This window comes from Mytilus edulis, chromosome 7, assembly GCF_963676685.1.
Source record: "Mytilus edulis chromosome 7, xbMytEdul2.2, whole genome shotgun sequence".
NCBI lineage: Eukaryota > Metazoa > Mollusca > Bivalvia > Mytilida > Mytilidae > Mytilus > Mytilus edulis.
In genome coordinates, this window is record NC_092350.1 from 68,562,127 (window position 1) to 68,634,215 (window position 72,089).

General features: G+C 31.6%; 2 protein-coding genes across 3 annotated transcripts; one reads left to right on the top strand and one right to left on the bottom strand.

The window, feature by feature from the left end:
• Positions 1 to 20,972: 20,972 nt before the first annotated feature.
• On the bottom strand, positions 20,973 to 23,886 carry LOC139483604 (nuclear factor 7, brain-like). 2 transcript variants are annotated; one of them, XM_071267599.1, is made up of 3 exons: positions 23,835 to 23,886; positions 21,674 to 23,176; positions 20,973 to 21,228 (listed from the first exon to the last, which is right to left on the bottom strand). In XM_071267599.1, the coding sequence occupies exons 2-3, from the start codon at positions 23,157 to 23,159 to the stop codon at positions 21,224 to 21,226; spliced, it is 1,491 nt and encodes a 496-aa protein (XP_071123700.1). In that variant the 5' UTR covers positions 23,160 to 23,176; positions 23,835 to 23,886; the 3' UTR covers positions 20,973 to 21,223. The 2 variants fall into 2 exon arrangements, with proteins under 2 accessions (XP_071123700.1, XP_071123698.1); XM_071267597.1 differs by lacking the exon at positions 20,973 to 21,228 and having other exon boundaries at positions 21,468 to 23,176.
• Positions 23,887 to 28,283: 4,397 nt separating this feature from the next.
• Positions 28,284 to 33,018, top strand: LOC139482517 (uncharacterized). The gene is made up of 2 exons (XM_071266429.1): positions 28,284 to 28,472; positions 31,286 to 33,018. Exon 2 carries the CDS (start codon positions 31,585 to 31,587, stop codon positions 33,016 to 33,018), a length of 1,434 nt encoding a protein of 477 aa, XP_071122530.1. The 5' UTR covers positions 28,284 to 28,472; positions 31,286 to 31,584.
• The last annotated feature ends 39,071 nt before the right edge of the window (positions 33,019 to 72,089 follow it).

Sequence of the window (72,089 nt, forward strand, 5' to 3'; positions counted from 1 at the left end):
ATGTTTGGTTTCCTTGTAAATGTTTTACACGATGTATCTTCTGGAAAATACACCGTGCTTCAAAGACCGTGCAATGTCTTGAGAGAAAGCGAAAATCAGAGAGAGAAGGACATTAATTTATCGTCACATATAATAAGATCTCAAAGGGAGTTGCAGAATAACGGATACTGGCGAATGTAAAAATTGAACAAAAAAGTTTGCAAAATTACAAAGAATAACAACAGAAAAGAAAATAATAATTTAATACAACAGTGAAGACACAGACAAGAACCCTGTACAGAATTAAGAAATCATTTAATGATAGAAGAATTTTACAAAATTTTATTGAGGATTTTACAGAATAAGCGTTATATTTAAAGATAAAGAACATTTAGGTCCACACTTCATATGAACCCTTAAAAACTCGTTGGATTACTCGTTGTGGCTGGTCAGTAATAAATAAAAAAAGTCACTGGTCAATTCAAAGGTTGTCGTAAGTGATGCAATATATTCTTATTTTCCTGTTCCCCTTGTGTAACTTCCAGTTTTATTGAAGTTTACATCGATCAAAGCCTTAGTTTAATTTAGTTTCCTGTTATTAACGGAGAAAAAATGCAAACAGATGATCTACACGATAGTCTAAGAGATTTACGAATTAGTTACCCAAAAAAGTGACAAAATTCAGACAATCTCCCATTAGAGCAAATATTAATAAAGATCACAACCCTGACCACATGCACACCTTCAATATATGTACAAACAGATCGATAGACAACAAAGTGAAAACGTTCTAGGATTTAAACTGTAGATGTTATGCGGATTAACTATAATAGGGGAAGGACGGTGGACAGAGGGACAGGGGTAACACACCTCCCCCAACTTTCAGTTGCGGGGGCATAACAAATTATAGTTTCAATTACATCTTTTATTGCGTCAACTTGTAGATTGTAGACAGTAAACCTGATGATTTCTATTTTTATATTTTTTCTATTTTTGCGTTCATGTACTTACAATGTATTTTTGTTTGAATTAGTAATTGTTTAGACATGTGTATTGATAATGTACATACATGTATCATATTTTTTATAACGTATAATTTCTTTTTAAAATGTTCCATAAAAGAGGGTCTGATTGAGGTTAACGGAATACAGAATAATGGGCAAAAATTGTAGGATAAAAGGCAAAAAAAAAAAAAGAAAAAAGAAAAAGAGCATAATGGGGTGCCTAAATATAAAGAATAAAGAATATCAGAAATACAAAATAAAAATTAATGATAATTATCAAGATAAAAAGAATATATCAATACGAAACAAATATTAATCGTGCATAACCAACACGAAGAACGTTGGAAATAATTAGCATGATAACTTGACGTTATATAATAAAAATAACGACGTCACGAATTTTGATGTTTTTTTTGCCAAAATGTTGAGTTTGCGTCGCTTCTACAGGGAAAACGAAGTCGGTGACCATATTTTTTTTAACATCATCTAATTTGTAAGACAAAGAGGAAGAAAATGTTACTTTAAAAAAAAATTCTATGGAGCGGTTTACGTGATTTATACCGGAAACCGAAAATTGTAGAAGAAAAATACAGATTCCCCCTATATATTCAATGTAATTTAGTACCCTCTCGGACCATTTTAAAAATGAGAAAAGAAAGGGGGTGGTTTTTTTTATTTGTTTGACAATGTTTTTAAAAGATGTCTGATTGACACATTATCATTCTTCTTGTGATAATGATTTTTTTAAACCAGAAACAAAAGTTCTTAAATGATAACAGTTAAAAGTGTAATAGTAATTCCTTTGTTTAGCAGTAAATAAAGCTGGTATTGACTAAAAAACTTTAATATGTTGACAAAATATGTACTTATATGCATTGCATATACTTAAACATGTTAAATGAATAAAGCTTTGCTTGTATTGTTCTATTATCTGCACAATCAAAAATCAAAAAGCTTCACGTCCGAACAAGAGTTTAAAAAACATAGGACGATACGTGTCAACAATATTGATTTTAGTCTACAATTACAATGTATGCCTTTTCGTTAAAATTAATAACTATAGTCGCCTGTATTTTCATAGTTTGTCACTTCCCACTAGCTCTAAATTCAGTAATCCAGAAAAAAATAGTATCTGTTTTTACGATTTAGGATTGGTCATAACATCATCTACTGATCAGTCAAAACTAAATAGGTATTCTACACTAGATATAAAGATAGCAGTTATTTTAACTCTAATAGGTATAGGAAGATGTGGTATGAGTGCCAATGAGTCAACTCTCCATCCATATAACAATTTACAAAAGTAAACAATTATAGGTCAAGGTACGGCCTTCATCACGGAGCCTTGGCTTACACCGAACAACAAGCTATAAAGGGCTCCAAAATTACGAGTGTAAAACTATTAAAACGGGAAAACCAACGGTCTAATCTATATATAATTTTTTTTTGTTTGAAATGGGTTTTACATCCCTAATTGATTTACGTGTGCTTCCATGTTATCAAGCTCAATTAAACAGCTTTGAAACAAACACATCAATACAAAGAGGATCAATCGTTCTACAGGATAAGTGACAAAGTTTACATTTTGGCAAAGTTGATGATATAAGAATAGGTTGCTGAGTGCTTGTTATTCCATATATTTAACTGTTTGAATCTAATGTGAAGGATCATAAGTATTAACTTATTTTTTCAAACTTCAAAATGATATATTTAACGTCATTGTCAGACCGTATATCGGCTATTTCAGATTTTATCAGCTAGACACAACAGTTAATGTGTATGTACCGTTATAAAATATTACCCAACATGTATTCAGATTCTCAAACGGCGAATTTTATTTACATTCAAATACCATATTTTTTCATATTATTTGTGTATTATCGACGACAGCCAGTATATATACCAAATATAAAAAATTGTATATTTGTAGTATTGTTTCATAAATATTATCCTAACTGGCATATCTTTAAACAGCTTATTACTCATGGAATCTGATACGTAACCAAGATTTTTAAGTTATAACTGCTGAAATACCTCAAATTTTAAAGTAATTCATATATTAGAAAAGATGACTTGGGAAAATGTGAGAACGCGTCCGTAGGAGAAAATTAGCCAATACATAGTAGCATTTGAAAGTTATGCTTAGCTTAAATTAAGTTGCTGTCTTATTTGCTATAATTATCTTCAATGGAATTGTTTTCTAATTTACAATATCTGTCTTCTATGAAGCAATTTTCTGAATTTTCAAGGGGAATGTTGAAAGTATAACAATTGTATAGTACTACACATTTTAAAGACTTGTATCTTTCTGCATCACATACTTCTATATATAGATATACCGCCTTATTATTTATGATATCCAAAAAGGCTATATCATAACTATATAAATTTCGATTTTAAGTACAAAACATAATATAAAATACTCATAAAGAGATATTTATATAATCCTATTTAGAGAAATTTTGAACTTTAAATTATTGTTAATTGATCGCTTACTGGAATTATTGCATTTAAAATATTGTTTTTATCATTTAAAAATATTAAAAATATTTGTTTTTATATATATGATTATAGATAGAGAAAAACTATAGAGACACTAACAAAAAATATCAACTCCCTTATTTTCATTTTTGCCATTGAATTGTTTCCATTAGTGCAGTGTTTGCACACACTATGATTTAACACAATGAGGAACAGTAAAACAGAATTACTGATCAGTACAATACGAAATAATCCTTGTAGAAGTTATTTCCCCCAAAGATATGGCTTTATATAGATATAGGAAGATGTGAAATAATTTCCAACGAGACAACTCTCCATCATAGTCACAATTTATAAAAGTAAACCATTATAGGTCAGGGGACGGTCTTCAACATGGAGCCTAGGCTCTCATCGAACAGCAAGCTTTAAAGGGCCCCAAACATTACTAGTGTTAAACCATTCAAACGGGAAAACCAACGGTCTAATTTATATACAAAACGAAACAGAGAAATACTCCTAGTGGGTACAATGTCATCTTGTGGAAACCAGACCAATACCCACTTGACTTCAATTCAAAGTATAATTACACATATGTTAGGTCAACAGACAATCTATAATAACAATCGTACAATTGTGAAACAGATCACTATATTAACAATTGGAAATAAAAAAAGGTCTGGCTGGGGTGACAGATCAGAGAATAATACGACACGGTATTAGAAAATTTATTCGGAAAATTAACTGATTAAGAAAAGAGAGAAATTATCCGACAGAAGTAAAAATTTGAGAATAATGGATATGAAATAAAGAAACATGGCCTTAAACTTAAAAACGAGAATAGGAATAAGACCCCTAAACTACATGTATATTTATTGAATTTGTTTTGTCTTATTTGATTTGATCGAAAAGTAGGGGACTTGAACTTTTACAATATTCACACAAATAATTCAAAGAGCTCAAACAATGATTACATGTAGTCGTTTTATTGAACATGTTTGGGTCAAACTGGTTTGAACAAATGTCGGCATAGATTGTATAATTGTTTATTAAAATGTTTAGTAATGTATATTTAAATTCATTTTAACCCATTACATTTTGTAATCATGCGGCTCGCGATATCCGATAATGATTGCAATACTGCATGAAACACTAATATGCTGTGGAATTCTATTTTATCCCATTTATCTAGTACATTAGCGTCATAACTGTTGAATATACAACCGTAACGGTAAACGTGTTTATGCATCTGATTGAAATCGTATTTTTTTGTCCTTTGTTTGATTGATTAAAAATAATGACATATTAAGTCTCTCAACGAAAAGTAGGTTACTTGTTTTTTTATGCCCCACCTACAATAGTAGAGGGGCATTATGTTTTCTGGTCTGTGCGTCCTTCCGTCTGTTCATCCGTCCGTCTGTTCGTCTGTTCGCCCGTTCGTCCCTCTTCAGGTTAAAGGTTTTTGCCAAGGTAGTTTTTGATAAAGCTGAAGTCCAATCAACTTGAAACTTAGTACACATGTTCTTTATGATATGATCTTTCTTATTTTAAAACAAAATTAGACTTTTGACACCATTTTCATGGTCCACTGAACATAGAAATTAAAAGTGTGAGTTTCAGGTTAAAGTTTTTGGTCAAGGTAGTTTTTGATGAAGATGAAGTCCAATCAACTTGAAACTTAGTACACATGTTCCTTATTAGTTGATCTTTTTACTTTTAAGGTCAAATTAGATTTTTTACCCAATTTCACGGTCCATTGAACATGGAAAATAATAATACGAGTGGGGCATCCGTGTACTTTGGAGACATTCTTGTTTTAAATAATTTCGACACAAAGCGTTTGCAAAAATACCGAATAGGTTTTAGAATAGATCTTATATATTCACTATGTCGAACACTTAAGGGTCATTTTTGTTTGAACATTTGACGGTTTCGCTAATGAAAACTTTTAATAATTTACATTAAAACTATTTAGCACGTTTGAATTAAGCATTATTCCTTTAAAGGATAAACAAAAATATAGAGTACAACGAAATGCGGATTATACGTCAATGCGCGCCACGACACGAAAATAATCCATGGGACATATAGAGAGTCAAGACACTTCCTATATATATATACTCGAAAAAAAAAACTTAAACTATTTTGTTATTGACAAGACCACGCCATTGATAAATTTAAAAAGCAAAAAGATTACTACAAAAATTAAATTAGAAAACTAATAGCTAATAAAATGTAATTACCGAAAATTATAGCAGATTCTAGATTTTTTTCTTAATATTTGAGACCCAAATAATGCCAATGCTAAATATTACGTAAAAAGTCCGATTCAACCTTTCCCCACCATACCAAAATATATGTCAAAGATATTATTCATAGTTCAATAACCTATAAATATTTTAAGCGTATTTTTTTCTGATCTAATGCTGCTTCGATTTATAGTATCAATTCTAAATTCCTGATTTTCTAAATTTCAACTGACTACATCTTACTAAAAAGGCTGATGTTTATTTCAGGTTAATTGAGCTAATACTGAATGCTTAACTTTTCACAGTTAATAACACATATAACTGAGCTCTTGTGAAATTGTAACTTTAGGAGGAATTTAAGTCGTGCAATATCTAATAAAAATTAAAAGTAATTGTAAGCTTGTTTGGAAATTTTTTATTATAACCATACATTTAAACTATGTTTCAAGTACCATAAATTAACTGTATTTAAAAATTATATGAATTTAACATGAAAATTGATATGGTTATGAGCAATTCCAATGGAAAGGACATGATCCTGCAAAGTTTCGATTCACGGAATGAGGCAAAGCTGAGATCCACACAACAAAAAAAAATTCATACAATTGTAAAACAATAACAGTCAACTAGACAAAATGTTCTTTTGGCCTGGCCTAATATTACAAGTTGATGATTTAAGTCAGAAACCGTTTTCAACTGATTTAATTTGTGCTTGTGTTGTACATTTTCGCCACAATTCCCAGCTATTTGTATATCATTGATTGTTTTGTACACAAGGCTAGTTATTTCATTGAAATTGTTTTAAATTCAATTCCGTGTCCTTTTAAAGCCGACTTTGCGGTTTCGGTTTTGCTCATTGTTGAACAACAGACGATTACCTATATTTGTTAACGTACATGTCTGTTGGCATCTCATGGAGAGTTGTCTCATTGGCATTCATACTAAATCTTCTTATTGTTAAAAACACTCCAGCATTTCAATATTAAATAAGTGCAAAGTTTAACTCACACAAATAGTTATCAATGGTACTAGGCTTATAATTGTATACGTCGGACGTGCGTGTCGTCTACATGAGACACATTAGTGACGGTCAGATCAAAATAGTTAGAAAGCCAAACCAGGTGCTCTGCAGGGCGCAGCTTTATACGACCGCAGAGGTCGAACCCTGAACAGTTGGGGCAAGTATGGACAAAACATTCATGCGTGATACAGCTCTGAATTTGGATTGTGATCCAATTTTTGACATTACATGTTTTTTTTTTACACAAAACAAATGTCAAGATTTTACAAATCAATTAAAGATTTCTTCTTCAAACTTTTTAAATCTAAAATTAAATAGTTGACACAGCATAGGTTTCTGACACAGAATAAATGTGGTCTAATGAACTTAAAAGTTTATTTTTGCCTTTGAGCAATTCACTATGCTGTTGAATATTAATCCTCTCAAAAAAATGTTTGAAGAAATTTTCTTTTTATTTATGAAATCTGAAATGAGAAAAATTTAAACCCCCCCCTTTTTTTTCACATCCCCGTTTCCCTTTTTCCAAAACTGATATCAATTCAAATTTCTAATGGAGTTTGCAACAATAACTACTCATTTAAATACATCATAAAATATTAAAATGTAAAATAAAGTGCTTGTTTTCACTGAATGGTAAAGATTGGTTGGTAGTAAAAGTGAATATACATTGTTTATTGTATAAAACAATAAAAACAACTTCATCAGCAACATTTTATATTGGCAAATTTCCAATGAAGTTATTTACATAAAGTTATTGGCAAATAAAAATAGAAAATGACATCATAGTCATGTCTGGCAAATGTCCAACATACATTATCTAAAAACATTTTAGATAAGATAAGGAAAAAAAGCTTCATCAGCAACATTTTATATTGGCAAATTTCCAACGAAGTTATTTACATAAAGTTATTGGCAAATAAAAATAGAAAATGACATCATAGTCATGTCTGGCAAATTTCCAACATATATTATCAACTACTATTCTATACAAAGAAAGATAACTCCAATTGAAAATTAATTGCTATTTCACAATATTGTGCAATTAGATATTTCTTGCTATTGTGCAATACTGTGCAATTGAAAATTTCTTGCTATTGCACAATACTTGATATGGAATCCTGATTTGGACCAACTTGAAAACTGGACCAATAATCAAAAATCAAAGTACATATTTAGATAAAGCATATCAAATAAGCCCAAGAATTTAATTTTTGTTAAAATCAAACTTAGTTTAATTTTGGACCCCATTTGGACCAACCTGGAAACTAGGCCAATAATTAAAAATCTAAGTACATTTTTAAATTCAGCATATCAAAGAACCCCAAGGATTCAATTTTTGTTAAAATCAAACTAAGTTTAATTTTGGACCCTTTGGACCTTAATGTAGACCAATTTGAAAACGGGACCATACATTAAGAATCTACATACATAGTTAGATTCGGAATATCAAAGAACCCCAATTATTCAATTTTTGATGAAATCACACAAAGTTCAATTTTGGTCCCTTTGGGCCCCTTATTCCTAAACTGTTAGGACCAAAACTCCCAAAATCAAACCCAACCTTTCTTTTATGGTCATAAACCTTTTGTTTAAATTTCATAGATTTCTATTTACTTATACTAAAGTTATGGTGCAAAAACCAAAAAAAAAATGCTTATTTGGGCCCTTTTTTGGCCCTTAATTCCTAAACTGTTGGAACCAAAACTCCCAAAATCAATTCCAACCTTCCTTTTGTGGTCAAAAACCTTGTGTCAAAATTTCATAGATTTCTATTCACTTAAACTTAAGTTATAGTGCGAAAACCAAGAAAATGCTTATTTGGGCCCTTTTTGGCCCCTAATTCCTAAAATGTTGGGACTAAAACTCCCAAAATCAGTCCCAACCTTCCTTTTGTGGTCATAAACCTTGTGTTGAAATTTCATTGATTTCTATTCTCATTTACTAAAGTTAGAGTGCGAAAACTAAAAGTATTCGGACGACGACGACGACGACGACGCCAACGTGATAGCAATATACGACCAAAAAATTTAAATTTTTGCGGTCGTATAAAAATTACAAACGTTCAAATTAACTACCGTGTTCATACATGTTAGATAACGAAATCAAATTAATACCAAATTGTTATACATGCAGCCGCCACTATTTGTAACAGTTAATTTCCTTGAAACTTAAAAAAGAGAAGACAAAACAAATATATGCGTTTAGAATACAGAAAAAAACCTGATGTGTCTTCAGCACAGCGAGAAAGTCCAGTACACAGAAGCTACCTGTCAAGTGTAAGTAATCGCACTGAAAACTGTAGGAGCAGTTGATTAAACAAAATTCATGTAGACATTAACGTATGTTATATATTTTTCTTAGTCTTGAAAACCAAAATTAAACAATATCATGAGAGCAGTTGGACATCTTCAAAATGTGTGTAATTGATCAACAAAATCTGTAATAAAATTAACGGTATCAATTTTTTTGCACCATATGCGCATTTCGACAGTACATGTCTCTTCAGTGATGCTCGTGGCCAAAATATTTGAAATCCAAAGCTTATATAAAAGATAGGTAAGGTTCTTGATTGTAAACTTTACAAGGGGTTTCCTTCCTGTCAAATACCCTCCAGCTGTATCCCCAAACATCAAAATTTTACAGATCGATGTTGACCTTCGTGCAAATCGGCTCATTAAGTTACGATATAAACCAACAATAAATATACAACAAAATTCAAGAGCAGAATCTATCTTTATATTTCGAAATTTAATCTTTGTTATTGGGACAGATTGAAGCAAGACAATATAAAAAAGCAAATTCTAAAAGTTCAAAGATAATACATATATAATGTAGATGCTCCCAACAACTCTTTTTTACCTGCTTAAAAAAATGTACATGACTGTATATGATTTGCATTTATAGACAATGTCATATACCTTTTAAATAATTCTTTTATCTAATCGGTTATTTTATTTTCGATCTATTTTGTATAAAAATGCTTTCTCTTTCCTGTCTGCAACTAACAAAATATCTCTTGTTTTGTCATAATGCAACGCTTGTGCGTCACAAAGTTCGTCACTAGAAGATACGAGTGTCCTATGGTGCTTACCACAAGGCGAAATAAGTATAACTGAATTACTAGATAAAACAAACGAAAAGTCATCGTCATCTATACAGATTCTAAGTGGATATTTCAAAATATTCTCATTTTTAAAAGTCCATTTAAGGGCACCCTCAAAGTCACGGCATGTTACAGAATGGTCAAAATATGAAGTATAATAAATGTTCTTTACATTTGTGTCAACATACGACAATGATGATACGCCTTTAATCTTAAAGGTGTTCACAGTTTTAGTTTGAAGGTTTAACATCTTCATTTCATAGTCTGAACAATATATCACGTCTCCGTTATGTTCTGCTAAACAATAACACGCGGAATCGACCGGGATGTACTTCCTTATCTTCCTGTCCTGAATGTCGACGATGCTGATACCACCCCTGACAAGACTTGACGATACAATAACCGTATTATATGTTGATCCATTTACAACATCGTATGCACCTGGTATTGCTATCTCAAAAGCTTTGGAACCATCGGCCTTTTTCAAAATTAACCTATTCCTCTCACTGCAGGTAAACGCCATTCTACCATCCGGAAGAATACAGCAACCTCTTAAGTGCGTAGATGTCGTCTTTATCGTCTGCTGCAACAGAGCTGTAACATTTCCAAAGGTTTTTGTTGGTATTTTAGGAATAATTATTTGAGCTTGGTTTTTTTTTGTATTTCGTAATGCAGCTTTGGTTGGCTTTAATACTACAACTATTTCCCCAAATGTTTGGATTTGTTTTATGATGGTTTTAGCAGTTTCGTCGATATTTGAAGTGATGACTCTTTTATTCACTTTGTCTCCGTCCAGGCATGATTGAATGAACTCTTCCCCGTTAGCTAAATCCTGCTCTATTTGTTTTATTGACATACATGTCTGGAAGTCGGATGCATGATATTTGATATTTGCAATTGAATTCTTGTACTTTGTTAAACTATTCTCCTTTTCTTCTAAAGTTTTAACCAACTCAAAAATTGTTTCTCTTTCGGTTTTCTCTACTACTTGTAGTTCATCTACCAACTTCTTCTGTATTTGATTGAGATAGGTATCGATCTTAAAACGAATTTCCTGAATCTGCTTTTCAATCTGTTTTCTGTTTTCCGAAAGTGAAATGATATTTCCCCTGTACAATTTTTGTATTTCTTTAATGTTATCAACAACTTCAGCAAGTTTTTCCTGTATATATTGAGGAGAGGTAGAGGTTTTTGCATTCTTGATAATGTCGTCGAGATTGACAACTTCATTGCATCCTTTATGAACTTCATTGGCACACTTACCACAACATGGATTTTCATGATCTTTGCAGTAATAAAGAAACGATTCATCATGTTTGGTACATGATTGAGGGATCATTAAAACATCTTCGTATAGTTTATGATATTCAGCTATTGGTATCGTCGTGTGATGTCTGGTTGCCTTTGCCAAGCTGTGGTGTTCTACACAACCAGAACAAAATCCCTCATCACACTCTTGACACCAGGCAATGGAAGGCTTGGTTAAAAGACGAAGATCACATATACCACAGACATTTGTTGCAATAGCCATTATTTCACTGGATTGAACTGTAAATAATAAAAACAGAATATTGGATATGGATATTTAAAAAAAATGTCAAGACAAAAAAGACCAAATGCCCTTCTTTTATTTAAAACTAAAAGAGTCCTAAGATGCAATTCAACCTAAATCAAGGATTAACATGTGTACTATTGTATAGTTAATTGTTCTTTTAGGTTACGGATTGACTAAAAGTATCACAATACTTTAAAATTTATTTGGTTGATGAAAATGAGTTCATGAACAGATGGTTAAATAGACATATTGATATTACATTGATTATGTACTAAAATTTAAATGAGTATTTGACCGATAGCTAATAGTATTGAAATTCTATATAAATGTTATGAAAACATAACATTTGTTAATACATTAGGGAATTGAAACCAGGCAAAGTAGAACTTGTGAAACACACATATACCACAGTAATGCTAATGTGAATAGAACCTTTTGTTATATACATCCTGCTTTTACATCATACAACTACATATGAGGAATTTTTATAGGTGACTATGCAGTTAATGTATGTGTTTTTCTAATTGTTGAAGGCCGTTCACTGACCTATAGTTTTTAACTTCTATGTCATTTGGTATTTGATGGAGATTTGTCTCATAGACAAATATACCACATCTTCTTATATTTATACATAAACCAGATCTTAATTAAAGTATGATACAACGAAGCACTCTGAAGCTTTTAATAAGCTAGAACTAATAGCATTGTGTTTCTTAAAACCCAAACATATTGTAGATGTCCTAATAAAGGTTGTTTCAGGAAGTTGTTATTTTTGAAATTAATAACGAAAAATATTGACAACACTTGGACTATTATTGGACTAGATCAAACCCCACCACGTATATTTGATGAAATGAAACAAAATTGAAAAGTTCAACTGCATGCATATGATGAGTTTGCAAATTAATTGATTATGATAAAAACAGGTCCTTCTTATATATAAGCACATCATAATAGAACCCCGCTATTTACCTGAATCAAGACGAATTCCAGCTCTGACTGCGAATAAGACCAGGAAGGTAAAATGTAAAAATAGAAATTGATCATGTTATTATCTGCAAACACGGTTACAAACAGGTAAACAAACAGTTTAATGATGTTTAAACTGCGGTTCATTTTAAATCTTCCTGTTAGAATATACACACGCTAAAATAACATGATTCAAGCGATATGTGCATCAAGAAAAAACATACCATCAGGAATATCACAAAAAGTATGCAAATAAAGTAGCTTTAAATTAACCTCTTAGACACTTTAATGTGGACACGAACATAACTAAAAGAGGTTCATTTTCTCAGTCTAGCACTTGTATAGTGTGTGACATATTTTGTATATGAATAAATCAAAAATGTTTACTAACTTTTTGCTTATTAATTTTTGTTTATGAATATACGTTTGAAAAGTGAAGTAAGATCTATCACCTGATAATAACAAACCAAGGAATCTAAGCTACACGTCTGATAATGTTTATTTAAAAGTTAAAGGTGATAATCAATTAGTAAATAAGATAATATCTATAGCCTGTTTAATTTAAAAAAAAGACTAAGTATTGAAACACTTATTTGGGCAAAGTTTAAATCAACTTGTAACTTATGGAATACAATGTTAATTGAGCTGCAAATTTACGCTTCTAAAAAAGAGGATATTTAATCTGTTCATGTAAATTCGAGTGCATTTTTGTATGCAGTATAATTGGTGAACATTAATTTATCTAGAATTCATGGTATGTTGTGCAATTGTTAGAATAATGCCATTCTTGTTCCGTTGTGTATTTAAAATTGTTGCACCAACTTATAACTTAGTATATTTGCATATATATTCTATTGTATTACATAATCCTAGTAGAATGGCTGTCGTCATGAGTCGGCAATATTGCCGAAAGGCAAATAAGCAAAGTAACCCAAATTTTGTCATATGACATATTCGTTATCATCTGTGAAACAGATATTCCATTACGATCAACTCTTAATGACCTCCGTAAAATTTTCGAAGAGATGAGTTCAACTTAATCACTTGGAAATCTTGGTTCAGAATCTTCCTTTTGAGCGACAAGCCTCTATCGAGGATGTCATGCTGCAAAAAAAATTATCCACCAAGCCCTGGAATATCGTATAATTCTATGATCTTATTAATTATTGGTACCCAATGTTCAAACATCTCAATGAAAATGATATTTAAAAATTAATTAGCCAATCACAATATTTAAAGACTGTAATAAGTATCAGATTACAACACCATATCTATCTAGTATTTAATATTATTTGAATAAGTAAAGCCCAGTTGTGATTCATTATAAATTCACAATGATATATATTGTTTGTATTGTTCCATCAGTTTAACCCTATTTGGGACGATAGCTTAAATCAGTATATAACTTGAGAAATATAACGTGTAACCTATGTTTTCTCTTTTTAATTGTTCATGTTGTTTTACACTTTGTTTAATTTAGAGCTTTTTATAGTTCAGTACTGCCTGTCAGCATCAAATTTTAGTACGGGTGGACAATTATTGCAATATAAATTGTCAACTAATGCATTACGAAATCTAGGTTGTAGCTTGATAAAAGATATGAAAACATCTGTAGATTCCCCGCTGATTCAATACTTGCGGTATCAGAGATCAAGAATCATTAGCTCTATAAGGAAATTTACAGCAGAATGATATCGTTTGGGTTGTAAATGTATAAAATTGTAAGATAAAGAAAACAAGGTGGGTACCAATTTCCTCTTGAAGATCAAGCACAAAATCCACCATATAGTCTTTAATAGTTATCAAAGGTATCAGACTTAAAATCTAATACCCCAGATGCGCGTTTTGTATACACAAGACTCATCAGTGACGCTCTGATCAAAATAAGTAAAAAGCCAAACAAATATAAAGTTGAAGAGCATTGAGGACCAACAAATTAAAAAAATTGTGCCAAATACGGATAATGAAATCTATGCCTGGGATAAGCAAATCCTTAGTTTTTCGGATAATTCATACTTTTGCATACAGTTAATTTATAAAAATTACCATATCATTGATAATCATATCAACACCGAAGTGCTGACTAGTGAGCTGGTGTTACCCTCGGGGACGAAACGTCCACCAGCAGTGGCATCGACCCAGTGTCGTAAATAGTTATCAAAGGTACCAGGCTGATAATTTAATACGCCAGACGCGCGTTTCGTCTACATAAGACTCATCAGTGACACTCATGTCAAAATAGGAATAAAGCAAACAAGTATAAAGTTGAAGAGCATTGAGGACCACAAAATCCCCAAAAAGTTGTGCCAAATACGGTAAAGGTAATCTTTGCCTGGGATCAGAAAATCCTTAGTCTTTCGAATAATTCACACTTTTGCAAACAGTTAAATTATAAAAATGACCATATAATTGATAATCATGTCAACACCGAAGTGTTGACTACTGGACTGGTGATACCCTCGGGGACGAAACATTCACCAGCAGTGGCATCGACACAGTGGTGTTAATAGTTATTAAAGGTACCAGGCTTATAATTTAATACGCCAGACGCGCGTTTCGTCTACCAAACTCGTGCTTATTTAATGAGAACATGCAAGGTACATGAAGGTGTACGGACAATGTATAATTATAACAATCAAACAATTTGTAAGGCGAGTTACCGTCATAACTTTTGAATTTATACAACCGTAGTTATTTTTTATGTATCTGATGAAAATATGGTTTTCCTTTGTCTTGTTTGATTTAAACATCTTCCGACCAGAGACATATTAAGTCTCTCAACGAAAAGTAGGTTACTTGTTTTTGTTTTATTTTTAAAGTTTTGACACAAAGCTTTTGCAAAAAAAAAACGAAGAGGTTTCACAATAGATTGTATATAGTCATTATATCGAACACTTCAGGGTCAATTTTGTTTGAACAACTGACGGTTTCGCTATTGAAAACATTTAATAATTTACATTTAAACTATTAAGCACGTTTGATTTTAGCAATATTCCTTTTAAGGATAAACAGATATATAGAATAAAATGAGATGCGGAGTATACACCACTGCAAATAATCCAGAGGACATATAGAGAGTCAAGACACTTCCCATATATACACCTAAAAAATCAAAAAAAAACCCAAACTATTTCGTTATTGACAAGACCACGACATTAATAAATTTAAAAAGCAAAAAGATTACTACAAAAATTAAATTTGGATTCTAATAGCTCATGAAAGGTAATTACCGAAAATTATAGCAGATTTTTGATTTTTTCTTAAGATTTGAGACCCAAATAATGCCAATGCTAGGTATAACGTAAAAGTCCGATTCAGCCTTTTCCCGCCATATCAAAAAATATTTCAAAGATATCATTTATATTCCAATAACCTATAAATATTTTTAGCGTATTTTTTCTGATCTAATGCTGTTCTGATTTATAGTATCAATTCTAAATTCCTGATTTTCTAAAGTTCAGCTGACTACGTCTAACTAAAAAAGCTGATGTTATATCACGTTATTTGAGCTTACTCAGAGTGCTAAAACTTCCACAGTTGATAACAGATAGCAACATATAACTGAGCTCTTGTGAAATTGCAACTTACGGAGAAATTTAAGTCGTGCATTATCAATTGAAAATTGAGAGTAATAATTAACTTGTTTGGAAATTTAGAAATATTAGATGGCGGTATGCTGATTTCAAAGACTTAGATTTGGCGCTGCACGTTGAATTGCATTCATCACAAGCATCATCGTAGACTTTTACTAGATCTAATTAAAATATAGAACTTTGATTTCGTTATACTTAATATGATCATATGTAGTATAACGAAATCAGAGTTTAATAATTTGATAAAATTGACTGTAACCTTTAGTCATTATATATTACTGTGTATTCAATTGCCACATTATTATTTATAATAACCGTAAAATTTTATTATAACCAGACATTTAAACTATATTTTAAGTACCATAAACTAACCAAACAATAGTGTGATTAATATTTTGAAGGAGAACATGGATATTCACAAAACGAAACAAATGTCATACAATTGTGAAACAATAAAATTCATATAGACCAAATTGCTAATAAATTACTTTACTCATTATAACAAAGATACAACTACCTACAACACGTAAAAGGTAAAAAAAATAAAAAAATAAAAAGGAATAAAACTTGAAATTACCAATTTTGATTTTTTTTACCAAGTCGAAACACAATGGTTTGTTTGCAGAAAGTTAAAAGTGTAATGTTAATTCCTTTGAAATCTGTAGCAGTAAATAGAGTTGGCATAGACTAAAAACTTTAATGTGTTGGTTTAACACGCGACTCTACACTAGAGTTGATGTGAATACAGTCACAATACTTCAAATATTTCAATTCTTTATTGATTGATTTAAAATACATATATAAGTAAGCAATGGATGTGGTTGTTAAATTTGATAGATGCTTATTGTGCTTCTTTGTTAAATATTTGTTTGTTTTTCTTCTAATAGAGATTGTGACACAGTGATGACTGCTGTACCCCTATTTTGACAATTTACCAATTTTACCTATAATGTCTGTTTTTTTCACGCATCGTTGTAAATATAGTAGATGCGTCTGTCATACAAGTGAGAGGTTTAGCGCTATAAAACCAGCTTAAATCCACCGTTTTTCTACATTTGAAATGCCTGAACTAATAGTTGGTGTCCATTCGTTAGATGTGTTTTATCATTTGATTTTGCTATTTGATTCTGAAGATTCCTCGGAGTTCAGTATTGTTGTGATTTTACTTTTTGGATACACATGTACTTGTATGCATAATGTATAGTTAAATGAATATTGCTTTGATTGCACTTTCCCCTTGAGCTACACAATGCAAAAGCTTAACGTCCTGACTTACAATAAAAAAAATAGAATCTGGGTATCAAAAATGTTACTTTTAGTTTACAATAAAAATGTAAGCCCTTTCGTTAATTTCATTACCTATAAGCGCCTATATTTTCTTAATTTTTCACAATTTAAGATCGGTTCATTGTTCAAAAGTATTTAAATGAAATCAGAGCATATATTAGGAATTTTAATTTCAAAACATGAATTTCGTCTTTTTCACAAGATTTAAAGCTCACCAGATAATTCTTCAATTTACAATTTTATACACAGGTAAGATGATTTTCCTGACACGCTAAAGAAAAGAGATATCACATTTATGGTTTGCATTAGTAAATGCAATAAAATTGCATTTGTGTGGTAAAAATGTATATTGGAAGCGCGCTCACCTTTAAAAAAAATACGCACAATGTGACATGCACATGCAGCTCTGATCTCTATTCAAGAAACAATATTAAAATAAGGTGGTGTTGTAGGATTGCAAGTACGGATATTAAAGGCCCCGAACGGTAAAATATGAAACAATTCAATTAAGAATGTTTGTATACTATTGTTCTTTATTTGATGGTTTCATTTTTTGCCCTGGCGTTGTCAGTTTATTTTCTACTTGAGTTTGGATGTCCCTTATATATATATTTCGCCTCTCTGATAGTAAACTTTGACACATATTAGCGAAAGTAGAGACTGTAAAAATACGGTTTGGTTCGGAGGATTTATAAAAGTCAAACATATCAACGGTATGTTTAAGCTCTGAGTTACCAAGTTTGTATTTCCTGTTTGCTTTTGCTTTATTCTGACATAATTTATTCATTGCTTTTAATTGAATCTGAAATTTTATTTTTTCGATATTCTTTTCTACTGCACCTGTATCCATTGATAATTAAACTTCTAAAAGATGGAAGTTATATTATCATGGAAATAGCAACCTAACTGAAAAGTTATCTCTGAAATGTTCATAATTTCTTAATGGTTATCGAAGACATCTTATATCTTGTTATCACTTGGCCTACTTCATCACTATATATTATATATTTATTGTATCCTGTTCCAGAATATCATCTACATTTCAGTAAAAACTAAATCGGTATTCGACATTACATATAAAAATAGCACTCATTTCAACTGTGATGTTTAAAACGTGTTCCACATCCCTAATTGATTCATGGGTGTTTAATTGCTTTCAAGCTAAGTAAAAAATGTATAATAACAACCAAACATTTTAAAATGGATAACCGTAATAACAATTTGAAATGAAAGGGGATCTGGATGGGGTTTAATGAAAAGAAAATAATGGGACACTATTAGAGAGGAATTAAACCAAAAATAATGAATAGAGAGTAATGGACCAACACAAAAAAAAAGAAAAAAGAATAGCGGACAAAATTTCAGAGAAAAATTACCTTAACTTAAAAAAATAAAGACCCCCACCCAGACCCTTAACGTGTAGAATTATCTATGTCAAATTAAATTTCTTTCGTCCTATTCAATTTTATCGAAAAGTAGGTTGCTTGTACAATATTGACACAAAAATGCAAAGAGCTTAACCAATGAATAATATGAAGTCGTTTTACCAAACACTAAGGGTCAAACTGGATTGACTAAATGTCGGATTATATTGCTGGTTTATTTATTAAAATATTAAGTTATGTATATTTGAACTAATTTTAACCTTTGAAGCATGCGGCGGGGTTGGGGCAAAACAATAGTGGATCTGTTAAATGATTGCCATACAGTATGAAACACCAGTATGCTTTAGAGTCCTGGATTATCTCCTGTATATAATCTATAAATCTATATAATGAGTATCATCTTCGCCAGCCAAGGGATAAGATCCCGTACCGTAATCCTAAGCTAGCAAAAATGATCTAGTGCTACTGACAGTTGATTTGATGAAAAATGGGGTAAATTCTTTATGACACGACATTTAGTATCAATATTCGCGTGAAAACCATGCAATGTGTAGATTGGAATGGTTATATGATAATTTCATTTTTTATATAATATATTTTGAAACAAAAAATCTCTTGCATATTATGTTAAAAATCGATTTAGTGGTCTTTAGTGGACAAAGCACAAAATCCACCATATAGCCTTTGAACATACAAGACTATTATTAAAATCAACAATTGTAAGCGGATTACCTTCATAACTTTTGAAATTATACAACCGTAACGGCAAACGTTTTATATATTAACTGAATGAAATCGATTTTCCTTTGTCTTGTCTGATTTAACAAAATAATGACATATTAAATCTGTCAGCGAAAAGTAGGTTACTTGATTTTTTACAAATTTAACACAAAACTTTTTTGCAATAATAACAAAGAGATTTTAATATAGATTTTATGTAGTCATTATATCGAACACTTGAGGGTCAATTCGGTTTGAACAATTGTTGTTTTTAAATTTTGAAAATAGTTAGTAGTTTACATTAAACTATTAAGCACGACTGAGTTTAGCATTATTCCTTTTACGGATATACAGAAATATAAAATAAAATAAGATTCAGAGTTCACGTCAAGACACTTCCTATATATACTCTCGAAAAAAAGAGACTATTTTGTTATTAACCATTGTTAACTAAAAGTGAAATAACAAAAATACGGAACTCCTAGGAAAATTCAGAACGGAAAGTCAAAATCAAAAGCTCAACATATCAAAACCAGATTCATCCTAGCGAACAATAAGGTGTATCAAGTTAGCAAACAATAAGCCAGCGAACAGTTAAAGAAATACGTGCTAAACTGATCACGCCTAAACACCGAAGACTTAAAACTCGAATGAGTTGAAGTAATTGCTTGGTCCCGGTAAAATTACCGTTTGATCAATTCATATTTACCTCTGATGAGTCGAACTCGGTTGATTGGAATACTCTGTTAAGTTGTATAAACGTTATAGTCTCGTCGATGTAACTGAATGTAAACTGAACCCGATGTCTCGAAGTTAGAAATTTAAGAAATGTCTAAAGATTCAGACTTTATGATACCAATTTAAATCGGATGTTTTTCTATGCAACCTTATCAATTTCAGAGATCAAACATAAACATGCTTGTTTGTATAACAGTTGAAATAACATGTTTAAAGGGGCCGGTAATTTACACCTTTCTTTATCGTCCAAGCGGAAATTTAGTGTGTTCAACATATTTAGCCTGACACAAAACCGAAACGAATTTAAATGACCCAAGCCGAGTTTACATTTAATTAAATCGTTAGAATAAAAATTCCGTAATTATAATAAATGAAAGGATTAAGAAAATTATGATAAAAGCAGATGACCTTTGATCATTAAACTTTTTTCTGAACTTGTTTCGTTCCTCGAGTGATTTCATAAATTATAGTGACTGACCTTCGTAAATACTTGTGTATCGATTTTATTTTGGAATGATTTGTATCTATATTCAAAACAATATAATTTTTTTTTGATACATGTAGCCGAGCATCTCTAATAGGATTTTCAAAATTAATCTTTGATTACCATTGATTACAAACGCATTGTATTTATAATAATGAGATAAATTTAAAAAGTAGACCATACTTTAGTGTAAATATGAAAATAATTCCTAATGCTGATGCATTGATATACAGTTTTGGGACCAGCTGTAGCTGGCCCCAAAAGCAGATGCACAATTTTAATCAATGTACAAATCTTTTAAGTGTCAAAAATCGTATTGAAAACTGTAGGAGCAGTTGATTAAAACAAAACAAATGTAAATAATGACTGAAATTTTTAAGAACTAAAATTTTCAAACATGTGTCAGAGGTCTTTAACAATGAAGATTGAAATATTTCAAAAGCAATTCTACAACAGCTGCTGCTCAACTTCAATATGTGTGTACTTTATATCAATAAAGTTTCAAGAATCCGAGTTTGAAACTATACCAGCGGTAGATTACACTAAATAACTACCAACATGACTCCTCCTGTCGGAAATCCTGCAGCTGTACAAACCGAAATCAATGTTTTATAGACCGATTTGAACTTCGTAATACTCAGCCAAAACAGTTACGATATCAGCCTACAATAAATAAGTTACAAATTCAATAGAAGAATCTATCTTTCAAAAGTGAAACTTCATTTCGTGGATAGATTGAAACAAGAAAACAAATGCAAAGAAAATAAATATATGCTCAAAACCACCTTCTTTATAAAATAATATTATACTTCTCGCATTTGAACTTGAATTGGACACATTTGTGTATTACTTTAATATATAAGAATATACATTTTATATAACATTTTTTTGGATCTAAATCTGTTATTTTATTTTCGGTCTATTTTGTAAAAATATGCTTTCTCTTTCTTCGTTGCAACTAGTAAGCTATCTCTTGTTTTGTCATAATGCAACGCTTGTGCGTCAAGAAGTCCGTCGCTAGAAGATATTAATGTTCTATGCTGCTTACCACAAGGCGATATAAGAATAACTGAATTATTTGATAACACGTACACAAAGTCATCCTCACCTACAGAGATTCCTTGGGGTTGTTTCAAAATACTTTCATCTTTAAAAGTCCATTTTAGGACACCCTGGAAGTCACAGCATGTTACATAATTGTATTGCAATGAAGTATAATAAATATTCTTTCCATTTGAGTCCATAAAAAGACATTGGTCTACAATTGGAAAAATTAGGTTGTTGATAGTTTCAGTGTAAAGGTTTAATATCTTTATTCCAAATTCTGAACAAAATATGACATGCTCGTTTCGTTCTACTAAACTATAACAAAAGGAATCGGCAGTGATAAACTTCCTTATCTTCCTGTCCTGAATGTCGACAATGTTTATACCACCTTTGTAGTTGACATTTGACGATACAAAAACCGTGTTATATGTTGTTCCATTTGCAACCGCGTATGCACCTGGTATTGATATCTCAAAATCTTTGGAACCGTCGGCCTTTATCAAAATTAGCATGTTCCTTTCACAGCATGTAAACGCCATTCTACCATCAGGAAGAGAACAGCAACCTCTGACATTCTTAAATGTCGTCTTTATTGTCTGCTGCAACCGAGCTGTTACCTTTTTAATGGTTTTTGTTTGTTTTTTTGGAATAATTATTTGCGCTTGCTTTTTCTTTCTTACTCGTAATGCAGCTTTGGTCGGCTTAAACACAACTGCAATTTCACCAAATTTTTGTACGTTTTTCACTATGGTTTCGACAGATTCATCTTTGTTAAAAGTGATGACTCTTGTATTCACTTTGTCTCCGACAAGGCATGATTGAATGAACTCGTCTTCGTTAGCTAAATCCTGCTCTATTCGTTTTATTGACATAAATGTCTGGAGGTTGGATGCATGGTGCTTGATATTTGCCACTGAATTCTGGTATTTTGTTAAATTATTCTCCTTTTCTTCTAATTTTTTAACCAGCTGTGAAACTTTTCTTCTTTCTGTTTCCTCTACTTCTTGTAGTTCATCTACCAGCTTCTTCTGTATTTTATTGAGATGGCTATCGATCTTTAATCGAATTTTCTGAATTTGTTTTTCAATTTGTTTTCTGTTTTTTGAAAGTGAAGTAATATTTCCCTTGTACAACTTTTGTATTTCTTTAATATTATCCACAACTTCATTAAGTGTTTCCTCAATTTCTTGGAAAGAGGAAGAGGTCTTAGCAGTCTTGATTATGTCGTCGATATTGACAACTTCATGGCATCCTTTATGTACCTCATTGACACACTTATCACAACATAACATTTCATGATCTTTGCAGTATAAAATTAATTTTTCCTCATGCTTAGTACAAGCCTGGAGAGTCTGCAGGACATTTGGAGGCAGCATCTGGTATTCAGCCATTGGTATCGTTTTGTGTTGTCTGGTTGCCTTTGCTAAGCTGTGGTGTTCTACACAACCCGAACAAAACCCTTCATCACACTCAGGGCACCAGACTTTGGAAGGGTTGGTCACGTGACGAAGATCACATATACCACAAATATTTGTTGCAGTGGCCATTATTTCACTAGTTTTTACTGTAAAAAAAGATTCGATATGCATATTTCTTAATAATGTATATCAGGAAGAAAAGATGGAAGTCCAAATACCCTTCTTTAATATTAAACCAGAAAATCATACAATGCAATTCTACAAAACATCAAGGGTTAACAAGCTGTTATATCGTGTCTGCTTTTCTTATTACGACTGAGTTCAATATGTTCCTTTAGGTTAAGAATTAAATATAAGTTTCACAATACCTTAACATTGGTAAATAATCTATATAGTCTCCGGTTGAGAGTTGTCTAGTTGCCAATTATAACAAATCTTCTTAAAGTAAGATATAACGAAGCATTTCAAAGCTTTTTAGAAAGCTAATACTTGTACAGCAGTTTCTAAAAAACACTTAAATATTGTAGAAGTTTTTGTAAAGTTTTTTTTCAGGGTAATTTTTTTCGACAAACAATTAAAATAATGGGTAAAATATCATGATACATATTGGCAAACTTATGGTTGACCATCAGCCCCGATATCAAACGACAGTAGTTTAAAATATATGACAATTAATGACAATGAACGACATTGACAAGTTCAACTAAATGAATTATCGGTTTGCAAATTAATATATCATGATAAAAAAACAGGTCACAATTGTATGTATGTATAAGCACATCAGAATTGAACCCTGTTAATTACCTGAAGCAAGACCAATTCCAACATAAGCTGTGACACATAAAAGCTACATAGACAAGGAAGGTAAAAGGTAAAAATAGTACTTGATCACGTGATTGTCTGCAAACTTGGTTACAATACAAACAGGTAAACAAGCAGTTACATGATCTTTAAGTGTTGGTTCATTTTAAATCTATTTTTGAGAAGTACCTGAAATTGCTCAAATTAACGAACGTGTACCAGAATATATACATAAAAAAAAAAAAAAATTAGAAATATTACAAAAAGTATTAAAATACAATAGCTGGAAATTGATGATAAATACATTTAACCAGTAAGAAACTTAGATATATTTTAACAATGGTTTACAGTCATTTAATCAGTCTTGCAAACCCACAGAAAGACCAAAATGACTTGGAATTTTGGTCCTCAATGCTCTTCAACTTCGTACTTTATTTGGCCTTTTTAACTTTTTTGATTCGAGCGTTACTGGTTAGTCTTTTGTAGACGAAACGCGCGTCTGGCGTATATACTAAATTTAGTCCTGGTATCTATGATGAGTTTATTTTCAATTGTTAGGTTTATGTATTTTATGAGTTTGCATGTATTAGTTATCACAAATAAAGTTGGTTGAGCGTTTATCCTTCCGGAGCACCTGAGACCACCCCAAGTTTTTTTTTGGTTCATTTTGCTAAGTCTTAAGTTTTCGACGTTGTGTTTTGTAAACTGGTACTTGTCTGTTAGTCACTTTCTTTTTTAACTTAGTTTTCAGTTTATTTATTTTCGACTTATGAGTTTGAATATCCCTTTGGTATCTTTCGCCTCTCTTTAAGAATCCTATGATTAATATACCTAAATGGAGTTATTTTCTTTCAGAACGATAAACGATACCAAGTTTAAAAGAAATATGATTCAATGCATAGAATAATGACCTGTATAAGGTCATTATTTTTCTGGTTAAAATGAAAATTATAATTAACTTAAGCATTTAATTCATTTGAGAGTGTTATTGCTAATAGAGGATCTACATTTTTAATATTCGATCTTTGATAGCTTTAAGGCAGAAACAATACTTTTTCTCCGTTTATTAGCCTGATTTACAAAAATTCGTCATTCACCCTGATTTTAACTATCGAAACAGATATTGCAAAGTTTTGTTTATTTATCGCTCCAATAAAGGGACATTACATGTATGTGAGATAAATTTAATATTGCCAAACTTTTCATAACACTTTTAAAACAAGCCAGATAAAACACATTCGTGAGTGGGATTTTGAAAATCTTACTGATTGACACTGTATTGGAAATAATACTTTGACTTACTTGTATAAATAATCGTTTTCGTGTTACATGCACATGTATCAGGACTTAGATCTATCTTCGTGTCATTTCTTAATTTTTTACATATTTATCTACTTTCACCCTCTCAAATATTAAAATGACCAACTATTAATTCTTTTAATCCTTTAACTTTACTTTCCGCTATATAGATGGTGTTCTCTCACTAAAAAAATCAAAATTTGGTGACAATGTTGAACGCATCTATCCCATCGAACAAGAAATAAAGGATACTACAGATACAGTTAAGTCTGCCTCATATCTTGACTTACATATAGAAATTGACAATGAGGGTCGGTTGAAAACAAACATTTACGACAAAAGAGATGATTTCAGCTTCCCAATTGTGAACTTTCCATTTCTATGAAGGAACATACTAACAGCGCCGGCATACGGAGTATATATATTCCCTAGATGAAACGATATTTCCGGGCTTGTATTTCCTATCATGATTTCCTTGATAGAGGGTTGCTGCTCACAAGGAAGCTAATAAAGCAAGAGTTCCAAATGATGAAGTGGAAATCATCCTCTCGTAAATTTTACGGACGCCATCACGAGTTGGTTGACCGTTATGGAATATCCCTTTCACAGATACTATCGGATATGTTCCTTATGTCATTACTACAATTCCGTTCCCGCTACACGAATGTGACCTACCGAATTAGACTATTTACCGGGTTTGTAATAACACGAGCAACCCTTTCTGAACACCTGAGATCGACCCCAGTTTTTGATGTGGTTCGTGTTGCTTAGTCTTTAGTTTTCTATGTTGTGTCTTTTGTACTATTATTTGTCTGTTTGTCGTTTTCTTTTTTAGACATGGCCATGTTAGTTTATTTTCGATCTATGAGTTTGACTGTCCTTCTGGTATCTTTTACCCCATGTTTATAAGAGGGGTGTGAAATTTTATCCAGATTCTCTGTTTAAAAAAAATATTCTGAATAGTTCAATTCGTTAGAAATTATTGAAAACTATGATTTTTCTTGATAAAAATGTCATGAAGACATAAAAAAATACCCATAACACTTTCTTTTTATCAACTAATTTGGTACAATAAATCGGGATGTTGTACGACACGAAAACCCTTTAAATAAGCAATATCTTTATGTTTATGGGTAATTTCATTGTTCAAACATCTTAATTGAATAATACTGTGAATTTCGACAGATTAAAAGATTATCAGCCTAACACACCATTGTAACAAGTAGTACAGTACAACACCATATCTATGTCATAACATTGGAATTATCAAAGACCATTACTTTTAGTAATATTACACAATGGTGGTATTTCGGGTATTTTCTTTTCTTGGAACTTGTAAAAACACATATTATTGTTCCTCATTAATTGTTTAAGAGTAAAGCTGGTCGTTGTTTTACTCTTTTTAATTGTTTAAAACTTTGTCATCGTTTATATTTTATAATTCAGTACTGTATGGCATCGTAGTTAGTTACGGGCGGAATATTATAGAACAGCGATATTTGACTGTAAATGTAATTATACATCTGGTTGCAGGATAAGAAACATATTTCTAGTGAGTAAAACGTCATCTTGTGGAAAAAATCTACCCGACTCTTTTACCCAATTCAAATTACAAGTACACATGTAAGTTAAATTGGAAATGTATAAAAACAATCAAACAATTGTAAAATGGATTACCTTATTAACAAATTGATCGAAATGAAAGGGGATCGGGATGGGGTGTGAAGAATAGAAAATAATGGGACACTATTATAGAAAAATTAACTAAAGAATAAAGAATAGTGAAAAATGAACCACCACAAATAAAGAAAAGAAAATAAGGGACAACAAAATAAAAAGAGAAAAATGACCTAATGTTTTAAAGAATACAGGAATGAAGATCCCCACACGGCCACTGATTGAATTAAAAATCGTAAAGGTGTGCAATCTCTAATGATTATTATATCTAATTAAAAAATAGGTTACATGTAACTGATTTTACAGAATTGACACAAAGCTTTAGTAATAATAACACAGAGCTTAAGGGTTCAATTGTTTAAGATAATAGTCGGTTTAAATATTTAAACATATTGATGCATTTAAAACCCTTTAAACTATTAATTTAGAGTAATTTTTGAATTGTTAAAAAAAAAACAATAACAAAAAATGAAAAAGAGATTCAGGGTATACGTCATTGCGACCACACACATAAAAATACAGGAGACATCTACTGCATATGTCTAGTAACTTCTAAAATATACAACAGGAGAAAAAAATTGCACCACTACGACACGTATTACAAGTTAAGAAAAAGGACCCGAAAATATGTAAATAAAGTTTAAACATTTGTTTTTGCCAAGACAGTAATAGTAAATACATTATAAAGGTTAAAGAAAAAAATACTAATTGGAAAAATGAAAACAACACGTTATAAAATTCATGCTTCCAAGGCACTTCTCTGTATTCACATGAACCTTCATTGGGACGCTTGCGCCGACTATTTGAGAGCTGAGGATGTATAAGAACCGGAACAGAGATTCATGATCAAAACAGGACCTACATAATAGCCAAATTCATCTAAGGTCAACTTTGCATGAGAAAGTTGAGACCTTAGTTTCTTTATAATTTCTTAATTGACAAACGGGCAATTTAAGATAGATTCGTTATAAATCATTCAAGATCAAGTCACTGAGTACTAAGCTGATGATAACCTCGGGGACTGCTAGTCAACCAGAAGAGGTATAGCCCCAGTGCTACAAAAATAACAACCAACACATTATAAATGTAATACGTCTGAAGCTTTTTTTTCTGGATCTACCTTCAACAGGAACACTTTTAACATATTTGTTTGTTTTTTAAAGTGTTTAAGATTATAACACAATGTTGACTGCTATACTACTTTTTGACATATTTAACTATTATGTCAGTTAGTGATGTTTGCAAATGGTTGTCGATATAATGAAAGGTTTATCAAGTTATAAAATCCTTCATTTTCTTCAGTATCAAGTTAGGAATATGTTAGTTGTTTCCATTCGTTTCATGTGTTTGAGCTTTTGATTTTGTCATTTGGTAAAAGACTTTCTGCTTTGAATTTTCCATTAAGTTTGGTATGTTTTGATATTTTACCCTTTTCTCAAACGTGTCCAGTCGTCCTCGTGCGTGATAATGAATGGCTGAGTTCCGCAATAGCCGTTCCGGGGTTTTTTCCGTTTACGTTCCGACCATTAGTATTTACAGATTTTCACTTCCGGGACGTTCAACCACTTTAAGCAGGAAAAATTCACAACAAGCCATTCATCATAGTATAACAGAAAGGAGAGCGACCATGTATTAATTCTATTCAACTAGTTACTTTAATTTATGGTAAGGTTAGGATTTATGAGTATGCTTCTTGTCATAAATGTGATAGTAAAGCGTAAAAAGCACGAAATTGGAATCAATACATGTGAAAACAAGACTTCACAAGATGTTGTTTTTCTTCAACCAACACGATTTTAAGATAAATTCTTACACATATATCCGTGTTTGTTTGTTTGAAATCCACATTTTTAACATCTGTGCCTCATAATCAAAAGATTTTATTCCAAAAACATAAGAAAGCTTTAAAATGCTCATAAAATAAGAAATACTTTAAATTTATTGGATTTATTATCCAAAAATGGACCAAAATTGGGTACATATATCATTACTATCAGATTACCGTCTTTTTAGTGTTAAAAAAAATTGTATATCTTCATAATACCTGTCATAATGCAAATCCCATTTATAATAAGACCATACATGTACAATGTAGTACAAATGAGAACTTTTAAGTACAAATCCTACTTTTTGAAGGCTGTTCAAAGAACACTGTTATCGTTCTTTAATTTTCCTGGTCCACTAACAGTCCCGTTCCTGGACCGTGTTTTAGTTGCATTTTTTTATTTCTTCATTTTGTATGCCTCAAATATATAGCAAGTACATGTAGGCTGTAGCTACATGTACATGTACAAAAGTATATAACACGGTTAAATATTGTACGTACTAGGGGTGAAATTCAATGCTAATCAAATTTGGGTCATAAATTTTAAAGTAAAGTTATGATTGTTGCAGTGTTTTAGTCTAGACAAAAAAGTTTAATAACTACAAAATGTAGCATGACTAGTAAGTCTGAACCATTCATAAGAATTCAAGACCCCAGGCCCCTTAACCTAAAATTTTTCATACAATTAGTTAGAGCTGATGAATTTTTCTTTTATTTGGATATACATGTACATTTTTTAATTGCATTTATTGTATAAAAGAAACACACTACGAACATGACGAAATAACTATGTTCTTGTTTACTTTGTTCCTGATGATCATATTCAGCATGTTCAGTTATGTTGTCTTTAGGCAAAATCAAGTCCCTTCCCCGAATGCATGCACCATAACAGAAAATATTTTTAAATCCATGGCTTATATTTTTATCAATGACAATTTGTTGATTTTAAACATGTATAATACCCATTATGGAGGATAGAAACCATTTATGAGGATCCAGATCCTCCTAAACCTTTAATTTTAATTATAATATTATGGATTAACTCATGTGCATGTGACATGATTAATCCCCTGATAAACATGTTAATATTCAACATGTACAAAGTCTTTAAAATTAGTGAAAATTTCGTGAATTCTAATTTTTTCGCATGCATATTCGTGTCATAACAGGATATAAATGTTTGGCAAAGCCTTGTTTTCTACCTGTTTGTAAGCCTTGTACAAATAAAATTTACATTTCGAGTCAGTTAATGGTTATTTTATTGATATCTACATGTACATATATAAAAATAAAGAGATGTGTAATCAACATGATCAATGCCAATGCGGCAACAATCCACAAAAGTTCAAATGAAGTGGATTTAAGCAATTATAGGCAACCGTACAGCCTTCAACATATATTGACAAAACCCATACTCTCTAGTCACTTATAAAAAGACATAACAGTGAAGTTCTAAAACAATTCAATTGAGAAAATTAACAACAAAACAAATTACCAAATGAAATGTGACGAAATCTATCAACCAATGACAACTACTGAACTCACACTCCTGACAAGAAAAAGCTGCAATTGAATAAGGGCTCACCTCATCATGCTCATAGGGTTGATTTATGTATATATTAACCAACACCAAAGGGTGTGTCATTAATTATGTACAACTACCTAGGTCAAAGGTCAAGGTCAATAATTGAATAAGGGTTGATTTAAACTTACAAAAATGTAAATACAGGCCTGTAAAATTAATATGAACAGGCCAATGAAATCTTTATAAAATTTTCATAAAGTTGACCATAGATTCAGAAGTTTATTGTCAAGGCTGTCCCATTCCCAAGAAAAAAGACAACGTTTAGTAAGGAGTTGTGAATTTTGATTATATCATATTTGACTATCTTCAGTCTTGACCACAAGTCCTACGGCCCAGGCTTGTAAAAATGCTTTCAGGCTTGTAAAATTCTTCTGGACAACTAAAATTTTGTAAAAATTGAGCTTCAGGCTTGTGGTCTCAAAAGTTAATCGTTAAGGCTGTTATGATAATTAGGGCCCCACTGAATGGCGGACGCCCTATAGTGATCAGTCTGTCTGTCTGTCCGTCCATAACAAATTTTGTCTGCTCTATATCTAGAGAACCCTTATGATTTCAAAGTTTATACTTGACATGTATATATTAACCAACACCAGAGGGTATGTCATAATTATGTACAACTACCTAGGTCAAAGGTCAAGGTCAATAAATTTGGTTTTAGTTGACAACCCCCTGTCCTATGGTAAAGATCTTGTCAGCTCTATATCAAGAGAACCTTTATGATTTCAAAGTTCATACTTGACATGCATGTATATAAACCAACACCAGAGGGTGTGTCATAATTTTTGCAAAGTTTCCTTGGTCAAAGGTCAAGGTCATAAACTTCGGATTCAGTGGACAACCCCATGTCCAATGATAAAGATACAAATTTTTTACCACACATTATTATCAGTGGGGCCCACAGAGATGGCTCTCATCTCAATGATATCTAGTTATTTTGATTATACTGTGTAAAATCTTGATATTCTAAATTATTTGAAATGACACAAAATTGCAGAAAAATATTATCCTTTGAAAAATTTGAAAATTTCTAGTGAGCAGTATAAATAGTTAAATTCTTTCTTTTTTCAGAGTTATGTCATCAGATTCAGAGTCAGAATGTCAAGAAGAACAGCTGTCATTGGCAGAACTGTTAAAATGGAAAGTTCCAGAACTAAAGGATTGGTTGGAAAAGAGAAATTTAAAAAAAATCAGGTCTAAAGGATACATTAGTCAAACGTGTATATAGGGCTATATCAAATGGGGACTCAGACTTTTCAGAAGAAGAATCTTGTCCAGTTATTTCAATTGATTTAATTTCAAATCCATGGAAACCACTAGACTTTACTGATATACCAGAAATATCCATTAAAGATGTTGACAGTTATTTCATGTACCACAAAAATCCCACAACTGGGGAGAGTACCAATTTTGAAAGGCAAATGAAAAAGGCAAAACGATTGTGTAACGAAGGATTCATAAGAGACATTGAATATAATCCTATTAATCAAGGATCAGAACACAATTATTTTAGGAGTAAATGTATGCCTTCTATGAGACAAATTGTACAAGTTGGAGACACTGGAAATACTGCAAAGTACTATTCACTGCATATAAGTATCATCAAAGTCACTGGCCTAATTGTAAGTGCTTTTTGTAACTGTAAAGCAGGGGGAGCAGGGCTATGTGCACACGTAGGTTCACTTCTGTACACACTTGTTAAGACAAAAGATGCATGTACATCTAATGCATGTGGATGGGATAGACCTAGGTCACTACAAAGGAAACCAAGCCCAAATAGAGTGTGTGACATTAAATTTGTTAAAACTGAAAAAGAACAAAAAGCTGAAAAAATAAAACCATACCCTGGAGTATATCAAGCTGGACCTTGTAGAGAAGAAGGCAATTTATTCTTGCATGATATATTAGATGGACTAAAGGATGTATACCCCGAGTGTGTACTTTATCAGACTCTGCGGCCGGAACATGCAAACATTGATACATTTTTAGAACTATTTCAAACCAATTTTAGTTATATGGATAATATTATTATCAAATCAGCAGAATGTTTAAACGTATTTGAAGCGTTTGTTAACAGCTTGACGGTCACTTCCAAGATTAGTGAGAATTTAGAGAAAGCTACAAGGGGTCAGCATTTTAATGTAAATTGGAAGAAGGCCAGAAGTGTATTAATTACAGCTTCAGTAATGGGGGAAGTTGTCAAGCGTAAAAAACTTGAACCTGATAATTTGGTGAAAAAATTGTGTGGGTACATTACAATACCAGATGCAGTGAAAAGTCTTCAATATGGGCGCAAAAATGAAGCTGTTGCAATTGGGGATTATACAAGGTCACACTTGAAAACTTGTGATGATGTCCGTATCGAATCATGTGGACTGTTAGTAAATCCCACCTATCCCTATCTTGGTGCAAGTATTGATGGTCTAGTGGTATGCTCTAAGTGTGGAACTGGCATTGTTGAAGTGAAGTGTCCTTATGGCTCTGATGCTAATGACAAACCTTGGAGAAATATGCTTCCCATTGAATGTGGCAAGGACAAAAAATTCTTTTGTTCAGAGAGAGACTCTAACCTTGTACTTGATGAAAATCACAATTATATGTATCAAGTACAAGGTCAGCTAGCACTGTATGAACTAGATTGGGCAGATTTTGTTGTGTGGACAAAGAAAGGGATAAATGTTCAAATTTTAACCTATAATGGTTTACTTATAAATTGTTATTTGTATGGAGAGTTGTCTCATTGGCACTCACACCACATCTTCCTATATCTAAAGAATAAATTTTTCGCAAACTCTTTGGGATGAAATGTTACCTAAGTTAAAGAACTTCTATGTAAGTGGAATTGTTCCAGAACTTTTTACAAGAAAGTAAGGAGAGGAAAGTCTCTTTATTAGAATTTTAAACCCAAGTCAGATTTTTACTTTAAATGTTTGATTGAACCTTCACGACTTATTCATGTTATTTATGACATTTTATTTTCTTCATCATATAAAAAAAGAAGATGTGGTATGAGTGCCAGTTAGACAACTCTCCACAAGAGACCAAAAAGACACAAAATGAACAACTATATGTCACTGTATGGCCTTCAACAATGAGCAAAGCCCATACTGCATAGTCAGCTTTAAAAGGCACCGAAATGACAAACAACAACCACTGAATTATAGGCTCCTGACTTGGGACAGGCACATACGTACATAATGTGACGTGGTTGAACATGCTAGCGGGATCCCAACCCTCCCCTAACCTGGGACAGTGATATAACAGTACACCATAAGAACAAACTATAAAAATCTTTTTTTTATATCTTCACCAGACTTCAAATGACTTAGAAGTTTATAGCTATAGGCTAGGTCATTGTACAGCCTTCAATAATTAAGCAAAACCAGTAAAAAAACCGAGGCAAAACTTTTAACATGAATAAATAGCAAATATACATCATTTTACATGATATACATGGATATAACAAAGTTTCATCTCAAATATAAACGAAAACAACAATTTAATAGTAAAGCTCATTTTCTGTACAAAAAAACCCACCAAATTGTGAAACTTTCATATTGTCAATCATTTTTGAGAAACAGAATAAAATTAAAAACTAAATAATTTTCTCTTATTAAAACAGTGAAAATCTTTAAGCATGATAATTTGGATTGTTGATAATTCTATACATCATCACATGCATGCATTAAATTGGCATTTGGATAATTATAAAATAAAATATTGAATTTTTGCTTCTGGACAGTATAAATTAATCTCTTATCATATTTAATAAATGTAAAAAAGGGATTTTTGACATGTTCTGATAATGTTAAACAACTAAAATTAAAAAAAAAAAAAATTCTCATGAGCTATACAGAAAATTACAGTGTACCAACCAAAAAAAATGGGCTTTACTATATCCCTTTCAATATTTTTCAATAAATGTATTTGTAGTTTTGAAAAAGTCTTTGGAGGACATTTGACACTTTGTTGATACTCTAGGTGGCACATTTAAACCAATATCAGCTGGTAACAAATCCTCTATTGTGAAACCTTTGTCGGCCATGACAACATATCCAGGTGACAACTTCGGTAAAAATCCATCATGTTGAGAAATATGTCTATCTGACACATTTCCACCCCATAGTCTAGACACAAATGTCACCATTCCATTTGGTGCAACACCAATCAAAACTTTAAAAGTGTTTGAATGTTTATATTCAGACCAAGTTAACCACTGAGCTTTCAAAGAAGTTGGTTTGTCAATATAAAATTCTGTGCAGTCAACAACAATTCTCGTATCAGGATGTCCTGTAAAAAGTTTTGGCAAATTGCACATAATTTGTTCACGTGTTGGCCAAGCTATTAGTGTCAAGCAATGATCATATAAAAAATTTATCCAGGTGTTCATTATTCTGGATACTGTAGATTCAGACACAAGAAAAATGTCAGCAAGATGTTCATGTCTGAGTGCTAATCTTAATCTCATGCAAGTCATTAAAAATTCGTCTATTGGCCTTAAAAATCTTTTTTTTCCTGGTTTACAAACACCTGGTTCATGGTAAGTTTTTTGTCCCATTGATCGTGCCTCTCCTTCCCAGTAATTTAAATTATCAGCACCATGCTTGACAAGTGTGTTAAAAAACATCCAAAAGACTTGAAAGCCGACAAACCCAGTATAAAATCGAACTTTTGCATCATCATTTTGAATGTTTTCAATGGATATTCTTGGTAGGTCTGCCTGTACCTCTACATGCTCTACTGAAACAGAAGAAAAGGAACTCTCTGTTTGAACCTCTACTGTTTCAGTAGACATGTTTTCTGTGTTAGTCTCAGCATGGTTTAAAACTACATCATCAGTTTGGGTTGACACTGATCTGAATTTGCTGTATGGTTCAAGTCCAACTGGGTTTTCATTTTCTTCAGCATCATTCAACTCACCATTATTGCCTAATTTCCTAATCAATGGTCGGCGGGGAGTTTCCTGTTTTTTTGGCTTGCTAGGGAATATGGTTGGTATTGACTCATCTGTGAATTGGGTCCTGATCATGAAATCCCGGGCATAAAAACATGAAATCCTGAGGTACAGAATTTAAAGAAATTTATATCCTGACATCCCAAAATTCGAAAAAAAAAAGAAATCACGGATCCCAAAATGGAAAGGATCAATCCTGAAACCCGTGCTTAAAAACACCCAATTCCGAAGTCCCTAAAAGGTCTGCCCCCTCTCTTGTGATCAATTTATTTGGCAGTCAGCAGGATTAAAGAACACCAGTTGTTCGACCTGTTACTCAAATGCATTTTTGTTAAAATATACTTTTTCACTTTTTTGGTCTTTTGGAAAATGTTGTATGTGCTGTATTTAAACCCCTCTACGTACATGTACAATGAAATTTGGTTTACATGCACACGTATAAAAATTGTGGTTATTATCCCAGACAATCATAGGTTTGAACTTGTTTTCAATTTAGACTTGTTAATATATATTTATTTAGTTTCGACTTGTATTATATATTCCCTCCGCGGGTTATATATATCAGAAAATTAATAAAAGATAATAACCATAGGCCTTTTCAGGGGCCCAAGGACCCCCTTTCGTTGAAAAAAATGGTTGATTATATAGGGAATCATTGAAGTATGTATGGAGCTCCTTCGCTTCTTTCATAGATCTTTCATTAGAATTAAGAGATAATTGTATACAGTATATATATATACGCATATGTGAGGAATATAGTAATTTGCTGTGAAAATAATTTTATTGCGTGCAAAATAATATGTTATAACAATCTGAGACATCAATTTTAATAGTGTTTGAATTTCAAACCAAGTGATTTTAAATGAGAAGCTTATTATTGACTGACATAAGTATTTTTTTCCCTCTGTGTGAGCCTATGATAAACTGTACAGTACTTCGTCACATAGTAACATTTGTTATGATCAATTTGATGAGGTTCTAAATGAGGTGAAAAAGTTGTATATATACCCTTGTAGTTTTCTGAATAAATGCTAACATCTATGGATATCAACACATTCATAATCTGTAATATATATCTATACAGTATGAGTACATGTATGTCTCAATGTTGAAGGATGTACGATTTCCCATTGCTTACATCCACTTCATTTGAACTCGGGTGTATAATTGTCTGATTGGCAATAGTACCACATCTCCTTATTTTTGATATGACAAAGATGCAGTTAGGATTTTACTTTGAAAATTTATAGCTGACATGTAGTATTTCACACTCTTTATAGTTGACTAAGGTTCATATTGACCCTGCAGTCACCTTTAGGCTAAGGTTGTGTTTCTGTGTTTTCATCTCATTTACTCTGAGTTTCATAGTATAGCAAATCCAAGATAAACAAAATGCAAATTAATTTTATGTTTTAGAAAATTAAAAACTGAGAGAATGATATGAGGGCCTGTATGGGGTCCATTTTTTCTATTTTATAATTTTGTAGGTCATTTTTCTTTAATCTTTATTCTTTGTACTTTTTGCACATTATTCTCTAATCATTATATTTTAATATATATCCCATTATTCTCTATTCTTTTTTTAATTTGTTTTTCTATATTCTTTTATCTTAAAATTTAGCACTGTAAGACTAATAATAGCTAATATTAACAACACTCTCTGCTATGCATACAACTTTTCCAGATGCAAAGGTTTGTCTGTATTTTGAGTAAATTTTGATATAAAAACACAGCCATTTTACAGGTTTGGAACAACCCCTCAATGTAAAGTATATCCCTTTTATAAGGGGTACAGGTGAATATTACAAAATTCTTAGACATGTTTAACCCTATTATGGCATATTATACAAGATAGATGTATATTTCTTAGAGAAAAGTTTTATTTCTAGTGATATTTTTTTTTTTTTTTGTAAAAACAATTCTTGTTACAAAAGGGCACATATTTATATTATTTAATGAAACTTTGTCTAAAGAACTTTATATCTATCAGTATCTTATATCATATGGTCAAAACATGTCCAAGAATTTTGTAATATTCACTTGTATCTCCCCTATATTATTAAAAGAAAGTGGACCCCACTTTTATAAATGTTGTTTCAAAAATAACGGTTTTTCTGGTTTTCTAATTATCCACAACATGGAAATAAAACCTTGTTTGAGGGACATTCTCATTGATGGGGTTGTTCTCAACCTGTTTTAGCCCAAGGGTACACATAAATACAAATGCGATATACTGGTCCTGCCGTGTACGGTTTTAACGTACAAGATTTACGCAAAAAATGTACAAAACTATAGGAGAATGGGTCAGAATCCATCTTTCTAGACGCAAAAAAGTTCGATTCTGTATTAAAACATATCTATATATGTTGTACTATACCAAAGCATAACTGTTTACCTTTATAGATTATCGATGATCGTAAATAGTAAATTAACTTTGTGAATTGCGTCTTGTTGATTGTGGTTGCTATGATATGTTGATGATGAGAGACGTCCCGGAAGTAGATGATAAAAATAATATCGGGAACGTATACGGAAAAACAACCGGAATGGCTATTGCGGAACTCGACCATTCCAAATATGCACTTTTGCAAAGGTAATATTAAATCAGATATTTGTCAATTGTCTGTCTTTTTCAATCTTTTTGTTATCTATTTAAAGTGTATTGACAATTTGTAATAATGCCAAACGTGTGGATTCCTCATCATACGTTGGATACCATTTTTCGTGGGATTCGTGTTTATAGGTGAACCACGAATTTAAATTCTCAACGAATAACAAATTTTATATAGACTTTTATGCAGAATTTGGCAAAACCACGAAATCAAATATCCACGAAAATGCAAGATTTCCTCAGTCCACGAAAATTGGTAACCACGAAAATAAAAGAATCCAAAGTATACAAAAAAAAGTGTTCTCTTCAATTTTAAGCATGTTCGTCTGACTATTGGTTTTTAGCAGCCCATTTAATAATTTATTTTAATAATTTACATTAAATAATTATATAACTTTTAGATCAAAAAGTAAAAAAGCCGAATGCACAACTTTATTAACAAGGGGATAATGATTTACAATGAACATTATATATAATAGTGAATGAAAACGGGGAATGTGTCAAAGAGACAACGAACAGACTAAAGAGGGAAACCAGCACATGGCTACGAATGGGTCTTCAACGCATGGAGAAAGTGTCGCATTCGAAAGTGAACCTCATGCAGCTTACTCATAAATAATAATGTATATACATGAGAATATAAAAAATGTTAAAAAAAGTGAATAAATGAAAAACAGGGGCCTGTTTATCGGAACTGTCCTAATTTCCGTCCTAATAATTTCTTAGGACAGAATTAAGAATAAAGTTAGGACCGACTTACGACACGTCTCAGCATGCACATCGAAGCTATCTTAGGAATATCTTAGCTAGGACGTCATAACCGATCATCATTTGTTATCTTTAAGGAGGCTCGAGGGTATAAAAATTTCAGAAAAAAATTAAAGATTTGTTTTTCATTACAAATTTTATTTATTACCTTTTGTAGTTGTTACTTTATCATATGGTACAAAAAACATTCAAAACAATTATTTCCTGTTAGCCCCAGATGACTTTTAAAATGTAAACATCATTGAAAAAGTTCCAAATTATCTCCCTTTGGTGGAAAAATGCCATTTTTTGGCTTTAAAATTGAAATATCTCTTTTAACTCATCGGTGACCTATATTTTTTTATATAATTTCGATATATGCTGTACTTAAACTAAATTATTGTAAAATTTGAGCGATTTCTGTAATAAATTTCTTTTTTTATTTCGATATTACCTTTATTTCTCCTATTAGTTCAACAGAAAAAAAACACTTTTACAAAGATGTATGCTTCTTTCGAAGGCAGATTGTGAGCGCAAATGAACGGTGACCCCATTTTTTATTTTATTTTTCTATTAACTATAAGATAAAGTTCATTTATTGAAAAATATAGAGAAATCCTATATAAATGATTTAGACCCGCGAACCCCCTTAATCATATTTTAGATATGGCTACTTAGAAACAAATAATTAGTTTTAGATTAAAGGTAATAATAATTATAGTATTATAATTGTACATTTAAACTGTATAAAATAAAACATATGACAAAAATAATAACTACGTGTCATATAAAAAATATACAAACTAATTGTAAACTAGATATATACTAGTCAACAAAAGAAACGATACACGACTCTGGAATAAAATTTAAATACAAAACAAAATGAGATACGCTATTTTAAAAAGCTTTCATTTCCAATCTATGCGCATATGATACTGAATAAAAAAAACCTGTCGGAAAATAACTAAATTGCGTGTTAACGATCATAGGGGGCAAATTGTTTTTGCGGAAAGTTGGATAAAAAATCGACACACAAGTACTTAATGCACTTTCAAATTTGTTTGAAAATATTCAATATTCTTACCAAATTATGTTCATGTTGTAACTAAATGGGTTGAAATTTCGTTTTTCTAAATTTTTGGTAAAAAAACTGTTTTTTGAAATCTCAAAAAAAATGCAAAAAAAATTAAAAAAAGTTTTCGTTACAAATCAATGCTTTAGATATGAAAACAGCACACTGTAAATTTGGAACCTTTGGGATTAGTTTTAAAATTGTTACTGTTTTTTTTCATTGTCTATGGTAAATCAATTGATAATGTTTTCATCAATGATCATAACGATTTCTTGTAGGGCCGAACTTTGCTTTACAAATAAACGAAGAAACATTATGATTTTTTAAAAAGAATTGATGGCAAACATTGTCTTTACCTTTAAATGAGAGGTTGTCATCATTATTTGAAACTTCCGTTTTTAAAATTTTCGTTTATGTAAATTTTGTCAATAAATTAAAATTTCGCCAAATGACGTCATGAAAGCCAAAAAAAAATTATTTTTTTTTAAATTATATTTCCTTGGTCATTAAGTATTACCTTCAATATTGGTCATATAAACAGAAAACTTCATCTTTAATTTGAAAAAGTCGTATAACCTTTCTTTTGTTGACTAGTATATAATCGGTAAAAATCATTACATGTTTTTGAGTGAGTTGAATTCGAAGTGTCACAGTTTCATTCTATAACAGTTCATAAGCAAATCTCGTGCATTTTGCATATACATACGGAGAATTTCAACTATTTTACTACTGCTAAAGAAATAATACGTGTGAAAATGAACAAAAGACAAAATTAGAATATATCCTAAAGTTAGGACCATCCTAAGACCATCTTAAGACACCTAAATTGGTATCCTAAAGTTAGGACAATTCCTAGGATTTTCCTAAATTGAGACATGTTTGATAAACCCACTTAGGACTAAGATGTGTCCACAGTTGGTCTTAGGACACGTCCTAATCCTTAGAGAGCTTCGATAAACAGGCCCTAGGTTCACACTGTTAATATGTGTTTACACTCTGTCTGTCAAGACTCAATAACCGGATTGAAAACTGTAGGCGTTAATTAAACAACATATATGTAGATAACGTATTTTGTAAATTTTTCTTCAAAATTAATTTCATTCGATATCTTGAAAAATGAAGATTGAAATGTTTCTCAAATAATTTCATAACAGCTGGTCCACAACTTCAATATGAGTGTTCTACTTTGATATTAATAACATTCAAGGATCGGTATTGTAAACTATATGAGCGACAAATTACAAAAAAACTATCTACACATGTATAACCTCCTATCGGGATTCTACAGCTATACTACCCGACATCATTTGGTAAAGGTCAATTTTTAACTTCGTGCAACCTGGGCAAACACATTACAATCCAAGTACAATTAATAAATTACAAATGCAAAGATCAGAATAGTATAATTCTGGGATATATCGAAGAATTTAGATTTTATATTACATTTTTTAAAAATCTTTATCTGTTATTTTATGTTCCATCAATTTTATACAAGAATGCTTTGTCTCTGATCTGTGCAACTAACAAAACATCCCTTGTTTTGTCATAATGCAACGCTTGTGGGTCACTAAGTCCGTCACTAGAAGACAAAAGTGTCCTTTGCATCCTACCACAAGGTGATCTAATTATAACTGAATTATTTGATAGAACATACGAAAAGTCATCGTCATCTACAGATATTCCCCGGGGATTTTTCAAAATAGTACTATCTTCAAATATCCATTGGACGGCACCATAAAAGTCACAGCATATTACCGAACTGTCAAAAAGTGAAGTATAATACATGTTCTTTCCGTTTGTGTCAATGTATGAAAATGAGGGTATGCCTTCGGTTTTGATGGTGTAAACAACTTCGGTGTGAAGGTTTAACATCTGCATTTCACAGTCTGAACAATATATCACGTGTCCGTTATGTTCAACTAAGTCATAACATCCGAAATCGACAGGAATGACCTTCCTTATTTCCCTGTTCTGAATGTCGACAATGCTGATCTCATTTTTGAAGACGTCATTCGAAGATACAATAACCGTGTTATCTGTTGTTCCATTTGTAACATTGTTTGCACCTTGAATTGCTATCTCAAAATCTTCGGAACCGTCAGCCTTTACCAAAATCAATAGGTCACTGCAGGTAAACGCCATTTTAACATCCGGAAGATAACAGCAACCTCTTACGTCCTTGGATGTCGTCTTTATCGTATCCTGTAACCGAGCTGTAGTATTTTCAATAGTTTTTGTTCTTAATTTTGGAAGAATTATTTGAGCTTGCTTTTTCTTTTTATTTAGTAGTACAGCTTGTGTGGGCTTCAATAAAACTGCTATTTCCCCAAATTGTGTTACGTTTTTCATGATTGTTTCAACATTTTCATCGATTTTTGAAGTAATGACTCTTGTATTCACTATGTTTCCGTCAAGGCAGGATTGAATAAAATATTCTTCCGTAGCTAAATCCTGTTCTATTTGTTTTTTTGACATAAACGTCTAGAGGTCGGATGCATACTGCTTGATATTTTCGATTGAATTCTGGTACTTTGTTAAATTATTCTCTTTGTCTTCTAATGTTTTAACCAGCTGAGCAACTTTTTGTCTTTCTGTCTCCTCTACTTCTTGTATTTCATCTACCAACTGCTTCTGTAGTTGATTGAGATGGGTATCGATCTTAAAACGAATTTCCTGAATCTGCTTTTCTATCTGCTTTCTGTTTTCATAAAGTGTAGTAATATTTACCCTGTACAATTTAGTTATTTCTTTAATATTATCTATAACTTCAACAAGTGTTTCCTCCATTTCTGTGAAAGAGGAAGAGGTTTTGACATTCTTGATTATTCTGTTGAGATTGACAACTTCATTGCATCCTTTATGAACTTCAATGGCACACTTTCCACAGCACGGTGATTCATGGTTTTTGCAGTATAAAAGAAACTTTTCACCATGCGTTGTACATGATTGAGGTATCTGTAAGACATCTGTAGGTAGTTTATGATATTCAGCTATTGGTATTGTCTTGTGGTGTCTGGATGCCTTCGCTAAGCTGTGGTGTTCTTCACAGCCGAGACAAAACCCTTCATCACACTCAGGGCACCAGGCTACAATTTGTTTGGTCACATGCCGAAGTTCACATATACCACAAACTTTTGCTGCACTAGCCATTATTTCGCTGGTTTATACTGTAAATAAAAAAAAATATATTCGATATGATCATAAGGATATATCTCAAAGATTAATGTCAGAAAAAAGAATTATATTCCAAGTACGCTTTTTAGTATAACATAAGTTGCAATTCAACATTGACACACCAAGGATGAAAAGGAGTCTATTTAGGTTATAGATTTTCTACATTTATCCCAATACCTTAACATCGATCAATGATTTATGAAAATAAGTTCATGGCCATTTATACCCTGCCAGAGTGACATGTTTATGTTGAATTGATTATATGTTCAAATTTAATTAAACATTTGACCGCTTACTTATAGTACTGTGATCTTATCTTGTCATGCAAACTTAACGTAAATTGTTTACAAACACTTTTTTCTACACGAAGTTTTTGACGCAATTTTACAAAATAATGAGATGAAAGACATATGATTTTCATTGGCTTTGCTGAATGATATATGTACACAGTTGTAGAAAAGGTATTACTTCAAGCGATTGAAATTCTACTTTTAGTCAAATTTTGGGGAAATATTTGACATCTTTTTCCCCCTTTTTGCAATATTTTATAACAAATAAATGCAGATTGTTGCCATGGATACACCCAAAAGAAATTATATTTTACCATTTTATATACTGGATATAAAATCTATGGAAGATTCTGATTACATACATATGCCCATATATGACACAAACAGTAAGCTTGATATTGCAAGAAAGCAATAAAAAGGTGATGGTAAAATTTATAAGGGCAAATTTTAATATTTTTTCCTAACTGTTTATTGCTACCTTAAAGAAAAATGGCCACGCGATCCAGTTCATGCTTTGTGATTGTTTGTAGCATGATGAAAGTGAAACAACAAAACATGAACGACTTGTTTACAATCAAATCAGGTTAAAAATAAGTCATGATTATTTATAAGCACATTACATTTAAACCCCGATAATTACCTGAATGAATATGTATTCCAACACAGGCTACGACACAATAAAGCTACAATCTATCAAAGGTAGAGGGGTCGAGGCAGAGATATAGATTAGGAAGATAAACTTGTATACAAACTTCATTATGTTTAAACGGCGGTTCTTTTCAAATCTATTAACGAGAATAATGAAAAAGTATAGAATAAAGGAATAGTATACAATAACTGAAAAAAATCTATACTATTAAAGGAAGGAAATCGTGATAGGAAATACAAGCCCGAGAATATGATATAAATAGGGAAGATATATACTCCGTATGCAGGCGCTGCTAGAAGGTTTCTACAAACGAATCGAATGTTTACAATTGGGAAGCTGTACATTTTGGTTTTCAACCGACCCTCATTCATGTTGTCATTCTAAATTTGTAGATTTAAGTCCAGATATGAGACAGATTTAACTGTATCTTCTGTATCCTTTATCTCTAATTCAATGGGATAGATGCGTTTAACATATTCACCAAATTTTGTAGCATATAGTGAGAGAATATCATCTGTTTAGCGGAAGGCAGAGATATAGGATATCTAATTGTGATATTTGTTTTATTATGACATGATTATTTCTTTTGCAATTAGTTGCTATATTCCATTTAACAGAAACATATATTATGCAAACACTTAATTAAGAAAAATACCAAACTTCAAAGAAAGTCCATTATCAAATTGCACAATCAAACGCTAAAAACATCGGAGGAATGTAGAACGACTCTCATATTTCTGACTTAGTACAGGCATGGGGTTATTTAGAAAATTAATTATTACACAAGCTCTTAAAAAAAGTTCAACATCACACTTGTATGGCAGTTGCATGGCATTCCATGACATTGACAACAGTATGTGAGTTAAAAATCATAATACGTAAAAATGTCAAAAAATTGTGATACAGTTGTCAGCATAATATTATAAATCTTAATCGCTTTGAAAAATATATCAACAAAGAAAATCCAAATGGCGAACAGACTCTTTTTAGACAATGCAAATAAGCAAATTTTTTTTAAATAATAGAAAGAAATACAAAAATGACTAAAGCACAATAACATAATGCATTTATATTGACCAACGCCGGAAGGATACTATTTAAATCTCTTGAAAGGTTACAATTCATATAGACAAATACAAATAACATTTAAAAACGCCATTAAGATATAAATTGATATGAATAAAAATGATGTAGATCAATTTCGTGTACACATTTTGTGATATTAACAATTTTATCAGAATTCTTTAGTGTGAAAAGAAACTTTTACATTTTATTTATCCAAATATTTGTTTAAATGATCGAAAGTTTTATGCTTTTACATTAAATTTAAATTTCCAGAAATTCCTCTTTAATCGTGCGAAATCGGAAATGTAAACTTCTATAAGTTATTGTTCAAAATGAATCGTTATTTGGCTATAACATCAGCAATTTTTAACACTATAGGACAGAAGTATTTTAAATATCACATAACCTTTATAGTGTTTAAAGGAGCTTTTCAAATTTAAAGTAGGTAATGCCGTTAAAATTCGGGAAAAGTATCGTGGCTTTGAAGCTGGTTTGCTTGTTGATGTGTGCTTACTCTGTGGAATCAGCAAAGGTAATATTATCACAGTCTAATTAATATATACTATATAAAAAATATTGCTTCGATATAAATGATTTATATCTGACGTGATTTATCTTATAATTATGTGATATAACTAGTAGTTATCAAAGGTAACATGATTATAATTTAGTACGTCAGACGAGCGTTTCGTCTACAGAAGACTCATCAGTGACGCTCATATCAACATATTTATAAAGCCAAACAACTACAAAGTTGAAGAGCATTGAGGATCCAAAATTCCAAAAAGTTGCGCCAAAAACGGCTACGGTAATCTATGCCTGGGATAAGAAAATCCTTAGTTTTTCGAAAAATTCTAAGTTTTATAAACAGGAAATTTATAAAAATGACCACATTATTGATATTCATGTCAACATCGAAGTGTTGACTTCAGGGCTGGAGAATAAGAATTTTATTAGTTTAAAATCCAAACAATAGGATTGTTACTAAATAAACAAACCCATACAAAACAAAAAATAAAACAAAAAACAAAAAACGAAAAGACAGACAGACAAAACGATAGATTTTAAACAATACAAAAGCATTAAAAAAATAAAAATAACAGATAATTAATATTAATTATAATACTATTTTTGACAGCATGCCTCCTCTATAAGATTATCAATTCAAATATATTATGATTACATATAACAATATTCGGTTAAGCCACCAATCTCAAACAGTTCATATATTGACATTGTTATTGTTTCCCATATTATACATTTCACTTAATATATAATGTGATGATTGACTAAAGACACAGCATTTACAAAATTCCAAATATGAAACAAACTAAGCCTTATTTTTTCTTTAAAAGTATCCTTCTAACATAGAATTACGAAAAAGAATAAAATACTGTTAACAATATATTATAATATTTTTTCAGTTGAACATATTAAATTCTGTGGAAGTTATTCGACATCCTTACAACTTAAAAGAAAGTAAAAGATATTTCACCTTTTTATAATGAAGGTGTATTCAGAAAAGTGGTTCGAACGCACATAATTATATATAGTGTGATTTCCATTTCTATTATGTATTGCATTGTCTATTTGACATTGAAAAACCTACATTGATTGAATGTCTTTGACAGAGTATTTTTAATATAGTCATTGATGGAACTGTTAGGATCGTGACCAATATCAATATACAACATATAAGAACACAGTACGAGACTTGGTCCGTTCTCCAAAATCAGTTTTAATGAATCACAATCATAATGATGACAAGTCTTATAATAAAGGGCCAATAAAAAAAGTAATAATATGACATACATCTAGACCTTTCTTATCAGCTTTACTTAATGATTGCATTTTACTTGAAATCAAATCCAGCGAATCATATTATCATGTTATTGCACTCAAGCTTAGGCGGTTTATCTACATGTATCTAATATTGATTTAAACTCATTTAGATTCAAAAGCAATAAATCTAAAGCCAACCCGATGAAAATATACAGATTTAAAAATCATTATCTTTTGTATTGTAACTGATTCTTTTTCAGTGTCAAGTGCATGTTATTGGTGAGTAAATTTATAACATATGATAGCCTTTTTATATTTTTGTGTCATCATGACATCAGTTGCAAGATATTTTCACGACAATCCTGGAACTAGAGGGGGAGGTATTATACATGTTCCTTTTGTTTTTGTTAATTTCAAATATACATAGCAAAAATGCATCATTGTCCTTCTTATCCATTAGCCGGAAAGAAGTAAAGTACATGTTTGATCAGCGTTTCACCTCTACGGTTATTTATCTTGTCATACATTGTTTACCAACATGTCCGTGTCAACTTCACTAAAGTATACCAGTGTCTTTTGAACAGGAAGCAATGAGTACGTTGGATGTTTCATTGATAAAAAAACAAGACTTTTTCCACACGGATATCTGTTGAATGACGGAACTTTGCCCCCGGATATGGAAAACAACAGGTGTTTTCTTTACTGCAAAGAGCTGGATTATATGTACTCTGGAACACAGGTATTGTTGTAATAATGCATAAATAATTTAACACCTTGCAAGTGGTATCCTACAAAGGCAATGGAAGCCACAAATGACAACATTTAGATTTCTGTAATGAACTTCAGCCTCATTGACAATACACATTTAAAGGAATGTACTTCAGTTCCATAAGAATTCTATAATGCATTTCTGGTTCTGTATGTCCTTTTTTTCCGCGGTTGTGACAAACATCTTATAAATTTTAAAGATAATTAGGTGAAGTAAAGGTGTTTGATGTCATAATACAGGACTTAGACATCAGATTTGTAGTAACATATTATTGACTAGTAGATGTAGATATAGATTATTCAAAACAGATATTAACAGAAGTATTAAAAAAGGTCTGATTTAATGATTAAAAATGTTGTACGCCCATTTTATAGGAATGCGTTCAGTAGTGCGCTTATGAAAGAATCATTTTTAAACAGTTGATTTCAAAATGTGTTTTTATTGTTGCTTGAAACAGCCCATGATGGGACGTCATTTTCCGTGATATGAGTTTAACTTATCCCAGGCATAGATTTCCTTAGCCGTATTTGGCACAACTTTTTGGAATTTTGGATCCTCAATGCTCTTCAACTTTGTACTTGTTTGGGCGTCACTGATGAGTCTTATGTAGACGAAACGCGCGTCTGGCGTACTAAATTATAATCCTGGTACCTTTGATAACTATTAACCCTTATACACAGAAACACAATTTAAAAAAAACAATGTCGGATAATGTTACATTTAGAGTATATAGAATATCCAAAATGGTTCAGCTGTTTTTAAAGGTGTGATATTTGAAGCCCTTTAACGTATTTAATTCAGAAGTTCCGTTTACGTCATATTAAAGATGATAACCTCGCACGTTCGTATATTTTCTATTTCTCAAAAGACACTTACACCAGTCACATTTTGATAATACATCACTTATGTTCGTTTGTTTTTGATTATAAAGTACGGAATGAGTTTCAGTTTACCTAAATTAATATAAATATACTACTTTAAAACAAGAGATTGCTAACACATTGTACCATTGATGACACAAAATAAACTACCTATTACATTCGACCTGTTTTAAATTGGACACACTAATCAATGACTGTTGATATTGACACGCGAAAATCGAGGTGTATCTATGTAATGTAGTGGTGTTTTCGCGTTCAGACCTTTGCATGATACTTTAAGTATTTCACGTTTACATCCTCATTACGAATTTATGGTAAACTAGACATCTCTTTTTAAATTTGAATTATCCTTTTGCTAACAAAAAGCAATTAGGGAACCAATAAATACAACTTTGTATTCCTATTCAAAATGAACATTAAGGTATCAGTCTTGTTATATTAAGGCGTCATAATATTGACAATCACCGATAACACAATTATTGTTTAGAGCACTGAGGAATGTTGGTGTGGCGATGACCCTTACCAGTATGGCCTTGATGATGTAGGCGGTTGTAATGATCAGTGCATTGGCGAATCTGAACAGATATGTGGGGGTGGATGGAGGTTATCAGTGTATGACACAGGTGAGGAGACTGATTCGTTAATATGCATGACATGAACATTTTAAGAAAAAGCTGTAACATAAATACAGATTTTGATAGTGTAAAACCTCCTGATATAGTGCGGTTAGAATCATATTTTTTAGTTACAATTTGAATCCTCAGTTTTGCCCCACCCCATTTCAATTGATCATAATATTGTTGGCTAATGCTGATACATGTTTTTTTCTCTTTATGGCAAGTATTGTCACCTAGTTCGTTAAATAGAAACAGAAATATTGACAAAAATTGAAACTAGTCTGGACATATTCGATAACATAGAAACATAAATCATTTACCGATGCTGAACGCAACACGTTGGTGTCACATGTGAACCAGGGTCTGCCTACCCTTCCGGAGCAATTAAGATCACATGAGGTGTTTGGTGGAGTTCACGTTGGGTAGTTTTGTTTTTGTACTGTTGTTGGTTCGTCTTTGACTTTTTTAGACATTGAGTTGTAAAATTGATTTCGACCGATGAGTTTGAACGTACATTGTGTATCTTTCGCCTTTGTTCTGAAAAGAGCATATATCCATTCGGAACGTTCAAATCAAAGCACAAATGAACAACACCAATGTATTTGAATGTATATTATAAATTTATAGATCAGCAGCATGAACAAGGTGAATTTGTCTTTGCATTATTTTATATTGATTTAAAATTATTAAAAAGATAAAGATTTTCCTTTCTTCTATTTAAATAAAAGCAATCAGTTTGATGTTTAAAGCATATAGTTAGAATTAAAAAAAAAAATCCCTCAAGTTTTGCAATTATATCAGTTTATAAGTGACTGATGGTTCATCCACCAAATACGTTAATCGACAATTCATAAACACTTTTATGTACCTTATATTTTACATTTTAGATTTGTAAATGTTGTTTTTACAGGATATCTATCCTTTAAAAAAGGACTAATTCAGTATAAGTTAGTCTCAAATAACACGATACTTACATCACCGGCCAACCAAGTCCTGCCATCAAGAAGTACAATTGAATGCGCTCTGTATTGCGAAATATCAGACAACTGTAAAGTGTTTGTAATTTCCACAGAAACAGGACAATGCAGTTTGTATAACAGCTACATTGTTATGTGTGAGGGAGTCCAGCATGAACAGAGTTTCCAAGTTTATATGATGAAATAAGTTAAAAATATGCTGGTGAAAACTAAATGACTTCAAATTACTATGCAAAGTTGTATATCTGTAATCTGGCATGCATTATTTTTTCATATATCCTTTAACTGCTTTATTTTCTTTTGATTTATACGGGCGTAAACAACAACAAAACACGCGTTAACCATACACTGAAACTGGTCTTGTATGTTGGTAATGACATCATTCATGATTAAGAGTAAGTGTGTCATGTACACTTCAAATAGTTTAATGTGGATTCATTAATATTCGTTGGTTACTTATTTTCGTGGATTTTGTGGGTACAGAGAAACCACGATTTTAAATGTTCAACGAATTACAAATTTTACAACAGAATGTTCGCGGACTTTGCCAACACAACGAAATTCGATATCCACGAAAATGCAAATTTTACTCAATCCACGAAAATGTGTACCCACGAAAACAAATGAATACACAGTACAACAAAATATAAACAAATTAGCATTTAAATATAAGAAGACTTGGTATGAATCAATATACAAGAAAGAGATGTGGGTTTATTGCCATTGACAAAACAATCCAACAAATTGAAATGAGATGAATGTCTAGTTCAATTTCCAAATGAAAATAAAACGTTGACACAAATATAAACCCATATATAAGTATGTCCAAAATATTGATGATAGGGTTCCCCCCCAGCACAAGCTAACATAGTCTTATATTAATCTGAATCAAATCTGTTCACTGCCCCCAAACGTCGCGCGGTACTCATTTTCAACGATTTGTCATTAATAACATTGGAAATTATCTATTTCAATTTAACATCGTCAAAAGGCATCATGGATATATTGTGCTATCACATTATTGGTATTCCGTTCTATTTTCTAGATTTTTATACAACCAAAGACGACGTATTTTTTTGTTTACGTTTTTGCATTCGTCCTAGGTTTCTTGTAGTGTTTTTTCGTAATCGTTAGTTTTAGTTTGTTGCCTTTCATCATTTAATTGATGGCAAGCCGAAATGACCACGATTTATATCAAAGAAATATCAAAATTATCGTCAGCAATTATCGAATGTTGCTTCGCCCGGAGTTTACATTTTTTTAAGCATACAATAAAATCTTTCAACTCATAAAAAACGAAATTCATGATTCGAAATTAAACATATTAATTAAATTTTTAACTAGCATTGTAAGTAAAATCTATATAACTTAATCTATACAAAAATCCATTTTCATAACAAAGGGGAGTGTTAGCAAATTATGTTCCATATTTTTCAACCGCTGTGTTAATTATTTTAGTACAAACACGGTAACAAGTCTAATTAAGTAGGTCACATTAGGGAAAAGGGGACAAGATTTTTGTTACTACATGATTAACATATCCACTATCATCTGTGAAAGGGATATAACACAACGGTCAAACAACTAGTGATGGCGTCCGTAAATCATATGAAGGGGTAATGTCAAATTTGGTGGTTACGACGGGTGCCATATGTGGAGCAGGATCTGCTTACCTTTCCGGAGCACCTGAGATCACCCCTAGTTTTTGTTGGGGTTCGTGTTGTTTATTCTCTAGTTTTCTATGTTGTGTCATGTGTACGTCTATTGTTTGTCTGTTTGTCTTTTTCATTGGCCATGGCGTTGACAGTTTATTTTAGGTCTATGAGTTTGATTGTCTCTTTGGTATCTTTCGTCCTTCTTTTACAGAGATTAATTTTGGAGTAATCATCTATGAAGGAAATTTTCGTATGAAATGTTGTTTTTAAAAGACCATCTTTGTCAAAGCCTTGATGTTAGTCCAGATATGATGCAGACTTATTTGTGTCTATTGTATCCATTAATTCAAGTCACCAAACCTTGAATTATTTAGCGAAAGAACCTCATCTATATAGAGGACAGAAAAGTTAAACAAAATGGTAGATAGACTGTCCATAGACAAAGCACACAAGCAAAAATGATAGACAATAATACCATAAAAAAATTACTTTAGCACAATAACACAATGCGGGATATAAAAAATACCGAGCCACGCCAAAAAGATTTTACTAAAGCCTTGATAAACAGTAAACAGTCAGGATTCTACTTCGTCAAAATTATCTCCCCATTACGCCAATTCATTTTTACAATCGTAGAAATTTTAGCTCTTCAAAACCGATAAATTTAGCTCTTGAAAACCGATAAATTTATCCACATAGCACCATTACGATCCTTATATGTCAGTTGTATTTTAAAAGACAAATGTATCTACTAGCTAATTAGCATCAGTTAATGTTCTTGTCTCCATTGAGTCAACTTAAAACTATTGTCTGATCGGTTGTCAGGTGGAATTTTCGAAAATTCATAAACATTTAAAAAAATTCTAATTAAATATTTCGTGGAAGGGCAGACTAAAAATTTTCAGTGGATGAAGACTATAAACCCTTATTATCACACACACACAACATCATGTTTTTTTTCGAGGATATGCATTTTTACCATCCAACTTAAAAGACTTGTCGTCAAATACTTTTAGTAAACATTAGCTATTCGAACACACCTACTCTGTTTTTGTGATTCCCTAGAAAGGTATTTCACTTGACCCATATATTTCATCTTTTAGTACTGTGAATTTCTTATGTTATAAAGTTAACCTGTAGCTTTGATATATGAATTATAAAATCTGAAGCGAGATGATGTATAAAGTACTCTTGCTTTTTACGTTTTCAAGACGAAATATTCAACTCAAACACGCCCTAACATAAAAAGGTACACTCGATTTTCTCTTTTCGATACAATTGTTACCCATTTTTGGGATTTTTTTTTTAGTCACATTATGGAAGGGCAGACACGAAAATTACTCACCTAATAAATTGAAATGTTCTCCGTCCGATTTTTTGTTTAAAATCGGAGGTTATGCATTTTCTACATCCAACTTGATAGATACCCATGTCGACGACTTGATATCTAATTTTTCTGCTTAACTTTGTTATAGATAAATTGAAAACTTATGGAAATGGTGTTTTTGAAATAAAATACTTCGTAATTGAGCAGAAAATTTTCATTTTATTTGTTTCTATTAACTTTTAAAAATTTTGTTAATACAGTAAACATTACAGTAAGCATTTATCGCCTTCTCTAACAAAGAGCTTCGATTCTTTTGTTCTATTTCAACCGGATTTCCGCCTGTAAAGGTTACAATTCACTAAGACAAATACAGAGAACACTATAAAACTTCATTGAGATATAGATTTTATCTCATATAATGCTTTGCTTTTAGGTAAACTTCCTGTACACATTTTGTTTTACAATTTTATAAGATTAAGTATACAAATAAGGTTTTTACATTGTCTTTAGTCAAATGTTTGTTCAGATGTTCGAAAAATGTTCTGATTTTAAATTAGAGTGAAATTTCCAAAGTAACGTCTTTCATTGTCCGAAATCAGAAACTTAAAGGTGTATTACTTATTGTTCAACATGCATTTGTTTATATACTCATCCCTAAAATAGATCATCAGTATAGGGATTGGTCGTTTTAATATATCTTGTAGTTTTGTACTTTGTTTCGTTTTTTAAGAGTTGTTAATTTGCATTGATAATTTCATAAGACACGATTCATATTGAGGGTATTCAGCTAGAGAAGAATCATTATTCGGCTTTCAAATCAGTATTTATAATGTTTTGAGACTAATTATATAATGTTATTATGCCCCACCTACGATAGTAGAGGGGCATTATGTTTTCTGGTCTGTGCGTCCGTTCGTCCGTCCGTCCGTTCGTCCGTCCGTCTGTCTGTCCGTTCGTCCGTCTGTCCCGCTCCAGGTTAAAGTTTTTGGTCAAGGTAGTTTTTGATGAAGTTGAAGTCCAATCGACTTCAAACTTAGTACACATTATCCCTATGATATGATCTTTCTAATTTTAATGCCAAATTTGAGTTTTTATCCCAATTTCACGGTCCACTGAACATGGAAAATGATAGTGCGAGTGGGTCATTCGTGTACTGGGGACACATTCTTGTTCAGATATGACACAACCATTATTTTGTTAAAAGGAGCTCCTCAAATCTTACGTTTATTTTGTCGTTTAAATTCGTGAAAACTATTATGGCTAAGAAACTGTTTTGCTTATTGATATATATTTATTCTGTGGTTTCATTAAAGGTAATAATATTTTAGTCTAATTAATGTATACCTAATAATATATTCAATTACGAGAGCATAGCACCGACTGCTACGCTAATTAATTTGCATATTATAAGAATTGTCTTTTTTTCATTAAAAAATTATCGCATTATAGTTTCGTCATTTTAAAACTGATGTGATCATTTTCACTGGTGGTACATTTGTAAGCGGATGGTCGTAACTTAAGGTTACGACCATCCGAAGATGGGAGACAACTCTAGGGATAATTTTTTCTTTTCCGATTTTCGTGCAGTAAAAAAATGTTTCAGTCGAACCGCTTGTCTCTTACATACTAATCGTCAGTGCGTTGATATTGAAACAAAATTTGATACATAAAAACATTCCAATTTTCGTAAAAAGATCATTCAATAATCCGAGCATGATGGTCGTAACTAAAAAAACTAAAATGTTCAGGATGGTCGTAACTTAAAATTGTGATGGTCGTAACTCTTTATTAAATAGGACCGAATAAGACAAGGTAAGAGTTTTAAACGTGTCTTTGTTATATGAATATATTATATGATATATTTGTGAAGTTGATTTCACTAAATGATAAAAACTATAAGAGTTGAAGAGAGGGATACATGTAAAATGCGAAAGGAAAGAAAATCGGAACGAATCGAAAGAAAAAAACCAAACAATACAAAATGAAATGACCAGTCACTGTTACTTAAAAATATAATGTATAAAATCAACCAAGAGGCAACTAATTATAAGCGGTTAAGTTTAATAACAATATAAATTTCTCAAAAGTGGAGAATTAATTTTAAAACACAGCTCTAGTTATGATCATTCTTAGTTACGAATTAAGAAAAGGCGCTTTTAACAAATTTGACATCACATGAAATAACAGTATCCTGATTTATTTTCATATATTTTGCATGTATTGAAAAGATAAACTTTTTAAAACCTAGTATGTACCTACTAAGGTGGAATTTAAAAGAAAAATATACAATTTAAAATTGATACTTTAAGTCGAAAGAGCATAAGTAAGGAATCAAAATAATGTTATGGGAGTCGTTATCGAGACAAGACCATATCTGCGAATGCGCAGGTCCGTAATCGAATTAAAGAACATACATCTTATTCTTAGCCTGGATTTTGAGAAGTCGTATTGTCATTTGGTATATAGTCAAGCTGATTATAAGGTGCAATTTCGAAGTTCAGGTATAATTATTACCCGTGGTTTTAGAAAATTCTGAATACGCCTATTGGTACCATGCTATCCGCTATACATCTTTGTCTTTTTTATGGAAAATTCCATGAACTCTGGACCACAGGTTTTTTATTCCCAATTCATAAAGGGAATGATGCATCCGATCTTAATAACTATCGAGGAATTACAATTACTGATTCATTGAGGAAGCTTATTTAATAAAAGAGGGACGAAAGATACCAAAGGGACAGTCAAACTCATAAATCTAAAACAAACTGACAACGCCATGGCTAAAAATAAAAAAGACAAACAGAAAAACAATAGTACACACGACACAACATAGAAAACTAAAGAATAAACAACATGAACCCCACCAAAAACTAGGGGTGATCTCAGGTGCTCCGGAAGGGTAAGCAGATCCTGCTCCACATGTGGCACCCGTCGTGTTGCTTAAGTGATTACAAATCCGGTAAATAGTCTAATTCGGTAGGTCATATTCATGAAAGGGAAGGGGATTGTAGTTACGACGTAAGGAACATATCCGATATCATTTGTGAAACGGTTATTCCATAACGGTCAACCAACTCGTGATGGCGTCCGTAAAATTTACGAAGGGATGATTTCAACTTCACCATTTGGAAGATACTTGATACACGTCTTTGTAAATTCTTAGATAAATATCATATCATTGATGATAGCCAAATTGGGTTTACAAAAAAACCAAAAAAAAACACGACCATCTGACCATAGGACTGGTTCATTCTAAAAACTATTATTAATAAGTATTGTAATACAAAAGAAGGTAGAGTGTTTGCCTGCTTTGTTGATTTCAAGAAGGCTTTTAATACTGTCATTCTCCCAGGGATAAAACTTAAGCTATTGGATATAGTTAAAGAGTATGGTAAGAGATCTCTTTAGAACTAAAGTTGAAGTAAAACAGGGAGATAATTTGAGACAAAATTTGCTGATGATATTGCCATTTTTTCAACTTCAGCAAAAGGAATTCAATGTAAACTTGCTGGATTAAGATCGGTGTTTGAAAATTAATCCCAAGGTGCTTGTATTTGACAAGACAGGCAGACATATCAAACATGATTTTTATTTTAATAACAGAGTTATTGATTGTACTCAACATTGTAAATATCAAAAGGAATAACTTTTAGTGCATCTGGATTTTTTTCCTTCGCTCAGAGAGAATTGTATAATAAGGCGTTAAAAGCATACCATAAGCTACGCAATGACTTTCTGTCACTGAATCCAAGTTTAAAAAAACAGCCTTCATGTTTTTGAGCATACAATAAAATCTATTCTCTTATATAGTACTAAAATTTGTGGGATATTTCAACCCTTTCAAAAAAAAAAAAAAAAAAATTCTATGACTACACATGTAGATCAGGCTTATCCCAAGATTCTTTCAGAAAGACTACGCATTGAATTTTGTAAACATTTACTTGGTGTTACAAAAAGAGCAACACATTTAGCCAATCTTTCTTAACTCGGTAGATTCACTTTGTATTTTGACATTGCAAAGTCTATGATCAGAGACTGGCACAGGCTTGACAATTTGGGATTATCTTTCCACTACTCGAGGAGGAATATTTAGAGTCAAGATTACTACACGAGTAAAAAAATTCCTTCACAGTATGGATCCGTAAACTTCTTTCTAAAGAATGTTAAAGAGGTTAGCAATTTACATTGTTTACTATATGCTGATGATAATGTATTTTTTTGAATTTCAGCAAAAGGACTTCAGCAAACAGTATTCATACATAGCTTGTAGCCAGGATAATATTTAAAAGATAGAACTTTATGCTTCAACTCAGCGTGCTGGTCTTTTAAATCGGAGTACATTCATACAATATAAACATATACCATAAACATTATTTTCAACCTGCATATGTATGTGATAGTTGCCGCAGTACATTTAGTTCTACTTTGTAATATTATCCTAACTACAAGGCTGGCTATAAACTACTAATATTTGATCTTACTCTTAAATTCAAAGCGTGCAGCATTGTAAAATATATACCTGCATATGTATGTAATATTTGCCACAGTACATTAAGTTCTACCTTGTAATATTATCCTGGCTAAAAGCCTGTCTACAAACTACTAATATTTGATCTTACTCTTAAATCAACGCGTGTAGCATTGTAAAATATATATCAACCTTATTCATACTTTCTAGGTTAACAAAATGTTCAGTGCGACACCATGGATTAAGATTTTATTCTGAACCAATACTTAGAACAAATATCAATGATATACCGCAAGATCGTCATGCAATCGATAAAAAATAAAGACAACACGTTAAAAACACCAGGCATTAGTGGATTTTCATTAATCATGATTCACCAAAAGCCGAATATTTGAAAGCCAATGGTTTATAAAAGCTGCAATAGCTGATTAAAATTAAAGAATATTGTTCAAAATTGTACGTTCAATAATTTCATCTGCCGACATGATTGCAGGTAATAAAAAGTCGTAAAAAAAAATAAATCGGAAAGCAAATATTCAACAATGTTATGCCTTAACGTACAGTACAAAATATATTAATACTCAACCCTAACATACTATTTGGCTTAATGCGAGTTGATTAGTTTTCACTGTTTCTCCTAAATGATTGTCGTTTGGAACATATCAAAAATGTATGTTTAATAATTCTTTAACTTAATTTCTGCATACCATTATCAGAGTAACAAATGAAATAATATTTGTTGTAGTAAACTTTATACAACACTTGAGTTTATTAACATGGTTATGCATGTGCACAGTACTTTAAAAAATAGTTTGATAAAAGTTCGTCTAAATACTTGAGTTACGTTCATCTTTCAAAGTTACGACCATCTTGTGTCGGTTACGACCATCATCCAAAATACTATAGTTGACATTACGACCATCACAAGTTAAAGTTACGACCATCATGCTCGAATTTTTGAATGACAATTTTACGAAAGTTGGAATGATTTTATTTGTCAAATTTGGTTTCAATAACAACGCACTCATGATATGTGTATATGAGATAAGCGGTTTGACTCAAATGAACCTTTTACTGCACGAAAATCGGAAAAGGAAAACTTATCCCTAGAGTTGTCTCCCATATTCAGATGGTCGTAACTTTTTAGTTACGACCACCCGCTTACCACCAGTGCATTTTTAGGTTTAGAAACGCAAAAGGTCTTTTAATGAAGTTTAAAATTTATAAATATCGGTGTCCCTTTTTTGATAAACAGGCCATTTGAAATTTGGCATGATATAATTGTATGTAGATTTCAAAAACTATGAAAAATTAAAAGGGTTTTAAAAGATTTTGAACAATGGCTTTCTGATTGATATGGAATAAAATTATAAAAGGAAGAGAAGGGTAACCGTTTTTTTAATAACACTACATAGATAAAATCAGAGGATCCGGAATATCTGACAATCAGTCAAAAAGAAAACAAGTGAACATCCTCAATAGTACAGTGTAGCAAAACATGAAATTTTAAGTATCGAATGCTTACTTTAGTAATTTTATCGGGTTGTAAAAGCGTCATTTCTTCCTTCAACGCGTTTCCCACCCAATACATTTACATTAAGAAGCATTCAATTCTTACATATGTACATAAAAAAACGCTTCATCAGGATTATTACGAATACAAATTATGTCAAAGGGTTATTACAAAAAGTATGAAACTACATAAAGAAGCTGTAAATTGATGATAAATTGCCTTCAACGCGTTAACCAAATAGAAACTTCAACCTATTCTAACAATGGTGGACATTCATTTGATAAGCCTTGCAACCCAATAGAAATGCGACAGGGACTTGTCATGCATCTTAAGAGTTTACATTTTCCATGTATTGCCATTGAAAGATAATTATTTTTACTTGCGCAGTGTCTGCACAAACTATGATAATAGATAGAGAAAAACAGTAAAACAGGAAAAAAACCCACTATTGAACATAAACAGTTCTACAATCTATCAGTCAAAGGCCGAAACTGTTAACGAATCCTTGTACAAACTATTTCCCATGAATGATGACGTGTATACATTATTTTACATTTTTCTTAAATACTATAAGAAGTTACAGTGACTATTCAAAACCAGCACACTTAGATATGCAAGTAATCAACATGGCAAACGCATCACACTAATTAAATGAACCTAGTGACATCCAAACTAATGAATTGAAAATCAACTGAGAGTGCCATGGCTCAAAAGAAAAAAAAGATCAACATATAGGATGTTTTGTCTTTATGATTATATGTAAGTATTATCTGTAAACAGTCGAAGGATAACAAGACCTACAAAACTGCCACTTAACCATATATACTCAAGAGGAAACATATGATAAATTTTGTTATGCATTTTAGTTAGTTGTAATCTATGTCCAGTCTTTTCATTTTTAACTCTACTTAGTTCTGCCCTTTTTAAGTTATTTTATTCTGGTTTGTTTTTACACACACTGTCATCCCCTTTTTTGGCAAAGTGAGTGTCACATCCTGCCTTTTTGTTTCACTAAAAACTCCTGTCCTGTTTTTTGGTAAATTTCAACCCCCCTTCTCCTTTTACACATGGTAGCTTCATCACTGTCATAACTTTCGAAATTATACAAAAGTTTTACATATCTGCTTTAAATCTGTCTTTTTTTAGTCTTGTTTGATTTTATCAAAATCATGATGTATTAATTCTCTCAGCGAAAAGTAGGTTACTTGATTCTTTACAATGTCCTTACACAAAGCTTTTGCAATAATAACAAAGAGGTTTTACAATAGATTGTAGTCATTATGTTTAACACTTTAGGGTCGATTTTGTTTGAACAATTGACGGTTTTACTATTGAGAACATTTCGTTATTTACATTTAAACTATTAATCACGATTGATTTTAGCATTATTCCTTTTAAGGATAGATAGACATATAGAATGAAATGAGATGCATAGTATACGTCAATACGCCCGACGACACGCAAAATAATCCAGAAGACACACATATAAAGATTCAAGAAACCTCTTTTATTTATACTAAAAAAAGAATAAGACTCGTTTGTTATTGACAAGAAAACTATCATAAATAAACTGTTAATTTTCAAAGTTATGTTAAGAAATGTCTCGACTCTTAGGGGGTGTAGTGATTTTTAACCAATCTTTTACCCAGTTATAAATGTAATTTGTACATTTATATGTTTAATAGACAATTACAATTTTGTTTCGTTTGTTGATATACTGTAGTGCAAACGAGGAAGGCGCGATAACTGCTACTGTACAGTTATATATATATATAAAAAGGTCACCTACTTAAAAAGATAAGAAGTATCTATATCTTGGTGTAATGGTGCTATATATATGTATTTAAGCACAAAGGGGATTACTTGTTTATTTCATTATCTTTTGCTATCTCTACCAAAAGTAGGACACTGATTTCAAGAACAAATAATTTACGTCTATTCATTATTTTTTTTCAAATATAATAATTTAGTTAACTATATTTAAAGAAGTGATAAAAAAGAAATATGTCGTCTTAAGATGAAGATGTTGATGATTGGCAGCTTAATGTCCGTAGAAAACGTAATACGCATATTCAGGAAGAGCACATTGTAATGTTATTTGGATATTAACCCTTCTTTGTACTACACAGACACGCTGAGCTAGATTTTTTACGTGATAGTTCACTGTGTAACATTAAGCAAGATTCACGACCACTTTATTTTGACTCATGCACGTGACTTGTTACTGTCGCGTTCTTAACATAGAGGTAGCAAAATTTTAAGATATCTATTTTGACCCAGCGTGATAAAATCCATGACCTCCTGCACCGAAGTGGTCTCGTCGTAAAATATATAAAACCTTACTATATATGTTCATGTGCATTTCATTTTTAAAACGCCAATTACCACATTTGTAATAGTATTTAGTATAAACTTATATCAATAATAATCAAAATGATCAATTTTAAATAAATATTAAAACAAAAAGCCTTTTACAGGTTTCCAAAAGCAACACGCCATTTAATAGTCCTTAAAGACAAACTCTCAATCAATAGAGACTAGTGTAGGTAAAGGTTGAATAGATTTAGTCTTACAGTGGTTATTGCAATTTTTGAAAGAGAGTGGGAAGTGTTACTTTAACAAAAAACAACGAGCATGTATTATGATCTTGGATGTTTTTTTCCTTTTCCTGCAACTTCCTAATTGTTTAAACTGTTTATTTTTACGCATTTCGAAATTGAATTTAAGTGCTTCATAATAGTTGAATTCCTTGTTCTATTCAAATAACAAACAGCAAAAATGACAGGTTACACGGCAAATAAAGCAATTGTTGTGATAACAAATAAGTAAACGACGAATTAGCAAATATCTGAATAAAGTTAAGAATGGAAACTGATAATGTGTCAAAATCCAGCATGCACCAGGAGAAGAGCTTCATAAAATATAAATATTGGACTTTTCAACCGTTTACAGAAATATTTCGCATTATAAACTAAAAAGACAAATTGACCTGCATGGTTTTACTAGTATATTAATCGATGATCACCAATTTAGATATAAGATAAGTATTTTGTGAAGGATGAAACGTACATTTGAAGATCATTCTGATTCAAGCAGAAAATTCTCTGAAAATGACATTATATTAATAAAATTGAGAATGGAAATGGGGAATGCGTCAAAGAGACAACAACCCGACCAAATAAAAAACAACAGCAGAGGGTCACCAACGCTTGATTTCTTTTTTTAAAACAAAAACATTGTGTTCATGTTGCGTTTGCGGGAGGTGCTTTGGAACAAAAAAAAGGTATACACATTAAAATCAAATGTGCTCTTGCTTCTGCCGAATGGGTTTTAACACGTCTTTTATGGATATTATTGCTCGAATTGCAGGCGGCAATCCTTTTATGTTTATTCTAGCATTGTCAAATATAAGTCCTGTCGATTTTCTATACAATTTCCGTATGAAGCACATTTAAACCACAAATGGGCCTTGGTGACCCTATTGTCTAAGTATATAATCGAACACCTGTTTCACTAGCCAGTCAACGTTTAAGTTTTCAGTTCGATCCCGCACGGGGTAGGTGCATTCGGCTCTAATCTGAAATGACCAGGATTGTTAGTTTTCCTACCGAAGGTTTGTGGTTTTAGCCGTACATTACAACTTCCTAAACCAATGAGAACTGACTGCGACGAAATAGTACAACAGTATTGAAAATGGAATTTAACACCAATGAATTAATCAATCAATCAATCAACGAAACCACTAAATGATACATAATCTTAAATCTGAATATAGATATCGTGCAAAACCTTTTTTTTTTTATTATAGAACATGCCTTACGTTAAATGGCATTATGCTTCAAAACTTGTTAACAAACGGTATTAAATTAACATTCGCTTATCCAAAAATTACCTGTTTGAAATGAACCGCCATTTAAGTGTCTCACTTAAACTGTTTGTTTATTTGTTACATTGTGACCATGACTCTCGACTACCACGTGATCAGTTTCTATTTATTGATTTACTACCTTCCTTGTCAATGTACACTTTTGCGTTTTAGCTTGTGTTATTTCTCCAGATTTGATTCAGGTAAGTATTGGAATACTTATATTTGGTACAGTAATCAGTAAATAGGCTTTTCCAATTAACATTTTAATTTGTAATTCGGCGATCATTTACCAGGTAATGTCGAGGATATGAAATATAGGTTCATTTATATCATGTATGATAACGTAGTATATTAATAACTTTTAGCTCACCTGGACCTAAGGGCAATGTGTGAATGTGTGATAACGACATCATTCTGGTTATAACTTCGGCCACCCGAAGCGGAAGTAAAAATATAAGGATTCCTAGGTTAGCAAGTCTTGGAAACGATGTTCCTTCGTGCTAACCGGCAAAATGTGCTTCAATATAAACCCACAATAAATGAATTAAAGAGCAGAATCTATATTTATATTTCGAAATTAAAATTTTACTTCTGGGACAGATTGAAGCAAAACAAATTCTGAAAGTTCAAAGACAATACAAACATTGTGTAGATGATCCCAACTCTTTCCCTGTTTATACTGTCTAGTATATGATTTTAATTTATAAACAATGTCATATACCTTTTAAATAACACTTTTATCTGAATCGGTTATTTTATTTTCGATCTATTTTTAAAATAAAATTATATTTTATAAGTATCCGAAAAATTTATGCTTTTTTTATTCAGATATGCCGTATATTTATCAAAATTAAAAAAAATTGCACTATTTACAGTTTTACAAAATTTGGTCCACATAATCTCCCTGGAAAATGAAACGAAATGTCGTTTTAAAAAATAGGGGTCCATACACTCGTTTTCAAATTAAATCAGTGTGAATCATAAAAATCAGTCGAAAACTGCATCTTTTCCCGATATGTCACAGTTTGACGTCGCGAAAATAACATTTTACGTTAGCAACGTCATTACCTCCCCTGTAACTGTATCGTATGCCCTTAAATCTGACTGAACTTTAGTAAACTCTGCAATAACACCACCAAAACATTTAACAATGAAAAAGGGACATTCCCTTCTATACTGATATTTACGTTTGTTGGAATTAATGGACGATCAGACTTCGATTTATTATATTACTTGGACGTCATGTCTACTGCATGTGTTTAATGCCACACATGACAATATTCACAAAAAAGATACATGATATATTCTACATGTTAAAACAACATATCGTGTCTTTTTATAGCTGACTATTCAGTATGGGTTTTGGTCATTAATAAAGGCCGTAACTGTATTTTAAAGTTGTTTTATCTTGATGTCATTTGGATGAGAGTAGTCTCATTGGCAATTTTACCACATATGTTTCTGTTAAGGTAGCACAATACAAAGATTTTTTTACTTCCAATCACTAACCTTTGAAAGGCTGCAACTTTCTTATGAATGCATATAAAATAATAAAAGAGGTATACATAGATAGATAAAAGATTAATCTTTTAAATGAATGCAATATTTGTATTATGCAATCATTATGTAATCAATTATTATGTAATTAGTGGCAAAATCTGGGTAAGTTCACTTGAATGAATTTAGCTCTATCATCTCTTTAACTATACAGAAAATTTAACAAAATCTCAATCAACACACCATGGGCTTCAAAAGGGTGTCTCAGATTGTCCCTATTGTATTCCATTCTCTCATAAACCTCTAATTAGTGTAAACATCCTAACCACATAAAAGAAGATAATGTTTAATTAGGTGTAAAATTTGTTTTATACATTCTATCTGAAATCTGAGACACCCTTTTGTAGATAATGGCCATAGGAACAACATATAATAAAATCAACCCTCTAGGGATACCTATTCAGAAGCTAATTTCATTTGAAAGTGGAAATTTGGGGGAAAATATTTTACACACAGTTAACATTATAATTGGTTACATAATTGTTGCATGATACCAACATTGCATTAATTTGAAAGAGTAATCTGTTAGCTATCTAAAACTACCACTTTTATAAATTTTTAAGCATTATTAAGAAAGTTACAGCATTTTAAAACTTGGGAGTTGGAGTTATAAAATCTTTGTATTGTGCTACCTAAATACATAAACACATCTTGATTTATAGAAAAATATAACGCAGAACTCTGATGCTGTTTAGAAAGAAAGCTAAACTTGTACAGCATTGTGTTTCTTACATGACGCTACAATATTGTAAACATCATTGTAAAGATTTTTCAGGGTGTAGACATTTTCAATACACCATTCAAATAATGGGTAAAATATTATAATAATCTGCAAATTATTTAATCATGATAAAAGCAGTCACGATTATGTATAGCCACACCATAATTGAACCACGCTTATAACCTGAATCAAGACCAATTCCAACACAAGCTGTAACACAAAAAGAGCTAAATAGACAAGGAAAGTAAAATGTAGCAATAGAACCTGATCACATGATTGCCTGCTAACATGGTTATACAATGCAAAAAGAGTTACATGATCTTGAACCGGTTGTTTATTTTAAATCTTTCCGTGAGCAGTACCTGAAATTGCTTCTATTAAACGGACGTGTATCATATTAATGAATTATTAATTTTCATTCTTCATTATACCACGTTATTTTGATTGGCTATCACCTATCTCGTGTCATTCTGATATATACATTCATTTCAAAATTAAATGTAAGATTCATTGATAACACGAGCGTACCTCACTCTATAAATTACACAGTCAGGTAGATGAAATAAAAAAAAAGTGATAGAAAACGTGTTTTCATGATCCTAGCAAATCAAATAAAATGTCATTAGAAGTATTAAATTCGTCTCTTAAATTTTGTACAGGGTTGCAAAAGCGTTGACCGTTCGCACATTTCTTCAGTCAGCGACATCAATTGTAGAAGTTATTTCTCTTGTACGATGACTTTTCCCAATTATTTATTTCTTTTGTCAAATATTATTAGGAGTTAGAGAAACAATTTAAAAGCATAACAATGAGCAAACTATTTTGTTTTCGATTGATGAGTTTGAAATGTCCGTTTGGTATCTTTCGTGTCTCTCTTATAACAAGTGTGATAATGTGGTCATGTTGCTTAACTAGCAGATCTTAAATTGCTGATTGTTCTGTCTTTTGATTGTTTTTTTTAACTCCTTATTTTATTTGCATATAAATGTGTACAGAACACGTACAATTCAACAATTACACAAAATAAAACAGATTACATTCACAACTTTTGAAACTATAAAACCGTAACGTTTAACGTTATATAAATGTGATTGAAATATATTTTCCTTTGTCTTGTTCGATTGTATAAAAAAAATGAAATATTAAGTTTCTCAGTGAACATGGTGAAAAGTAAGTTACTTAATTACTAAAATTTTGAAACAAAGCTTTTTGCAATAATAACAAAGAGATTTCACAATAGATTTTATGTCGTCATAATATCGAACACTTGCGGGTCAATTTTGTTTGAACAATAGTCGGTATTGTTATAGTTTTTTTACATTAATTTTAAACTATTAAGCAGGGTTGATTTAAACACTTTTCAATTATCGGATAAACCGAAATATAAAATAAAATGAGAAGCGGAGTATACGTCAATGTGTGCGACGACACGCAAACTAATCCAAAAGACAAATAGAGAGTAAAGAAACTTCCTTTTAACACTCGTAAAAAAAGAATAAAACCGTAACGTTAAACGTTATATAAATCTGATTGAAATATATTTTCCTTTCAATTGTCTTGTTTGATTGTATAAAAAAAAATTGACATGTTAAGTTTCTCAGTGAAAAGTAAGTTACTTTATTACTAAAATTTCGGCGGGTCAATTTTGTTTGAACAATTATAGTCGGTATTGTTATATGTTTTTTTTTAACATTATTTTGAATTATTCAGCAGGGTTGATTTAAACACTATTCCATTATCGGATGAACAGAAATATAAAATGAAATGTGAAGCGGAGTATACGTCAATGCGTGCGACGACACGCAAACGAATCCAGAAGACAAACTTCCTTTTAACACTCGTAAAAAAAGAATAAACATAGGAGTACGATAATGAACCAACAGTTTCTTTTCTAAGTTATGTTGAAATTTTGTCAGGCTGTAAGGACATGTAGGTGTAGTATTTTTTTTTTTGTAAACAATTGCTTGATCTTTAACCTATTTTAAAGTATATTGAGTACATTTATACCATGTTTCAGAGACAAATAAATTTTCGCTTCAGTTGTTGATATTACTTTAGTGAGAACGAGGTATGCGCGATAACTGCTACTGTACAGTCTTAAATAATGATTAAGAATTATCTTGCTTTAAGCCATATATATATGTATTAAGGCACAATGGTAATGCAATTTAATTTTGCTATTTCTGCAACAACAAAAAAAGTTCAGTGATTTCAATTGCAAATTATTTACGTTTATTAATTAATCTCTTTTTAAATATCATATATTTGTTAAATATACTTTATGAAGTAATAAGAAAGAAAAATGTCGTCTTGAGATGATGATGATGGATGTCAAGAGACAATGTTATAAGCCTATTCAAGACGAGAATATGTAAATGTTATATAGATATTTAATCTGTTTTGCACTAGATCGGCACGCTTAAGTAGATTTTTAATGTACATGTAGTAGTTCACTAGGTAGCAGCATACAAGAAAGCATGTCATCTTTCCCCGGATACTTTATTTTGACATCGAGCCGACGTCTTTTATATGACTCGTTACTGCCGCGTACTTTGCGTAGAAGCAGCGAATACCAATTTTAAAGTCTCTAGTTTGAACAATTGAAGCGTCTCGTACTAAGATATATAGAACCTAACTAAACCTTTTTTAAGAACATTTTATTTTAAATACGTAAATAAGCACACTCAGTCTTGTTACTATAACAATATATCAATAACAATCAAAGTAATAGATTTAATAAAAACAATGTTTTAACAAAACCAAAACCAATTTGCAGGTTTCGACAAACTTTAAGGTAAATTTATTTCGTAATCCTGAAAAGCAAACTCTTAATCAACAGAGTCTAGATTGTGAATTAATAACACGTCTAACAAAGGAGGGACGAAAGATACCAGAAGGACAGTCAAACTCATAAATCGAAAACAAACTGACAACGCCATTGCTAAAATGAAAAAAGACAAACAGACAATAATAGAACACATGACACAACATAACAACATTCCTCGTATTGGTGTAGGTAAATGTTGAATAGATTAATCTTACAGTGGTTATTGTGCTTTTTTAAAGAAAAGAGGGGGGGGGGGGGGTGTGACCTTAACAAACAACCTATGTATTCTGATCTTGGATGTTTTCCCCTTTCCTGCAAATCGGAACTGTTTTCAACATTAATGTTGTACGCATTACGAAATCCAATTTAAGTGCTTCATAATAGTTTTATTCATTGTCCTGTTTAAATAACAAAAAAAAAACAAAAAAAAAACAGGTATCACGGCAAATAAAGCATTATTCATGATTACAAATTAGTAAACGACAAATTAGCAAAAATATTAATAAAGTTAAGAATGAAAACTGGTAATGTGTCAAAATCCAGAATGCACCAGGAAAAGAATTTCATAAAATATAAATATTGGACTTTTCAACCCATTACACAAATATTTCGCAATATAAACTAAAAAACAAATTGACAGTATCATACCTGCTTTGTTTTATATTAATTGATGCTCACCAATGTAGATACATAATAAGTGTCTTGTCTTAGGGAAGGATGAAACGTACATTTTTAAGATCATTGTGATTCAAGGAAAAAATTCTCTGAAAATAACATTATATCAATTTTTTTGGCAACATACATTTGAAAAAGAAAATTGTATACATGTTGCGTTCGAGGGAGGTGTTTTGCAACAAAAAAGGTATAACCATTGGAATCAAATGTGCTCTGCCTTCTGCTGAATGGTTTTTAACACGTCTTTTATGGATATTATTGACTGAACTACAGGCGGTAATCCTTTTATATTTATTCTAGCATTGTCAAATATAAGTCCCGTCGATTTTCTATACAATTTCCGTATGAAGCACATTTACACCACAAATTGGCCTTGGTGACCCTATTGTCTAAGTAGTTAATCGAACAACTGTTTCACTAGCCAGTCAACGTTTAAGTTTTCAGTTCGATCCCGCACGGGGTAGGTGCATTCGACTCTAATCTGAAATAACCGGGATTGTTAGTTTTCCTACCGAAGGTTTAGGGTTTTCGCCGACCTCTACAACTTCCTAAACCAATGAGAACTGACTGCGACGAAATATGGAAATGGAATTAAACACCAATAAAATAATCAACCAATCAATCAACGAAACCACTAAATGTTATGTAATCTTAAATCTGAATATAGATATCGTGCAAAACGTTTTTTTCTATTATTACATGTACGTTAAATGGCATTATGCTTCAAAACTTGTTAACAAACGGTATTAAATTAACATTCGCTTATCTAAAAATTATCTGTTTGAAATGAACCACCATTTAAGTGTCTCACTTAAACTGTTTGTTTATTTGTTTACATTGTGACCATGACTCTCGACTACCACGTGATCAGTTTCTATTTTTGCATTATTACCTTCCTTGTCAATGTACCCTTTTGCGTTTCAGCTTGTGTTTTTACTTTAGGTTTGATTCAGGTAAGTATTGGAATACTTATATATTTGATACAGTAATCAGTAAAAAGGCTTTTCCCATTAAAAGTTTAATTTGTAATTCGACGATCATTTACCAGGTAATATCGAGGATATGAAATATAGTTTCATTTATATCATGTATGATCACGTAGCATATCAATAACTTTTAGCTAACCTGGACCAAAGGGCAATGTGTGATAACAACTGCCGTCGTACATTCTGGTTATAACTTCGACCACCCGAAGCGGAAGTGCAAATATAAGGTTTCTTTCAGTTCACGTATTTGCCACGCTTTTCGCATGCTCTGTTTCTATTGTTTTTTTTAAATAAATTTCATGATTCAGTAAACTTCGACAAAAAACTCTAACGTTAATTAGATTTCGATCGACAACCACTGTCGATAATACGTTATAAATGTGTAATAAGAATACAATATTTCTTAGTTTAGTATATATTCATGAATTTGTTCGATAATTTAAACATTAAATTTTTAGAATTAAGGAACATATTGCATATGACATCAAATTACACTGATTATTTAAAAACAAATTCGGATATCTTTATCCCATCAACTATCACAACCATCTTCACTACAATTTGAAGAAAAAAAAAATGGAATAAGCAAACTCACCAATGTTGACAGACGGGTCTGTGTTGTAGGTGTAATACCATTATTGATTTCTCCTATTAAGGATGATCGCTCCTCTGTTAAAAAATAACAAGCTTTTTAAAAGACTATTATAAATTGATAGTATATAAATAAAGTAACTAAGAAAGTAGAAAACATGGAGGGTCCGTGTGCTCGTTTTCGAGATATAAGCCATTGAAAATTTGGCGAGAACTAATTATCTCTGGAGTTTTCATATGTTTAACATTGACACCTTATACATTTCAAAAACTATGAAAAAATTACAAGAATTTTATAAAATTTTTAAATAAGGTTTCTTAAACTCTATGTAATAACAATATGAAAAAAAAGTAGGGGTTAGTGGGCAAAATTTTTAAATGACAATACATGGATGAAACCAGAGGATTCCGAAAATCTGACAAAAAATCAAACAAGAGGCTGTCACAACGACAGCAAATCGGATTTATTTACATTTATTTGTGTCCTGGCAATATCAGATGATATCATTACTGATGAATGGTGAAAGTGAAAATCATCAATATCAAATTTGACCTCTATTTTGTCATCAGTATCAACATTTTGAAATAATAATATTTGAAAAGCTTAGATTGAATGGTTCATGAGTAGATGCAACAACGTGAATGGAAACGCTATTTTACGATCTTTCAAGAACCATAACTCCTGAACAGTAAAAGTCAAAATCGTCATTATGGAACTTGACCTCTATTTTGTCATCAGTAACAACATATTCAAATTTCGGAAGCTTTGGTAGAACAGTTCATGCATAAATGCACGGACACGACTGGAAACTCCATTTTTCAATCTTTCAAGAACCATAACTCCTGAACGGTAAAAGTCAAAATCGTCATTATTAAAGTTGACCTCCATTCTGTCATCAGTAACAACATATTAAAATTTGGGAAGCTTTGGTAGAACAGTTCATGAGTAAATGCACGGACACGACTGAAAACTCCATTTTTCAATCTTTCAAGAACCATAACTCCTGAACGGTAAAAGTCAAAATCGCAATTATTGAACTTGACCTCCATTCTGTCATCAGTAACAACATATTAAAATTTGGGAAGCTTTGGTAGAACAGTTCATGAGTAAATGCACGGACACGACTGAAAACTCCATTTTTCAATCTTTCATGAACCATAACTCCTGAACGGTAAAAGTCAAAATCGCAATTATTGAACTTGACCTCCGTATAGTTTCAGTAATAACATATTAAAATTTTAAAAGCTTTGGTTGAACGGTTCATGAGTTAATGCACGGACAACATTTGCTTGCCGCCTTTCAAGAACCACAACTCCTGAACGGTAAAAGTCAAAATCGCCATTATTGAACTTGACCTTCGTATAGTTGTCAGTAATAACATATTAAAATTTTAAAAGCTTTGGTTGAACGGTTCATGAGTTAATGCACGGACAACATTTGATTGACACCCGCCCGCCCGCCCGCCCGCCCGCCCGCCGTACATCCCCAAATCAATAACCGACATTTTTGTCACAAAAATCCGGTTAAAAATGGAGGAGCAAACATCCTTTAACATTGTTAAATTTACAAAAAAAGATATACGTGGTATGAATAAAGTGTTATTCTGGCCAGTACTATATGTTGCACTTTGTAAATACAGCTGTTTCTCAAACCATGCCTCTTTTGGGTAGATTTAGAATATTCAAAGAAAATTAATTTTGTTTACATACTGGTTCCCAGATATGCTCTCTGTGTTCCATCTCATAGAGATATAACTTGGGAATGTTACCAGTAAATATACATGTGCATATTGTCAACATTGAAATCTGTGGTAACCCTCCATTCGAGGTATGGGTAGTTAAGAAAATTAGAGTTAGCTTCAACTCTGAAAAGTTCAGGGCATGTAAACGTTGAAAATATGCCGCACAGCCCTATATTTTGACCTTTGAAAAAAATTGTAGTGCATATGAACTTTCAATTCTAGGATAAGATTTTTTTCAAAACTTCATAGTAAAATTGGTACAGGTTTAGCCGTAAAAGGAGTTCCTACTGGAAATTGCATTGTCAATATTTACAGAAATGCAACCTATAGACACATTTTCACAAAACATTCCATTGC

Bases quoted from the DNA above. Each gene is read 5' to 3' on its own strand.
- LOC139483604 (XM_071267597.1), bottom strand. From the start codon at position 23,159: ATGGCCACTGCAACAAATATTTGTGGTATATGTGATCTTCGTCACGTG.
- LOC139482517 (XM_071266429.1), top strand. From the start codon at position 31,585: ATGTACCACAAAAATCCCACAACTGGGGAGAGTACCAATTTTGAAAGG.